Genomic DNA, 72,089 nt, shown 5'->3' with positions numbered 1-72,089 from the left:
ATTGTAAAATTGTGAAGCACATGTTGGCTACATGAAATTATTATTATTATTTGCCAACAATATTCTGAGAGATGTAGCTTGAAATTCTTCATTCAATTTGCAAAAGCTTTACTATGGGTCCCCTCAATTAGCAGTGGGTTTCACTACATTTCTTTTGTTCTTTATGTAGTTTATTGTAGTCATCCGTTGATAAGGTTTTCAGGGTCCAATTGATGCTGCTACCTCTGTACTTCCATTAGATATGACACTGTATTCTATCACTGCAGTAAGAGGTGAGAAGGGCAATATGTCTAGAAAATGTTTTTAGGTTGACAGATTTTGTTCAATTGTACACCATTTAAAACAGTTATCTACCATTATAGTATTTCCTTAGGATCAATATGAGATCAGTGGGACAGATTACTGTCTAACAGCTGTACAGTTGAAAAATGTTTGGGAAAAGGTGAACTCCACTGCCAAACTCAAAATTGTGAGACACATAGGAAACCTTATGATGTGATTTTTTACTTCTGGCTGCATTGTCATTAATTGTACCATATTTTTTAAAGTGCTGCATGATGTTTAATAAATTTACCACATCTATACAGATAACACTTTTGTCTAAAGATGTATTTTTCACTTTTACTCCTTTACCAGAGTGAGCTTGTAATGTTTTGTGCACCTCATCAATTTGGCTAAAAGGTTCTCTAAGAATGTGATATAATGACCACTGTCTCATATCTTAAAAGGCAGCTCGACCTAGTCATATATTAAGATTGGTTGTAGTAGTCTGAAGGAACACAGCTCCCGAGACCTGTGTCTCAACAGAAAGAAGAGGTGTATTGTACACCATAGCTGCTGGATAAGGACTGTATCATGAGAAGAAATAAATCTTCTCCTCAGCTGACTAAGCACAAGCAATTTTTTTTCAGCTGCCTCATTCCTCTGTGCTCAGTCAGCTGAGGAGAAGATATATTCCTTCTCACTTTGCAGCCCTCTCCTCAACTCTCAAAGGTACATGAGTTTAGAATGCAGCTCCTCTGTCATTGAGACACAAATATCAGGAGCTGTGCTTTTTAAGACTGCAACACTTTGAATTATATGATGGCGGTCATTTTATCACATTCTTAGAGAACCCCTATACTGCTAATTTGCATAACTAACCATGCCCACTTTTTAGAACTAGCAAAAAGTTGAAATATTGATTTCTGTGCAGAAGCATTTATACATATCTCCCTTTGTCTGTACAGCATGTCACAGCCTTATACTTAAGCCACAATAAGCTTGTAATAAAGAACAGTGTTTATATGGGGTTCTAAGGGCATATTGGCATCTATTTTAGTTATATGTTGTAAGAATGTGGAAATATAATTTCTAAGCAGGTACCAAGCAATACAAAAGGATTGCTCAATACATTGTAAAAAGGCATGTTTAAAAGACAAAGCAGAAATAGGATACTATTAAAAAACGACACATCCCAATAAAATATAACCACTTTTATTTAATATTCACATAAAAAATATATATGCATGCACAGAAAAACACATAGAACAAACACGGTTAAAAACTATTAAAAAAGTACACATAAGGAATGTCATAATGCCCATTGGTGTCCAGAAAAGGTACTGAACACCCCCAACAGGAAAATAAAAGATAAATATAGTATATAGTCCAATTATAAGATAATTTATTACGTGGAATTCTTTTTCTCTTTGGATTTCTAATGATGTAAGAATGTGATGTTATTTTGGATTAAATATATATTTTTACATGCGTTGAATATTTAATAAAAAAATTGCTCACACTAAGCTGTAAAGCTGTACATCACTAAATGAGGTAAAATGGTATCTCTTCAAAAATTATATTTTTTCTAGAAAGGGCACTGATCCAATTCATTGTCAGATATTGTAGTTCCAACCCATATCTTTTAAATGGGTCCAAAAAGTAATGACAGAGACTGCCCAAGAAGAAGAATGAACATGGATGGATCAGGTCAACAGTGACTGATGGTGTCTGTTCATTAGTTTTCACAGTTTAGGCATTTCACAGAATTATAACAGATGCCAAAATGCACATGGAAAACCAGTTTAGTTTTGCTGTATATTCTTCAAGATAAAAAATTGCAAAGCAATATACTACAAACAGGTGTCCAGTGTGAGTTTTCTACCTTCTACAGCTTTAACAGCAAGCTAAGGAAATTAACAAAGGATGGGAAGAATTATTCACAGTTCTGCGTGTGAAACATTCCAGATGCTAAAGATATAATTCTAATAGTAACACTATATTTGGCAAATTCATATATAAAGGGAACTTGTCAGGTTGGATAATTCTATTAACATGCAGATATAGAGTTAATCTGCAGGTTAATAGCATTATGGAGGTGCCCGCTCGCTGTACTGAAATTGCAGCACACAGGAGAAAACTTTATTCCTCCTGGGAGCTACCAGCTTTCAGTCATTCAGGTGTTCGGGTGCAGCTTCAGCCACCACTCAAGACACAATGAGCAGCAGCTGTAAGCACGCCCCTGCACTTTGACCGACAGTGGACTCAGCATTGCATCAGTGCAGAATGAGCTGTCAGTCAATGTGCAGGGGCTCACAGTGACTGACGTTGCTACTACAGAAGACCCTGTTCTTGAAATGTATTGTTTAGTGTGGACCCCTTTCTGAAGAAGAGAGGCCAGATTATTTGCAGATATATAGTCCGACTCTCCAAACGTCATCAGGACTTGAGTGCTCAAGTGCCACCTCAAGGAATGATGGTACCTGTGTGAGATCTAATCCACAAGACTGCATTACACATGCATCCTGAGATGTCAAAGGTGTGTCCACATGCCAATCTCCCTGATCAATGTCTCCATAATGTTTTACCTGTGCTTGCAATGTTACTGTTTAATTCCATGGATTCATAATTAGAGATGAGCGTTGTTCTACTCGAACTGTTCGCCAATCTCAAATTCGAGCTGTTTTGGGCGGTGTTCGAGCCGTTCGGCGAACACGAACAATTTGAGAAAAATTCGGCTGTTCGAGGTTATGTTCGATAACTGTTCGTGCACCAAAATCATAACTGGATTTTTTCTCAGTAATGATGAAAATTAATGTTAATACGCAGTTTGAGTGTACAGCGGGGTGGGGGGAGGGGCAGGGGATGGATCTCTGCAGGAACAATGAAGATCTCCATTTTTTTTTCTCTTTCCCGCATTTACAGTGGGGAGGTGCAATCTGTCAGCCTATCAGCAGCGCACACACGGAGCGAAGTGCTTTTTTTCACACAAGCAAGGGCATGTGTCATTGGCAGTGTATGTCACATGTCCTTGCCCTATAAGACCAAGCCATTTTCCCCGTCGCCACCATTTTCTCACTGCTGCAGCTGCGTGTTAGACGGCACCGCTGTTGCTGTGTGCGCTATACCTTGTTAATTTCAAGCCAATTTTCGCACAAATATACAGATAGCTTGGGAGTAGGGAATAGTTGTGATTGCAGTCCTTTTAAGGACTAGGTTACAGCATTTCCTACGACTTTTATCAGGCAGGTCTGTGCTCTTAAATAGATAGGTTGTGGGAGTAAAGACTAATTGTAATTGGAGTCCTTTTCAGGACTAGGTTACATGAGTTCCTATCAGTTTTTGCCAGGCAGGTCTGTGCCAGTGCTGTGAAAGTTTTTTTCACAGCATTTGGCTGAATCTAGCAAAGCTAATCCTTTTTGGCCTATTGCAGAGTGTGTTAGTCAGTGGAGTAGCCTATCTGTGTTGCAAGATATACCACCTGTGTATAGAATACCAATTTTTTTACTGCACCTAGTGAAGTAAAATCTTTTGGGCATAGCATCATTCTATTAGTCCAGCTATACTGACCTCCATCAGGTTGCAAACTGAATCTAATTTTTTTCTGCATCTAGCTCTGAAAAAATATTTGGCCTTCTAGCAGTGTGTGGGACTTGTTCTATTAGTCCACCTATACTGACCTCCATCAGGTTGCAAACTGAATATATTTTTTTCTGCATCTACCTCTGAAAAAATATTGGGCTTCTAGCTGTGTGTGGGACTTGTTGTATTAGTCCATCTATACTGACCTCCATCAGGTTGCAAACTGAATATATTTTTTCCTGCATCTACCTCTGAAAAAATATTGGGCTTCTAGCTGTGTGTGGGTCTTGTTCTATTAATCCATCTATACAGACCTCCATCAGGTTGCAAACTGAATATAATTTTTTTCTGCATCTAGCTCTGAAAAAATATTTGGCCTTCTAGTAGTGTGTGGGACTTTCTCTGTTAGTCCATCTCTACTGACCTCCATCAGGTTGCAAACTGAATATATTTTTTTCTGCATCTACCTCTGAAAAAATATTGGGCTTCTAGCTGTGTGTGGGTCTTGTTCTATTAATCCATCTATACTGACCTCCATCAGGTTGCAAACTGAATATAATTTTTTTCTGCATCTAGCTCTGAAAAAATATTTGGCCTTCTAGTAGTGTGTCGGACTTTCTCTTTTAGTCCATCTATACTGACCTCCATCAGGTTGCAAATTAAAAATAATTTTTATCTGCATCTACAATACCTCTGAAAAAATATTTGGGCTTCTAGCTGTGTGTGGGACTTGTTGTATTAGTCCATCTATACTGACCTCCATCAGGTTGCAAACTGAATATATTTTTTTCTGCATCTACCTCTGAAAAAATATTGGGCTTCTAGCTGTGTGTGGGACTTGTTGTATTAGTCCACCTATACTGACCTCCATCAGGTTGCAAACTGAATATATTTTTTTCTGCATCTACCTCTGAAAAAATATTGGGCTTCTAGCTGTGTGTGGGTCTTGTTCTATTAATCCATCTATACAGACCTCCATCAGGTTGCAAACTGAATATAATTTTTTCTGCATCTAGCTCTGAAAAAATATTTGGCCTTCTAGCAGTGTGTGGGACTTGTTCTATTAGTCCACATATACTGACCTCCATCAGGTTGCAAATTCAAAATATTTTTTTGTATGCATCTAGCTCTGAAAAAATATTTGGCCTTCTAGCAGTGTGTGGGACTTTCTCTGTTAGTCCATCTATACTGACCTCCATCAGGTTGCAAACTGAATCTAATTTTTTTCTGCATCTAGCTCTGAAAAAATATTTGGCCTTCTAGCAGTGTGTCGGACTTTCTCTATTAGTCCATCTACAGTCATGGCCAAAAGTATTGAGAATGAGACAAATAGTAATTTTTCCAAAGTTTACTGCTTCATTTTTTGTAATGGCAATTTGCATATACTCCTGAATGTCAAAGAGTGATCAGCTTAACAGCAATTACTGTACTTCCAAAGTCAATATTTGCCCAGAAAATGAACTTTAACCCCCAAAACACATTTCAACATCATTGCAGTCCTGCCTTAAAAGGAGCAGCTAACATCGTTTTAGTGATTGATGCATTAACACAGGTGTGGGTGTTGATGAGGACAGGGCTGGCGATCAATCAGTCATGATTAAGTAAGAATGACATCACTGGACACTTTAAAAGGAGGCTGGTTCTTGGTATCATTGTTTCTCTTCAGTTAACCATGGTTATCTCTAAAGAAACACGTGCAGCCATCATTGCACTGCACAAAAATGGCCTAACAAGGAAGAGTATTTCAGCTACAAAGATTGCACCTCAGTCAACAATCTATCGCATCATCAAGAACTTCAAGGAGAGAGCTTCCATTGTTGTCAAAAAGACTCCAGGGCGCCCAAGAAAGACCAGCAAGCGCCAGGACCGTATCTTAAAACTGTTTCAGCTGCGGGATCGGACTACCAGCATTGCCGAGCTTGCTCAGGAATGGCAGCAGGCTGGGGTGAGTGCTTCTGCACGCACTGTGAGGCGGAGACTCTTTGAGCAAGGGCTGGTTTCAAGGAGGGCAGCAAAGAAGCCACTTCTCTCCAGAAAAAACATCAGGGACTGACTGATATTCTGCAAAAGGTACAGGGAGTGGACTGCTGAGGACTGGGGCAAAGTCATTTTCTCTGATGAATCCCCTTTTCGATTGTTTGGGACATCTGGAAAACAGCTTATTCGGAGAAGAAGAGGTGAGCGCTACCACCAGTCTTGTCTCATGCCCACTGTAAAGCATCCTGAAACCATTCATGTGTGGGGTTGCTTCTCAGCCAAGGGAATCGGCTCACTCACAGTCTTGCCTAAAAACACAGCCATGAATAAAGAATGGTACCAGAATGTCCTCCAAGAGCAACTTCTCCCAACCGTCCAAGAGCAGTTTGGCGCCCAACAATGCCTTTTCCAGCATGATGGAGCACCTTGCCATAAAGCAAAGGTGATAACTAAATGGCTCATGGAACAAAACATAGAGATTTTGGGTCCATGGCCTGGAAACTCCCCAGATCTTAATCCCATTGAGAACTTGTGGTCAATCATCAAGAGACGGGTGGACAAACAAAAACCAACAAATTCTGGCAAAATGCAAGCATTGATTATGCAAGAATGGACTGCTATCAGTCAGGATTTGGTCCAAAAGTTGATTGAGAGCATGCCAGGGAGAATTACAGAGGTCTTGAAGAAGAAGGGGCAACACTGCAAATATTGACTTGCTGCATTAACTCATTCTAACTGTCAATATAACCTATTGGTACTCATAATATGATTGCAATTCTATTTCTGTATGTGATATAAACATCAGACAAACACTAATAAAAACCAGAGGCCAGCAGATCATGTGAAAATATAATTTTGGTGTCATTCTCAAAACTTTTGGCCATGACTGTATACTGACCTCCATCAGGTTGCAAATTAAAAATAATTTTATCTGCATCTACAGTACCTCTGAAAAAATATTTGGGTTTCTAGCTGTGTGTGGGACTTGTTGTATTAGTCCATCTATACTGACCTCCATCAGGTTGCAAACTGAATATATTTTTTTCTGCATCTACCTCTGAAAAAATATTGGGCTTCTAGCTGTGTGTGGGTCTTGTTCTATTAATCCATCTATACAGACCTCCATCAGGTTGCAAACTGAATATAATTTTTTTCTGCATCTAGCTCTGAAAAAATATTTGGCCTTCTAGCAGTGTGTGGGACTTGTTCTATTAGTCCACCTATACTGACCTCCATCAGGTTGCAAATTCAAAATAATTTTTTGTATGCATCTAGCTCTGAAAAAATATTTGGCCTTCTAGCAGTGTGTGGGACTTTCTCTGTTAGTCCATCTATACTGACCTCCATCAGGTTGCAAACTGAATCTAATTTTTTTCTGCATCTAGCTCTGAAAAAATATTTGGCCTTCTAGCAGTGTGTCGGACTTTCTCTATTAGTCCATCTATACTGACCTCCATCAGGTTGCAAATTAAAAATAATTTTTATCTGCATCTACAGTACCTCTGAAAAAATATTTGGGCTTCTAGCTGTGTGTGGGACTTGTTGTATTAGTCCATCTATACTGACCTCCATCAGGTTGCAAACTGAATATATTTTTTTCTGCATCTACCTCTGAAAAAATATTGGGCTTCTAGCTGTGTGTGGGTCTTGTTCTATTAATCCATCTATACAGACCTCCATCAGGTTGCAAACTGAATATAATTTTTTTCTGCATCTACCTCTGAAAAAATATTGGGCTTCTAGCTGTGTGTGGAACTTGTTGTATTAGTCCATCTATACTGACCTCCATCAGGTTGCAAACTGAATGTATTTTTTTCTGCATCTACCTCTGAAAAAATATTGGGCTTCTAGCTGTGTGTGGGACTTGTTCTATTAATCCATCTATACAGACCTCCATCAGGTTGCAAACTGAATATATTTTTTTCTGCATCTACCTCTGAAAAAATATTGGGCTTCTAGCTGTGTGTGGGACTTGTTGTATTAGTCCATCTATACTGACCTCCATCAGGTTGCAAACTGAATATATTTTTTTCTGCATCTACCTCTGAAAAAATATTGGGCTTCTAGCTGTGTGTGGGACTTGTTGTATTAGTCTATCTATACTGACCTCCATCAGGTTGCAAATTGAATATAATTTTTTTCTGCATCTAACCCAGCCAATAGTTTTGGCCTAATACCACAGTTTGGCCACTCAGCTCTGCTCGGTTACCATCCATTGTTTTTTTGTGCAAACAACTCCAGAGTTGTGAATTAGTTAACCACCAAAATGAGTGGAAAAAGGCCTGCTGCTGGTGGAAAGGGGAATAGGCGTGTTGGGAAGGGGAAAAAAGGTTGTGTCCGTGGGGTAGGTGTTAAAGCAACAGTAACATCTGCAGAAGAAAGACCATCTTCCAGCCAACTAAAATGTCTACTTCTTTTAGCGGACAATGTGATAAGATCCCTTTCTTACGGCCACGCCAATCGCTACAAATTCCAGATGAGGCACAAAAACAGCAGGTGCTTCAACGGATATCAAGTGCTCCTTTAAGTGGGCTCTCCTCCACATCAACTTCAACATCACAAATACTCCAGTCCTCAAAGGTGTCACCCAAATCGCACTTGCTTCCTCACAGCTCCCAAATCTCCAGCTGCCCGTCTGAGTATGAGGTAGAACAGATGGTTGAGTCTGCAGAGCTGTTTACTCATACTATAGCCTGGGAATCAGAGGTCGACTCCAGCGCTTCTGTGAATCCAGACGAGGAAATGATCTGCACTGATGCCCAGAATCTTTATGAGTCGGATCCAGGACCAGACGCAGAAGGTTCTGACCATAATGTAGACCCTCATTCCCAAACTGTAACTCCTGTTGGTGGAGACAATGAGGAAGACGATGATAAGACTCAAATACCTGATTGGAGCGACAACTTTAGTTTTTTGTCAGGGCAGGAACAGGTTGGCTCTGAGGACGACGGGTGTGATAACACACAGGGTGATGATGATGAGGTTGGAGATCCCACTTACTGTCAACCCACAGTCAGCCAAGAGATGAGGTCAGCAGAGGAGGTGGAGGAAGATGCTAGTGACGACGAGGTCATGTTGCGCCTTCCTGGACAGAGACGTAGTACTGGAAGCACGTCAACAACTGCATCCTCAAACACAACTCTGCCTCTCACCACAAGTCGTGGTGGCTCTTCAGGTCGCATGGGTGCTAAGCCTTGCATAGCCTGGGCATTTTTTCAGATCGATAAAGATGACCCAACTCGTGTTATCTGTAACATTTGTCAGCAAAAGCTAAGTAGAGGCCAAAAAATACATAGTTTGAGTACTTCATGCATGAACCGGCACATGGACATGAAGCATAAGTTGCAGTGGGAAGCTCAGTGTGCTACAATGCGGCCTAGCCGGCCGGGCCAACCACCGTCTGCATATCTTGTGCATCTGCGGCCTCTTCATCCTCTGTGACTGGGGGGACAGCAGTCACACCTGTTTTGGGGCGCAGACCTGCCACCTCTTTACCCGCAACAGCCAGCGTGATTGGCAGGTCATCATTTTCTTTGGAGGTGGTAACACCAGCTGGTGTTGAGCGCTGTCCGACATCGATAGCACCACCTTTGGATCAAGGCAACCTAACATGTCCGCCTGCATCTTCCTCACAGACCGGCAGTTTGCCGGGGACACCCTTATCAACCCCGTCTAAGCACAATAGCCAGCCCTCGGTCCCTCAGATGTGGACAAGTAAAAGACCATTTCCTCCTAGCCAAGAGAAAGCTAAGAGGTTGAATTTCACCATCTGCAAGCTCTTGGCTACAGAAATGCTGCCTTTCCGCCTGGTGGACACAGAGGTTTTTCGAGACCTTATGTCCGTCGCAGTGCCCCAGTACCAGATGCCCAGTCGGCACTACTTCTCAAAGAAAGGTGTGCCTGCGCTCCACCAGCATGTCGCACACAACATCACCGCTTCTTTGAGAAACTCTGTGTGTGACAGGGTGCATTTCACCACAGACACTTGGACGAGTAGGCATGGACAGGGGCGTTACATGTCGCTGACTGGGCACTGGGTAACTATGGTGACAGCAGGACAAGGGGCTGCTGTCCAAGTCTTGCCGTCCCCACGAGTTGTGCGTCAATCCTCTTTATGACAAAGTTCCTCCACTGCTTCTGCCTCCTCAACCTCCTCTCGGTCTTCCATCTGCACCCAAAGCCTGTCTGGTCATGCCACAAGCTTTCTAACTGCGCAGAAGGGATCCTGCACACCTCCTTACTATGCTGGCAGTAGGGCTCAACGTCATCAGGCGGTTTTTACTTTGAAATGTCTGGGAAATGTGAGTCACACAGCTGAGGAGTTGTGGTCAGCTCTGGAGAACCAATTTCATGAATGGCTGTCTCCACTGGACCTGAAACCAGGGAAGGCCGTGTGCGACAATGCTGCAAACCTGGGTGCGGCCCTTCGCCGGGGCAATGTCACACACGTGCCTTGTATGGCTCACGTGTTGAACCTGGTTGTCCAGCAATTTTTAGCCCACTATCCCAGACTAGATGGCCTTCTGCAGAGGGCACGGTCGCTGTGTGCTCACTTCCGCCATTCGCATCCCGCAGCTCAGCGACTTACATCTCTACAGAAGTCGTTGGGCCTGTCACTTCACCGGCTAAAATGCGATGTGCCTACCCGGTGGAATTCAACTCTGCACATGTTGCAGCGACTGTGGCAGCACCGACAAGCCCTGGTGCAATACGTTCTGACGTATAGCCTGGGCCAACGAGATCCAGAGGTGGGGCAAATCACGCTGGAGGAGTGGTCTCAGATCAGGGACCTATGCACCCTTCTGCACAGTTTTGAAATGGCGACGAAGATGTTTAGTGCTGATGATGCCATTATCAGCATGACTATTCCGGTGATTTACATGCTGGAGCACATGTTAAACAGAATTCGGAGTCAGGTGGTGGCACAAGAGGAGGTGGAGGAAGTAGAGGAGGAGGAGTTGTATGCGGAAGGGCTAACTACTGCAAGGTCCAGACGGTCGGCAGCACCAAGGTGGCAGGCATGTGAGGGTGGGGGAGATGGTTTTACCAGGGCGCATGGTAGCAGCCAAACTAGTGAGGAAGGTGCAGGAGCCCAGGAAGAAGTGGAGGATGAACTGATGGAAGACTCATCAGATGAGGGAGACCTTGATCACATTTCTGTTGTGCGAGGTTGGGGGGAGAGGACAGAGGAAGGAAGCATGATTGTTACCTCGCCACCAACACAACAGGGACTTGGTGCTCCTGGATACGCAACACACATGAGTGCCTTCTTGCTGCACTACCTGCAACATGACCCTCGAATTGTGAGAATTAGAAATAATCCTGACTACTGGGTTGCCACACTGTTAGATCCCCGGTACAAAAGTAAATTTGCCGAAATTATTCCTGCCATAGAAAGGGATGCACGCATGCAGGAGTATCAGCAGAGACTGTTGCAGAATCTTACATGTGCTTTTCCACAAAACACCAGTGGTGCACGTAGTGAATCTCACAGTTCCAACTTGCCAAACGTGGGACCGTCAAGTGTTCAGCACTCAAACCGTAACAGAACCACAGTATCTGCTGGTAACATCAATTTTGCGGAATCATTTCACCACTTTTTTAGCCCATCCTTTGCAAGGCCACAGGAGACAAGAAGTCTGACACATAGTCAACGCCTAGAGACGATGGTACAGGAGTATCTCCAAGTAAACATTGAAGCCACGACTGTGTCACTGGACCCTTGCTCTTTTTGGGCTTCCAATCTGGATAAATGGCCGGAGCTAGCCACTTACGCCTTGGAGATCTTGTCATGCCCCGCAGCCAGCGTTCTGTCTGAACGTGTGTTCAGCGCTGCTGGTGGTGTGCTGACAGATAAGCGCACGCGGCTCTCCACTGATAATGTAGACAGACTCACGTTCATAAAGATGAACAAATCATGGATCCGAAACGACTTTTCTACCCCTGTGTCATCCTGGGGAGAGTAAAAGCTTGATGATTGGTTAAAATCACCCTACCAACCGTTTTAAGCTTTCAAATTACTAATCATGTTTATCTGTATCTTGACTGGAAAATAATTTGGGCTTTGTAGCAGTGTGCAGCACTGATCCTATTAGGCCATCTATAATAAGCTCCACCAGATTTAAAATTAAAAATAATTTTTAGCTGCATCTAGCCGGGAAAATAATTTTGGGGCTCCGAGATGCGCAAGTCACATAAGTGCCTTCTTGCTGCACTACCTGCAGCATGACCCTCATATTGTCAGAATTAGAAGTAATCATGACTACTGGGTTGCCACACTCTTAGATCCCCCAAACTTTTCGATCAACCTTTTCATTTTAATAAAGACCAAAAAAATGGTCATTTTTGAAATTATAAGCATTAGCAGGTTGTTAGAAACTAAAATCAAACAGTTTTCAACTCAAAACTTTATTCTAGGTGATGTTACATTTTCACATAGGACCCCTTGTTCGAAAGGAGCTTCTGAACTCTCTCGTCCATTGAATTTGTCAGGTTTTGGATGGTTTCTGCTTCAATTGTTTTGCATGAGGACAGAATACCCTCCCAGAGCTGTTGCTTAGATGTGAACTGCCTCCCGCCATCATAGACACTCCTTTTAATGATGCTCCAAAGGTTCTGAATGGGGTAGAGGTCAGGGGAGCATGGGGGTCACACCATAAGTTTGTCCCCTTTTATGCCCATATCAGCCAGAGATGCAGATGTTTTATGTGCAGCATGAGATGGTGCATTATCATGCAGAAAAATGATCTTGCTGTGAAATACACGGTTCTTTTTCTTGAACCATGGCAGGAAGTGCTGTTTGAGAAAATCCACATACATTATGGAGTTCATCTTTAGCGCCTTCAGGGATCCTAAAGGGGCCGACAATCTCTCTCCCCATGATTCCAGCCCAAAACATTACTCCACCTCCTCCTTGTTGGCGCTGTAGCCGTGTTTGCGTGGGGTGTCCATCAACCAGCCATCCTCCACTCCATCAATCTGGACCATCGAGCACTGCACGGCACTCATCCGTGAACAAAACAGTTTTGAAATCAGTCTTCATGTAATGTTTGGCCCACTGGAGCCGTTTCTGCTTGTGTGAAGTGGATAGAGGAGGTCGACAGGATGGCGTATGCACAGCTGCAAACCTCTGAAGGACCCTGCATCTTGTTGTTCGGGGGACGTTGGAGGCACAAACAGCTTCAAAAACTTGTCTGCTGCTATGACAAGGCTTTTTTGCCGCTGCTCTTTCAACCTGACGTAATTGCCTGTAGGAAAGAGTCCTCAATTTGCCCTTATCAGCACGCACACGTGTGTACTGTGAATCAGCTACATACTTCTTGATTGCCAAGACACTTCATCCTGATCATCGCACAATGTTGATTGTAGTCATGCCTTGACCTAAACACTCCACAATTTGTTGCTTCTCAGCAGCCGATACATCCTTTTTCTTTCCCATTTTGGCAGAAAATGTAGGCTGCTTAATAATGTGAGAGAGCCTTCTTAAGTAGTCTTGCCTTTCATTGGACACACCTGCCAAACTAATTAGCACAGGTGTCTGCAATTGCTTACAGTGATATAAAGAGCCCTGACACACATCACCATCAATGAGTTTAACTGACAAACAAACAAATTCTTCCCTTATCACTCCAAAACACTTTTTGCATAATAATTTGGAACGCAGTGTACATGTGCTTTTCCACAAAACACCAGTGGTTCACGTAGTGAATCTTACAGTTCTAACTTGCCAACCGTGGTCTGTATGGAATTGTTCAATAAAGGGCCCAAAATTAAGATAACATAGATGGGAGAGGTCTCTATGAATAGGAATTCCTAAGTATTTGATACCCTGTGAGGGCCAGGCAAAGGGAAAGTTGGACTGGATGGAATCCTATATGGATTTGGGGAGGGAGACATCGAGGGCCTCAGACTTCGCTGCATTGATTTTAAAATTTTACCATGTAACAAAGTGATCTATTTCAGCCATAACAGCAGGGATGGATATATGTGATTGAGTGATATATACTAGGACATCATCAGTAAATAGAGAGCACTTGTACTCGGTGCCTCCCACCTCAATCCACCTAATATTGGGGTTATGGCGAATTGATGAGAGCAGGTGCTCCGTCACTAGGATGTATAAGAGAGGGGACAGAGGACATCCCTGCCTTGTCCCATTGGTGATTGTGAAAGGTGATGAAAATGTTCTGACGCACCCCTGGGCCTTGGGACACCCGGAGCCGGACCCTTTTTGGTGGATGCTGGTGGTTGTAGTCTTCGTGGCGGCGACCCGGTTCCGTGGCTCAGGGCGGTCAAACCAGTGGCGGAACTATTTATGTGGTTTTGATGTTTAAATGTCCGACTACACCACCCGTGGATTGCGGTCAGAGTGAACCGCCGCTACAGGGCAGACCGCTGAGGCTGGTGTTGTGGGTGCAGCAGAGCGTAGCATAACTCCCCACGGGAGGAGTATAGCCTCAGGGCAGTGTATGCGGAGGATGGGGGTGATGGTGCAGGGCAGCAGCAGTAACGACACGGAGTCAGTGATGCAGTCCAGGGCCTTTACTCACAGTTCTTATTATCCAGACCACGTCTGCAGGTAACGGCTGCCCACGTCGTACTGTGCTCACCAGGTGAGGGGCTCAGACAACTCCCAGATAACTTTGGAGCACTTCACAGGACCCCCTTTGTGTGTCCTTTGTCTGGCCTTTCTTACCAACACTTCTGTCCGGCTGCCTCGGGCCTCCTCTTGGTAAACTTGGCGCCAGTTTCCCTGACCCTATGTGGTGCCTTCCTAGCGGGTGTAGCGAGGGGCTGCGCCACATAAAATGTCAGAGCCTCCGGTTTCTAGCTGAGGGTCGTTTCCTGCCTCCACTAGTTCGGGGACCGGTCTCCCCCTTTGGCCTGACCCCTCCACGCAGGTGGATTCGGGCGTGCGGTGGCGACTCGCCCATCCGCACCCCTGGGATCCCTTCATTCCTCGTTCCTGGAGCCTTCTCCGCTCCTCTTCCTTCCTTCTCCCTCTTGCAGGCCTGGGCCTCTGTTACTAGGCCCGCCTCCGGAGCAGAGCTCATGCAGAGCCCCTGCTCCCTGCCACTTCTGCTCAGACTTCTCTGCACTGAACTAAGATGGTGCCCACCTTTTATACTCCCTTCTCAATGCACCCAGGAACTGCTTCCTCCCTGCTCCTGCACTACAGGGTTCCCCTTCCTCAGTGTTCTCTCCCCCCACTCCAGCCAGGGACAGGGACTGTCGTGCCCATCTCAGGGGCATATTGGTCGCCCTGCCCCACGGCAATGTGGTGTAATGCATGCAGGTGTCGGGTCCTGATCCACACTCCATCCTTACCTGAGAGTGAGATATCACACCTCTGGGTGAGGTGCAATACGTCTGTAGCAACCGAGCCCTCAGGGTGCTACAGTTCCATTTATCTTCAGCCTAGGTGACGTATTGCGATACAGGGCCGTGATTTTGGCTATAAAAGGGTCCCCTAGACCCCTACCCCAAGCTTTTTAAGAGAATCATATATGGCGTGCCAGGAGACTCTATGGAATGCTTTCTCAGCATCCAACGAGAGTATCTAATTACAAATTTTTAACTGCATCTAGCCCAGGAAATACTTTGTGCCTAGTAGCAGTGTCTGCTAGTCAGCGGATTATCCCGGCTGTTAAGCAAGCTACACCACCTGTAGTTTAGACACTTAATTTTTTCAAAGAAAATGCTTCGGGACCATGGGATACTTAGTGAAGAGCATCAGGAGGCACCCCAAGGCATAGGGGCTGGGACTGGCAGTAGGATGCCTTGCGGTGGACAGCCGAGCTCGATCCTTATAAAAGCTTTTTAACTGCAGCAGCTTTAGTGGACGCTACTGGAGCTGGAATTACCGCGGCTGCTGGCATGAGACTTGCCCTCCAATAGATCCTTGTAAATGGATTTAAAGTGTATCCATTCAAATTAGAGAGACAATTTAAATTAAAAAGCTTAGAGCTGCCTCCACCACAGGGGGGCTCGCTCGACCCACCAGCGGACAGGCACCAGTATTGGGAGAGGGGGGCTGGCCGTCATGGTTCACCGCGGCTCTGGCACAAACCCGGCGACACGGAGGTGGCACGGGCAGGAGCGGACTGGCCGTGTCGGCTTCTCACTTTTTGGATTTTAGAAGGGCATGACATGCCTATATCTGTGTCTCCCCCTCCTTTTACTCCTCCACCTCTTTTATTTTCGCATGACTATATGTACTTGTCACTTTTCCATGTGTTAGTTATGTCTTCTGAGCAGTTTGTCAGCTTTTGGACACCTTTGAAGGTGTTTTCTATGTGTTTCTATGTGTTTTTGTTTGCCTGCCATTGGTTTTAACGGTGTTCGAAGGTGTTCGACGAACAGTTCGACGAACAGTTCGGCGAACACACGGGTGTTCGACGAACCGAACCGAACTCGAACACTACGGGGGTGGCTCAACACTATTCATAATCGTTGGACTGTTTTGAGGATCCATGTTACATCTAGCAAATATCAAAGAACTGTGATATCCCTGGATTGTTACATTTATGTACAGTAATTAGACAAATTACCTTTACCATACATAAAATGTTTATTTTTAATAGAGAATCATTTGCCAGCAATGACTGCCTGAAGTCTGGAAGCCATGGACGTCACCAAACGCTGGGTTTCCTCCTTTGTGATGCCTTGCCAGGCCTTTACTGCAGCTGACTTTAGTTTTTGCTTATTTGTGGGTTTGTCTGACATATGTTTTGTCTTAAGCATGTGAAATGCTGCTCAATGGGGTTGAGATCTGGTGATTGACTCGGCCATTGCAGAATATTCACTTCTTTGCCTTGAAAAACTCCTGGGTAGCTTTCATAGTATGTTTTGGGTCATTGTCCATCTGTACTGTGAAGCACCGTCCAATCCTCCTTGCTGCATTTGGTTGAATCTGAGCAGACAGTAAAGCCCTGTATACTTCAGAATTCATCCTGCTGCTTCTGTCTTCAGTCACATCATCAATAAACACTAGTGACCCAGAGCCACTGGAAGCCATACATGCCCATGCCATCATACACCTAGTTGTATTTTATAGGCTTGAGAAATGCCAGATATGGCCAAAATGTTGTCTTGTCTTTCTATTGTTGTTTATTCTTTTTAAATAGCATAGAATAAAGATCATGTTTTATAAGGACTACCCTTTGGTGCCTCGGATCTCTTGAATTTCTATTGTCTTGGACCTAGTAGAAGGCCCTACCGAGTAAGCACAAAAATGTATCAATTGTGCAAAGGATTTATTCACCGGACTGAGCAATGTGGGTACTACCACTTTATGTCACTAGGCACCTTGCATAAATTGACAATTTTGGCCATGTTACTATTGTGATGTCCAGTGTTATAAGGAAGCTGGCCAACACTATAAGCCTTTGTGGCCTTATACTGCAGGGAAGATGGTGGTCCACACTGGGAGGTTTATTGGAAGTATGACACCAAATCCCTGTGTGACCTCTACTCTGAAGTGTAACCACAAAGTTTACAGACTTCTGTTACACCATAACTGCAAAGCTCAGTGCCTCAGTTGTAATGTAATTAAGGAATAAGTCACATAACGCTCACCTGTCTAATGCAGGTGTAAAGAAGTGTCAATAGTTTAAGTCAAATACTGTAGATGCCTAGCATGGCCTGTGTTCATGTAAAGAAAAAATCTGCACTGCATATACTTTCAGCACGGCGCATATGCCACAAGTAAGGAATTGTACAGAAGCACTTCTTACATAAGATAGCAGGGTGCTCAGCAATTCTCCTATATTTGAGAAATATTTTTCATTTGCACCTTATTCGTCTTTTAATTTGTGCCTTTCTTAAAGTCTACTTCATGTGTTTGCCTGTATTTTTCATGCTCCTCATTGTGGACAGGTTTTGGGGTCTCCAGATAATTTCGGTTGTTTCATCACTTGCAGCTTTTTAAAAAGTCACAAAATTTGGGGGCAAATGTACTCCAATTCTTCCTGTTATTTATATCAGAATTATTTTTTTGTAATTTTTGCAAAATTTGAGAGGAATATCCCACTTTTTGAGTAAAAAAGTCACAAACAAAGGCTAAAAACAAAATAAAGAGAAGTTTTGCTTTTGTGCAAAATTCATAGACTACATGCACAATTTTGAAGAATTGTCAACAAATAGCATAAGACATAAAAGTGACTTAAAAAAACCTTCAAGTGATAAATTGTGCTCTTTGTTATTACTTGTGGAGAACTTGTACATTAAAGAAGCACTCTCAAAATAATTTTTATTCTCTAAACCTGTCTAAAGAGTAACATAATGTCAGGGCAGAGACCCTGATTCCAGCGATCATTTATTTTAGTGGGTGCTGAAGTTTTAATTAAAAAAAATCATTAATCTGTTGCAGATCTACCAATTCTCTGAATGCTGAGCTTTGTATAACCCCGCCCACACCACTGATTGGCTGATGACAGTGTACACTGTGCATAAGCAGAAAGCTACCAATCAGTGATGGAGGTGTGGTTGGATTATCTGGCAGCAGCACAAGTAGTCCTCAAGTGACAAACCTCTAACTCTTTTCTAGCCCTACCCCTTTCCTTCCTTGACTCAGTATATACAATATAATCATCGTGCATGGATAGGCTGTTTTCGCTTCCCGCCTCATTTTGGTAAAAGTTGTTCAAGGTAACCCTGCCATATTTGTGTCTGGCACTGTGCCTTCCTCAAACTATGAGCCACATGCATGGTTACCTTCTTCCCATCCCATAGCAAGAGAATTGTAAAAAAGCTAGCTCAATACAGCAATAGTTTGTATGTAGTCAGTATAATATTATCCTAGAACTTTATACCAAGTTTAGCTGAGAAGAGATTTTATTATCTGAGTGGAATAATAGCTAATCTGTAACACAATAGAGCAGTAACATGCCATGTCAGACATACAGTTGTTCACAGCTTTTCATATATTAGCATATCTAAATACCAAAAGTAATATAATGTGTGACAAAGACATAATAATTAAAGGTGAGTTGATATTTTAAAATTTAAATTTGCAGAATTTTCCCAAAATATTTGATTTGCAGCGAGTACATTTGTGCCAATGTCAATATACAAAAGCTTGAATTGCACATAAAATACATGTGGAGGAGAGAAGATAAAACATCACTGACCATAAGAGCTTACAGTTTACAGAAGAGAGAGACTTACTCTAGAGATTTAAAATGTCTCTGCTGTTCAAACTGTGCTCGGCTGGGAACCACTGATCTGTGATGGCCCAGGTACTGACCACCACTGTACAAGGTATGATACATACCATACATTGTACAAGATGTCATAGCTACAGAGCATTATGGGAAGGCCTGCAAAACCATACAACAGCCCAGTCTTTAATGCTTCAGCAGTTTGGGAAATGATGCGGAGCAAGTTTTTCATTTTTTTTTTGACAAACAGCTTGAAATTGCGAATTTTAGGAACTTAGTTTTGAACTCGATGCTCTGCTCATCTCAAATAATAATACTTTATTATTCACTTGCTCGAAGGAAATTAGCTAAATACCTTGTAAAAATCCCTACGTTCCCCTAATTCTGCCACTCTTTTCCTTTTGCACTGTGCCAGTCCATTGCAGAGATATTCACATTTGTTGCTTTTGGAGCGCAATATGTGAAATTTCAGCTTGCAGTTCAAGTGGGCGTTTTTTCAGAGTCTTATCGGGGGCATGTTCTTTTACCTCTCCTTCTCAGATGATGCCAATCACAGCTCTGTAGCGGATCTAGCAGTCTCAGATGCTGCTAAGAAGTGATTGACAGCATTTAGGAGGGAGGGGTGAAAGCGCATTCCCCCCCGGAGAAAACTCTGAAGAAACATCCAGCTGGACTTCAAGCAGAAATTTCACATATTGTACTTCAAAAGCAACAAAATGTGAATATCTCTGCAATGCAGTGACACAGAACTAAAAGGAAAAGAGCGGCAGAATCGGGGAGCCCAGAAAATATTACAAGTCATTTAATTCTTTTTTTGGGCAAGTGACCAGTCCTCTTACAAAGATTATTATTTTTCAATGAGGAATCCAGGAACCTCTGGAGTAAATGCAATCTCAAGTTTTATATCCACAATTACTAATGAATGTCATGGAAGATATCATACCTGTAGCCCTTCTGTATTAGGTGCTTTCACATTGTGTTCTGTGTCCCTGTCGGGGCATACATCCAAAATCCCCCGCAAAACGGAGTTAGGGTGGGGCCATAGACTGTAATGATGCAGACACAGTGAAAGTGTGCTCTGACGACGTGAAACATTTTTGGGAGTGTCTACCTACTGGAGGCGGACACCCAGACGCAGTCTGCTATGTCTGAGTGTCTGCCTCCAGTAGGCATACTCTCCCGAAAATGATGCACGGCACAGCACACGTTCGCTCTGTCTGCATCATTACAGTCTATGGACCCTTCTTCGCATATGCCTGGACCCCGTTTTATAGGGGATTTTGAACATATGCCCCGATGGGGACATAAAACGCAATATGAAAGTGCCCTAAAGTTAGGTGACAAAAAATTAGACTAGATGGGCCAAATATTTCAAGGTGCTTAATGTACTTTGCACAAAGTTGGTGCATCTTTAGATTTTATAGATAACTTTACACCACCTAAAGGCGCTTACTTTAGACCGTGTTTTTGCACCTAAAGTTTATATCAATTTGGTACTTTCTATCCAGATAAAGCAGAAAAGGCGGAGCATGGTATGTGCACCAGCAATTATGGTTCTAGTTGAGCCTGAATTATAGCACATTTATAATGGTAAATCTACCATATTGTTCAGCAAGGAAACCTAAACTTGAAAAGTAAGTTGTATCATGTCTTCAAAATATATTAATCAACAGCACAGATATTTGTACAAGGGTCTTGTACATTAACCTGATGTGACTTCCATTGGTTTGTATGTTCCAGAATAACAATATGTGCACAGTATCTAATTGAACGTCATTTCTAGTAGTCCGTGTGTTATTACTAGGTAAAACATTCATTAAAAGCACCTGATGATTAAACAGGCTCGAGGAGATGATGGATTAATCTATCCTAATGGAATATATTCTCACAGATGGTTTACTGTATGACACAAACTATTAGGCCCATCATTTCGAAAAACCTGACCCAAGAACGCATTGTAAGTTCTACTAATTGAGGAGTTATTGGCTTTTTGACTCAAGCCCATTTCACAGTAAATGGTAATGTTTCAAGCATCATAACCACATATACCACATCATTTGGAAATGATTAATTTCCCTATTTAATTAAATTTTCTGATGCTAGTGTGCCAGAGATGATTAACAGTGGGTGACGTTAATGTATTTTTAACTATTTGAATGAAGCACAAAGATAAAACAGAAAGTATAAGTAATTACATTTTCATTATAGGACATACTGTACAGAAATACTCTTCACATGTATTTACACGATAAAAATAGGGAAACATGTTTCAATTGGCCTAGATGTCCAAACTGTGAATGGTATGTCATAAAATGGTGCAGCTTTTTAAATACATAAAAAAAAACTTTTTTAATCTAGTACAAGAGACAGGGGTGGACATACTGCCAATACAGCCGGTTCAGCTGCACAGAGGCCCAGACAGAAGGCGAGTGGGGTCCATTGCCGGAAAGTTCATTGTTATGTCTTCTGTGTTTAAGAGATATAATTACTTTGGCCAGCAGGATGCACCATTACAGAACCATAGCACAACATTCTGCTATGTACCAGGGCCTCTCCATATCATTAGAGGCTAGAACAAAAGCAGAGATGGAGAGAGAGGGATGACTGTCTGCTGAAGCCAGACACGACAAGAGAGAGCTCCCTTTATAATCTTTTTTTATATAGATATAAATACAGAATGCTACCATTGATGTAAACAGTTGAAATAAGATTTTTTGTAAGTACCTTGCCTGCGAGTGGTGCTATCGCTGACCGCTCACTAGTCACTATGCATCGCATGACCTGCCTGAAGCCTCGGCTCATATGATGTCACGTCAAGTTCCGGCTGGAGCCAGACGTGACCTAGTGATGCGCACCCCCCTGATAGATGGGTGGGGTTTCACCACACATCACAGCCCAGCATCCAACACGCGCTTTCCCTCTGCATTCATTGGGCTGGAAGCTGGGCTGTGACGTGCTGTGAAACCCCGCCCACGGCCCATTAATCAGTGGGTACGCATCACTGGGTCACGTCTGGCTCCAGCCAGAACTTGATGTGACATCAGCGAATGTCAGCTGAGGGTCACGTGATGCCTAGTGAGCTATCAGTGATAGTGCCACTCACAGACAAGAATGACAGTGCAAGGTACTTACAAAAAATTATTTCCACTGTTTTCATCGATGGTGGCATTATGTATAATAGTGGACAACCTCTTTAACCATAATATGATGACAGATGTCACTCAAAGTGAACCTGTCAATATGAAATGCAGTCCTATCTGCGGGCATTATGTTATAGAGCAGGGGGAGCTGAGTAGATTGATGTATAGTTTTATAGGAAAAGATTCAATATAACCTGTGTTTTAATCATTTAATTCTCTTCTCTTTCTGGGAATTTTGGGTCCAGTGGGTGGTCCTTTCAGTGACTGACAGCCACCACTGTAAGCAAATGTATACAAAGAAAGCTGTCAGTCACCTGAAAGGACTGAAAATTCCAGAAAGAGCAAAGGTTTAAATGATTAAATCACAAGTTATACTGATTTTTTCCCACAAGATTATATATTTATCTGCTGAGCTCCCCCTGCTCTATAATATATTGCCTGGATGGCATTTTCCTGGTGACAAAACATATGTATCTGTAAGCTCCAGTGATGTCAGTGACCATCTTTGGAAAATCACATCAGTGAAGATCCCTGTGGTACCTGAGAGAATACCAATACTTTTTTCTTTTTTCAATAGTAAACATTGTGTATAGTCAAATTATTTATTTTTTTATCTTAATTTGACTGTTTAACAGAACCTGGCATAAATCAGAGACTGCAGTTGCAGTGATTGCAGTTCGAGTATATTTTTTTTCTAAAACACTGCAGAGTTCCAGAGAGAATATAGCTTAAAGGAAGGGTTCCCCCCACACTGCTCTAGTTAATTGACAAGTCTCTTTTATGTGTGTGTACTAGGAGATACCTGTCAATCAACTGGATTGGTGCAGTGAGAAGCCAACAAGGTGTGGAGGTGGATTAGTCTAATCTATTCTATGGTCCCCGGTCAGTTCTTTAAACTATGTTTTCTCTGAAATGCTGCAGCATTGCAGGGAAAAATATACCTCACTATAATTGTGCAGTTAGAGTCTGATCCATGCAGCTTGTGGTTTGGGAGGAATGAATCAAGTGAAAGTCTCCATTTAAACCACTTACAGTTGGTGCAATCAGGTCTTGATACAGAAGGGGTACGAAGGATAAATTCCTTTATTCATGGAGAGGTGAGGAGAGGACAATTATTTTATGATTAAATTATTATGTAACAGAAAGAATGAGAGCAGTTGGGGGACTGATTACATTTTAGGATTGAATACCTGATAGAAAGTAAATGAAAGCAGGGAGACCAGACTAGATGTTATTTTTGTGGGGCACATAGAGTGGCAGTGAGGAGTGCACTCCACTGTTGCACTATTTTAATTTGCTTCCTAACACCCTGAGATGAAATGAGAAGATGCAACTGCCACTAAATAGCAGCTCACCATAGACTTCATGAGCTTTGTATAGACTGGTCCTTACAAATGCTCTCGAGCTCATCAACTCTCTTCCCTCTGCAGCATCTGCTCCTGCAAATGAAGGTAAGGCACTGCTATAGGGCATTTAAATGGTGAATTAATCAATATAATTTAAAGGGGTTGTCTGGTTCTTTTGTATTGATGGCCTATCCTTAAGATAGGTAATCAATACCAAATCAGTGAGGATGCGACATCGTTCACCACCTGTTGATCAGCATTTTCTCATGGCCAGTGGCTGCCAGTTGTGTTCAGTTGCAGAGCAGAACAGTACAGTTCCATCAACTTAATAATGATTGCAGTGGGATACTGTAGATCCAAACCTTTCAATTAGAATAGAGGATGAGCAGTAGATGGCCATAACCACTATACAGTTGATGGAGCTGTACTGTTCCGCTACACAACTTAGCACATCCAACCACAACTATGCACATCCAAACACAACTGAGCACATCCAACCACAGTCGGCCCCGTAAACAGTTGATTGGTGATTGCTGACGTTGTGGTCACAAAATGGCAGATTAGAACTGGAGCAGCACTGGGAACAGCTGAAGACGGCGGTTGATAAAAATAATAATAGGGTCAGTGAACTTAGGTTAGTGGCACCACACCAGCGCTGAAATGAAAATAAAAAAAGTCAAAGTGGTGCTTTAATTTCATTTTGGTCCTACTTAAACAACCAGTGAAAACAGGCTCATGAACGATAATATTCCTTTAACATTATCCAGATTACCAAAATGTGGGCAAGAGATATTTGTTGAGGTTTGCTCATGTCTAGCTACATTAGCCTTGTTGTAGCATATACAATGGGTACGGAAAATATTCAGACCCCTTTACATTTTTCACTCCTTGTTTCATTGCAGCCATTTGGTAAATTCTAAAAAGTTAATTTTTTTCTTATTAATGTACACTCTGCACTCCATCTTGACTGAAAAAAAGAGAAATGTAGAAATTGTTGCAAATTTATTAAAAAAGAAAAACTTAAATATCATATGGTCATAAGTATTCAGACCCTTTGCTCAGACACTCATATTTAAGTAACATGCTGTCCATTTCCTTGTGATCCTCCTTGAGATGGTTCTACTCCTTCATTGGAGTCCAGCTGTGTTTAATTAAACTAATAGGACTTGATTTGGAAAGGCACACACCTGTCTATATAAGACATCACAGCTCACAGTGCATGTCAGACCAAATGAGAATCATGAGCTCAAAGGAACTGCCCAAGGAGCTCAGAGACAGAATTGTGGCAAGGCACAGATCTGGCCAATGTTACAAAAGAATTTCTGCAGTGCTCAAGGTTCCTAAGAGCACAGTGGCCTCCATAATCCTTAAATGGAAGAAGTTTGGGACCACCAGAAGTCTTTCTGGACCTGGCCATCTAGCCAAACTGAGCAATCGTGGGAGAAGAGGCTTGGTGAGAGAGGTGAAGAAGAACCCAAAGATCACTGTGGCTGTGCTCCAGAGATGCAGTAGAGAGATGGGAGAAAGTTCCACAAAGTCAACTATCACTGCAGCCCTCCACCAGTCGGGCATTTATGGCAGAGTGGCCCAACGGAAGCCTCTCCTCAGTTCAAGACATATGAAAGCCTGCATAGAATTTGCTCAAAAACACATGAAGGACTCCCAGACTATGAGAAATAAGATTCTCTGGTCTGGTGATAATTCTAAATGGTATGTGTGGAGAAAACTAGGCACTTCTCATCACCTGCCTAATACAATCCCAACAGTGAAACATGATGGTGTCAGCATCATGCTATGAGGATGTTTTTCAGCTGTAGCGACAGGACGACTGGTTGCAATTGAAGGAAACATGAATACGGCCAAGTACAGAGATATCCTGGATGAAAACCTCTTCCAGGGTGCTCTGGACCTCAGACTTGGCCGAAAGTTCACCTTCCAACAAGACAATGACCCTAAGCACACAGCTAAAATAACAAAGAAGTGGCTTCAGAACAACTCTATGACCATTCTTGACTGGCCAAGCCAGAACCCTGACCTAAACCGAATTTAGCATCTCTGGAGAGACCTGAAAATGTCTGTCCACCAATGCTCACCATCCAACCTGAAGGAACTGGAGAGGATCTGCAAGGAAGAATCGGAGAGGATCCCCAAATCCAGGTGTGAAAAACTTGTTGCATCATTCCCAAGAAGACTCATGGCTGTACTAGCTCAAAAGGGTGCTTCTACTCAATACTGAGCAAAGGGTCTGAATACTTATGACCATGTGATATTTCAGCTTTTCTTTTTTAATAAATTTGCAAAAAATTCTATATTTCTGTTTTTTTCAGTCAAGATGGGGTGCAGAGTGTAAAATAATGAGAAAAAAATGAACTTTTTAAGAATTTACCAAATCACTGCAATGAAACAAAGAGGGAAAATTTAAAGGGGTCTGAATACTTTCCATACCCACTGTATTTTAACTGAAGTACAGGTGTAAAATAATAACTTTTTTAGCGCAAATGTTAGAACGTTGAGTCGCCTTTTCCAGTGGCCAGTACATATGTTTTCCTAGTTAAATAAATGTATTGTGCTATTTTTCATAAAACATTTGTGAATATGAATGGAGAGATAAGGGCATTTGATGTTTGTGATTATGAGTGAAGAAGATGCATTAATTCATCAATGGTGGATTAGTGTATAAATACAGAAAATGTAGAGCAAGACAACACAAGACCATTTCCACTTGAGTGTAAGACTCTCTCGGTCATGATTGATCTGATGGGCGCATCACTTAAAGGTAATTTTTTTTGTTTTTTTTCTATTTATATTTTCTATACTTTTTTTTTATAGTAGCTGTCTAAGAAAACAGCTTGCACTATTATACATAACTCCATACTTGACAGTTTTCATTTACTTTGAAAATTCTTAAAATAGGCTATACTGATCATAGGCTAAAATTCTATTTGATCTATATTCAACATATAAGCTTTTCAAACCCAAGCCTTAACATGTTTTTTCATTTCGTTTAAAGGCGTATTTATAAAATACATTTTATCAATAATGGCAGCTGTCACTGAGCTTTGTACATAAAACATATGTATGCAAATTTCTGGGACATTATTTAATAAATATATATTTTGAGATGAATTCATGGAAATGATTCATGATAGAAAAAAAGAGCAGCATGTCAAGTTCACTGTAAGGAAAATTCATTTTCTTTGTAACTTCAAAGTTTTTCCATTTCTTTTAGTCTCATCTTTTGTTCATTTATTTATGTAATTACATTCTGTTTTTGTTTTTAAGGTGTAGTGCTAATTATATTAGCAGGGTCCAGTGCAATACTAGAAAGAAATGGGGTTATCTCACAACCAATATGTCCAAATGGCGGACCCAACTGTCAGATCTCCACTGGAGCGCTCTTTGATCGTGCGGTGAAACTTTCACATTATATTCATTCGCTTTCATCAGATATGTTCAATGAATTTGTAAGTATAGTAATTAAACAGATATTTAGGGTATATGCACATGACATATTTTTCAGGCAGATTCTACTCAGAATCCACCTGAAAAAGAGCAGCAAACACGCCACATAAAATGAACCTAATGCACAGCAATGTCAAATTGACATTGCTGTGCACATGCTCCGTCTTATGTCAGAAACCTTGAAGTGGTTAAAAGATATGACATGCTCATTCTTTGGGCAGCTTCTGCTGGGAAACTGTTCACTCTCATTACTTAACAGTATAAAGTGAAAGCTCTCGCAAGAACGAGGGGAAATCTGCCATAGAGGCCACCCAAGGAAGATGCCCAATGTGTTCTCCAGTACTTAACGGTGATGTCCAGAGCTTAAACATTGGTGGCCTACCCTCAAGATAGGTCATCAATGTCTGATCAGTAGGGGTGTGACAACGGATATCCCTGCTGATCAGCTGTTCCTGGTGTCGTTTAAAGTGCTGTACAGCACAGTTACATCAACGGAATAGTGTTCGCTGCCGGGTATTGCATATTCAACTCCAATTGATTTGAATAGGTGCTGAATGTGCAGTACCCAGCAGCGGCCAGTATACAGTCGACAGAGCTGTGCTGTGCAGCTCCGTAACTGAGCAGTTCAGGCCGCCGCCAACACCAGAAACAGCTGATTGACACATTGATAGTTCATGCAGTATGAGTTGGTAGAGTCCTATCCACTTAATTCTTTCATGCTAGTAATTCAATTCACTTTTGCGTATAAGAATATTTGGGTAATATATTTGGCCATTGAAATCTTCGTATTAGCTCGTCATACTAAAATATGAGTACAGGCTGCTGATATCTAAACCTGGTCCTTTGCTCTGGCAAATGCAAGGCCTGAATGAAGTGGTACGTACCTTCCTGAATATTAAACGTAACACCCTGCACCAGGTATTATACAATCTTTTAGCATTGCCCACTTTTGCTTATCACACCATATTTGTGATGTACATGTACATACATAACTAGAAGGGGTTAAAAGGATCTTTAGTTTTAACATGTAATAGTCATTGTACTGACTGTTGGACTCTGTTTATACAACCATATTTTTAGTCTGAATGCTGTCCAAGGAAAAAACTGACAGCTCTTGGACCATTGTTATTCAATAAGGGCTAGTCAGATGACCCCTTTTTTAACACGGTCCGAACGTCTGCCTGAAAAAAATTGCAGCAAGCACTATTCTCTCATGTTTCTCAGACTAAATTCACCAATTCAAGTCTAGGGGTGTGCAAAATAAATCATATTCAATACAGGCCAACAGTATAGCATCAATTTTTTCTGGATACATTGCAACTGCTTAATATAGAAAACTGTGCTTGGTCTTATAAATTTTAATAACTGCTCATGTATAAAAATTGCAGATTGCATAATTATAAAAATGCAGAAGAAAAAAATGTCTATTATTTCTGGTTAAAAATCAGATGAATTTTTTTATATGCTCACGTCAACTTAGCCTATTAACAATTTGGTACCCAAGTAGAGATTTCAAGTTTCATTCCCTTGTAGAATCTTATTGTTTGCATTATACCTTCATCTGCCTCTATAAACAAGCTGCAGAAATTGACTTCTATTTTACTTATTAATGAAGCTTGTAGTTTGAAATACACAGTGTCCAATGGTTGCATCTTGTCCATAGAAGTAGCTAAGTCAGTATTCATGTATAAATCCAAACACACACAATCCATACAGGGTGCCATCTGGCAAGACATTGGAAAGCCCAACAAGTAAATTAAACTGCATTGCTAATTTGATACCATTTCCTACTGTTCATTATTATCATAGAACCTGTCAAAGTTATGAAATCCTAGCTTTTAATTATTTAGGTTTTACAATTTTAGTTTAATTTTTTTACAGGATGAAAGGTTCACCCCAGGTCGCAGGTTTCTAGCAAAATCTAGAATGAGTTGTCATACTTCTTCACTAAATACCCCAGAAGACAAAGAGCAAGCACAGCAAATACAAGTAAGACTCTTATAGGATCTATAATTAAAGGAATTAATAAATACTCATTGTCTTACTGTTAAATTGAAGCTCAACCTTTGGAACCACCTTAATGAGTTAATTGAACAACTGCATACATACGAATTATGCAATATAATATTTTCACCAGATATAGTAATTTTAGCTTTGGAAGAATGCTTTGTAACAAAGTATCCTACTAAATATGTATATTTATTTTGTATTTCTGCAATAAAGCATGAAGACCTCTTGAACTTAGTGCTGAAAGTTCTGAGATCCTGGAATGACCCCTTGCTTCACATGGTTTCTGAAGTTCAGGATATACGAGAAGCACCAGACACCATTCTCTGGAAAGCTGTAGAAGTAGAAGAACAAACCAAACGTCTCCTTGAAGGAATGGAAAGGATAGTTGGAAGGGTAAACCTAATAGACTATGATCATAAGAATGATAGCTCATGTCAATTAAATTGAAATACTAGACACAAGTAATACAGTGGCTCATCAATCAATCTTCTGTTTCTAGATTCATCCAGGTGATTTAGAAAATGAAGTCTACTCTCCGTGGCCAGGTCCACCAGCCTCTCTACCAGGAGATGAAAATTCACGGCTTTTTGCATTTTATAACCTTCTTCATTGCCTGCGAAGAGATTCACATAAAATTGATAATTATTTGAAACTTTTAAAATGTCGTCTTATACATGAAGGCAACTGTTAAGTTGTGACACATCTATAATTTACTAGAAAATGAAAGAAAATGTGATACTATCTAAACAGCAACTTTAAAGCTGAATCTTTCAGATGTTTCTTTTGTTGCTTTGTTTCAATTAGATTAATACAGTATAAACTTCTAGATTCCTGTTTATTCATTGCATGGCTCATAATAAAACAAATGCAAACCCAAGTTTTCATTCTCTTTTTTATTCTATTTTGTATAGTATTTTTTAACCCTTTGTTTTAATGTCAGTGGTTTTGTTTTACACTGCATCTCATTTAGCATGTTTATTGCTTTCTCTGAGTTATAAGCTGCTAATAATATGTCAGCTTTAAATAGTAAAAAAAATGGTAGTTGTGCCATCAGGGTTATCAGTGTGTCATTAGTGTGTGATCCGTGAGTCAATTTTTACCATCAGTGTGTTATCAGTGTTTTTTAAGGATGGATAAAGAAATTAATAAATGACAAAGCTTCTCCTATACTTTGCAATGTTAAACACGGACAGCACATGGATGACACATGGATGGCATGCTGTGCTTGTTTTTCACAGACCCATAGACTTGTATTGGCACTTTTCATCCTTGATACCAGAAAAAAAAATGGACATGTCCCGGTGTATTTTGCACATGGTCAGTGAAAAATATGGACATGTGAACAGGACCATAGATTATAATGAAAATGTATTCCCATGGGCAGAATACTACTCAGACAACACAGGGCGAGGGTAAAACAGCGTGGCAATGCTTTATTGAACCAGCAAAAGACAATAACATATAGAACAGTCCCAGCAAATACACAAAATGGTGCAAATTACAGTCTCACCCTTCCGCTGACTCATCAGGATTAGAGCCTCTACGATTTCGGGGCTTCCAAGTCCTCCTACCCCCACCAGTAACACCCTTCTTTGTTGGGCACCCACCAAGAGTAGGTAGCGGCAAACTTAGTAAGTAGACAGTCCATGGAGGTATGTGGCCAGGTGACCACATTGTAAAGTCACATGGAACAGAGGCAGATTCTCCTTATATAGTCCACAACTATCCTTCAAGTCATCATCCGCAAGTCAAGAGAAAGGGGTGGTGATATTAACTCGCATTGCATGAGCATCCACAGTTAATTTCCCAATGTTGACTTGCAAACATTGACGGACAAACTATAAATACCCAAATAATGTAAGTCAACAAACTGCATGGCCTGGTATAATGCATAATCAACATATTAGCCTACATCATTGTTCAGTGACCCTGAGTCTCTGTCTTGCAAAGATAACAGTTCAATAAATTGTAGGAGTCTATATAAGATGTAAATAACAGTCATTCATCAATTAAGAAATATCAACTCAACCTATTTAGAAAGCAGTGGCATTGTGCCTTATAAAAAAGATGGGAGTGCACATAGGAAACTATGGCTGACACAATCATTTCCCACTAGGCAAAACATATATTTACAGATATGACAAATAAAAGGAAAATGTTACAATATCCAAATATTGTTAAGCTTAGTTTTTCGTATTTAACTCATGGTAATATCAATACATGAAAATTATATTGTGAGCTGATCGATTTGCAGAGGATTGAGTTCAAGTTGAATATCCTGACATTCATGGTCTCAAGTGAATTCAAGCATTTCGAGATTTGATTTACGGTTTGCAAAAAAAAAAGCTTGTCCTGCACCATTTCCCACATTGCTGAAGCATCAGAGAGCAAGCTTATGCAATTTTGCGTTCTCACACAGAATTCCCCTTACTGCTTTGCAGCAATGATATCTTATGGATTATCATACTTTGTACAGTGGTGGTCAGTACCTGGGCCATCACAGATCAGTGGTTTCCAGTGAAGCACAGTATGTATGGAGAGTCGTTTTCCATCTGAAGTGTCACTGGGTAAGTCTCTTTTTCCTATAAAGTGTAAGCTCTTATGGTAAGCGTGGTCATCATTTTCTCTTTGCCATGGAGTAAAATTCTCATTGTCAGCAGGGTCCTCTCTTTCTCTTTCCTCTAAAGTGTGTTAGATTTTGTGGTCAGTGGGGTTCTCTTTCTCCTGTAGAGTGTAAGCTCTTATGGTCAGCAGGGTCCTCTCTTTCTTTCTCTTCGGTAAAGTATAAGCTTTCGTGGTCAGCAGGATCCTCTCTCTTTCCTGTAGCATGTAAGTTCTTATGGTCAACAAGGTTCTCCCTCTCTCTCCTCGATAGAGTGTAAGTTCTTATGGTCAGTGGGGTCCTCACTTCCTTTATCGCTTGCAAAGTACAAGCTTTTCAGTATTGAGATTCATAAATTTTTATGTGTTGCAAATCAAATATTTTGGGAAAATTCGGCAAATTTGAATTTCAAAAGATCTGCTCATCTCTAATTATTATGCCTTTGTCACACAATGTATTAGTTTGGGTATTTGATATGATAATAAATGAAAAGCTGTGAGCAACTGTACTTCTCTCATCACATTACTACCCCATTGTGTTACAAATAAGCTATTATTCTACTCAGATAATAAAAACTATTTTAAGCTAAAGTTGGCATAAAGTTCTAGAGTAATATTATACTGCATATTATGCTCTATTGAGCAAGCTTTTTTAAAAGTGATTACTATGGGAGGGGAAGAAGGTAACCATTCTCTTTCTCTCTCTCCTGTAGAGTGTAACCTTTTATGGTAAGTAGGGTCCTCTCTCTCTTACCTGTAAATCATAAGCTCTTATGGTCAGCTGAGTTTTCTCTCTCTCCTCTCCCACATATGTATTTTCCAAGCAATTACAACTGTACAGTATTGAGATTCACATGGATTTATTTGCTGTAAATCCAATTTTCTGCAAAAATTCGGTGATGTCTACAAATTTGAATGACAAAATATCCAATCATCTCTACTAGTGATGAGTAGTGATGGGCGAGCACTAAAATGCTCAGGTGCTCGATGCTCGGGTCAAGCAAATTGGAATGCTCGGGCGCTCGACCTGAGCAACGAGCCCAATGTAAGTCTATGGGAAACTCGAGCATTATTCAGGCGGCTCCCCCTGGCGGTCTGCAGAGGGCCTAAAATTTTCCCAAATCGATGGAAATAGTGCTCAAATGACTTGGGAACAACATTGGGAAGACCCCTGGAAGCATTTCTGATACCCAGGTCACTTCTGTCAACAACGTTGACAGAGCTATTATGCCACTTTTACAGACTCACAATAAAACATACAAAAATAAATCCAAAATGGATTTTCCTGGGAAACATGTTAAGGAACATCCTTTCCAGGGTAATGACTTGTATATAAGGCATTTCTGACTCCTAGGTCACTGCTGTCAACAACGTTGTCAGAGGTATTCCGCCACTTTTACGAACTCACAATAAAACATACAAAAACAAATACAAAATGGATTTTCCCGGGAAATATGTTAAGGACCATCCTTTCCAGGGTAATGACTTGTATATAAGGCAAAATAAATAACCAAAACCAAAAATACTCCTCCACACCTTGGGCTATGTTCACACGAAGCGTTTTTGATGCATTTTTGCACTTTTGCATTGCTTTCAACCAAGACAAGGCATTCACTGGGAAATGTCATTTTAATATTTTACAACTTTATCTGGCCATGTGGTGTGTGACACATCATCAGATACATGCATGCAGTGCTGAAAGACATGGGAACAGCATGGGGAAGACCCCTGGAAGCATCTCTGACTCCTAGGTCACTAACTAAAAGTGTGCCCATCATAAGTGATCCTTGGCGCATGCAAAGATGCTTACCACCATGCACCAGTTATTGCAGACTTGCAACAATCACTGTCCTTGTCCTTGTCCCAGTGCAGTGTTCAGTTGTACCTACCCCATTCCTTGGAATGCAAGCACAAGTATGCAGCCAGCCACCCACCCAAAACTATACTGCCAAATTTTTGACAGCTACTTGCACTTGAAATGTGGCCTTTTAGGCTTATGTAGGCGGAATCTGTCCACCATCTTATGGTATCCATACTCGGTCCCCAGACGCCACAATTTGTCCCGGTGTCGTCTCCGCCTTCCACAAGCACGGGTCCTACAACATTACCCGTGCCCTCCCCAGTGAACTTACTGCGAAGGACCGCCTACCCACAAACACATGGTCAAGTGAATGTGGCCAGGGACAGGACGGAGCCAGTCCACAGCTTTTTTGCTGAGAGTTGTATTTCACCACAGCCATATTCTTTAGCTTGGTGAAAGGACTTGGGAAACCATATCTACTACAGCTGTCATTTCTCCCAGGAAGTCCTCTAAAGCTGCTTTCACTTGAAATGTGGCCTTTTAGGCTCATGGAGGCGGAGGCTTTTCACAACTTCATTCCGGCGGCGTCTGGGTGTCCATACTCAGTCCCAAGCCGCCACTATTTCTACCAGTATCATCTCCGCCTTCCACAAGCACGGGTCCCATAACATTACCCGTGCCCTCCCCAGTGCACTTACTGGGAAGGACCGCCTAACCACAAACACGTGGACAGGTGAATGTGACCAAGGACGGTACACTTCCAGTCCACAGCTTTTTTTTGCTGAAAGTTGTATTTCATCACAGACATATTCTTGAGCTCGATGAAAGTACTGGCATAGAGGGAAACCGTATCTACTCTGGGTGTCTTTTCTCCCAGGAAGTCCTCTAATACAGCTCATTGCAGAAGCAATGGCAGCCCGTCCAACATCAGCTCGCACTTGTCGGTGGTGCTTTGACACACAAACATCTTTCTTTGCGCCTTTAATTTCATGACTAGAAAGTTGGGCAATGGCCTGATCTGCAATGTGGTTTGAGAAATAACATGCATAAGCACGTCCAATCCACATTAAAAAAAGCAGCCATATAGTGTCCGGGAACCTTCCCCCACACTTTTCTTAGCCAGGGCTGCTTCTCGGCAGGGTTGGACAGGCACACCAGAGAACTGGAGACTTCTCCGGTGGGCCATGGCTTCTCCTTCAGGAGAGTTCATAGTGCCGAGGTGAGGCCATAATGATGATAGAGGCCACCATCTGCTTAGTTTTCTGTTACTTGGACTGCAAGAGCAAGTATGCAGCCAGCCACCCACTCCCCCTCAGGCCACAATACTAAATTGCCAGATTTCTGGGCAGCTGCTTGTACTGGAAATGTGGCCTTTTAGGCTCATGGAGGTGGAAGCTTTACACAACCTTATGCTGGCGGCGGCTGGGTGTCCATACTCTGTCCCCAGCCTCCACTATTTCTCCAGGTATCGTCTCCGCCTTCCACAAGCAAGGGTCCCATAACATTACCCGTGACCTCCCCAGTGAACTTACTGGGAAGGACCGCCTAACCACAAACACGTGGTCAAGTGAATGTGGCCAGGGACGGTACGTAGCCAGTCCACAGCTTTTTTTGCTGAGTTGTATTTCACCACAGCCATATTCTTTAGCTCGGTGAAAGGACTTGGGAAACCATATCTACTCCAGCTGTCATTTCTCCCAGGACGTCCTTTAAAGCTGCTTGCATTTGAAATGTGGACTTTTAGGCTCGTGGAGGCAGCAGATTTTCACAACCACCTGCAGGCGGCGGCCGGGTGTTCATACTCGGTCCCCAGCCGCCACTATTTCTCCCGGTATCGTCTCCGCCTTCTACAAGAGCAGGTCCCTGAACTTTACTGCTGGTACTTTTCTGTGGGAATCTGCTTGCCTCCTACCAGCCTGGAATATTTCCAGTAAACTATGGTACAACGCCATGGTATTAGCACTGCCCCTAGAACCAGTAGCGAAGCCATCCCCAATTTCCTTCTCACTAATTTTATTTGGTAGAATGAGTGGCTGCCCAAATACATTAGTTTCTCACCAAGGAGCTGAAGATAGAGTGGCAGTAGGTGCAAGTTTCTCCAGCATGTTAGATATCAGAGGGTGAACGGCAGCACATTGGATAAGTGGTTAGCACTGAAGCCTTTGCAGCGCTGGGATCCTGAGTTCAAATCCCAGCAAGGACAACATCTGCAAGGATTTTGTATGTTCTCCCCGTGTTTGCATGGATTTCCACCTCAGTAAAAAAACAGCCATAGAGTGTCCAGGAACCTTCCCACACATTTTTCTTAGCCCGGACTGCTTCTCGGCAGGGTTGGACGGTCGCACCAGAGAATCCTCTGGTGTGCCCAGGCTTCTACCTCAGGAGAGTTCATGATAGCGCTAACTTTGCAGCTGCTATGGGGCTCTTGAGCGAGGGAGAGAGGTGGGCCCTCAGAATCAAATCCTCTTGTGGGCACAATGTTTTTCAATGTGAAACAGCTTCTCAGTGGGAGTTGTATTTCACCACAGCCATATTCTTCAGCTCGGTGAAGGGACTGGCATAGAGGGAAACCGTATCTACTCCGGCTGTCATTTCTCTGTCACCAGGTTCCGCTCATTGTCACACACGACCATGCCTGGCTGTATGTTCAATGGTGAGAGCCACAGATCAGGCTGCTGTGTTACAGCTTTCAGCAACTCTGCAGCACTGGGCGGTTTGTCACCTAAGCATTAAGCATGTTATCTTCAGCACAGCCTGTTGCCCCTTGGCCAAGGCAGTGCTGCAGTGTTTTCAGCTTGTGACTGATGTGGTCAGTTCGGAGAAGAAGAAAGAGGTGCAGGAGCTGAACAATGTAATTACATGGAGGTTACATTGGCGACTCTGTTTTTTATACTAAAGAAGATCCTCCTTTTTTTTAACTTTATTTTTTAAGACAAATGCATTCACCGGGAAATGTCATTTTATCATTTTACAACCTTATCTGGCAATGTGGTGTGTGACACATCATCAGACACATTCTGTTTCATTTAGGATGGAGGGATTTTGAAAGTCACAAAGCCTATTTTTATAGGGTCATCAGGTGTTCCTTGCTATTCTTAAAAGGCCAGCATTTGGCCCTCGCTATTGTTAGAGAGCCATCAGCCGGCTATGCTTTGTTCATCCTATTATTAACGAGTTGGTCTCCTATACTGTTCTTTTGTAAACAGTGACTGCAAGGGCTGCCAAAAATTCGAAAGCAACCCAACACCCCTTTGAAGACAAATGCAGGGGGGTCTCAGTAAAAAAAATTTTACCATTAAAAGGAGCGGGTCTCCTATAGTGGTAATGCCCATGCTATGAGTGCAAGGGTTGCCAAAAGTTGGGAAAAACCCCACTAACAATTTAAAGACACATAGAGCAGGGCCACAGTAACGAGTACGACAAATTACCATTAGAAAGGGGAGGGTCTGCTTTACAGTTATGGGGTATGCAGTGAGTCCAACAGCTGACCAAATTTAGGAAAAACTCCATTAAGAATTTAACCCCACAGTAACGACAAATTCACATTAGAAAGGAAAGGGTCTCCCATAGTATTGGCTGCCAAAAAGAGGGAGGCACTCCAATGCCCCTTGGAAGAGACGTAGAGGGCCTCATGAAAAAATGTTCCCATTATTAGGAAATGGGTCTCCCATAGTGTTGGCCTATGCAGTGAATGCAAGGGCTGAAATAAAAATTAGGAGGCACTCCAATACCCTTTGGAAGAGACTTAGAGGGCCTCATAAAAAATTGTTCCCATTCGAAAGGAGCCTGTCTTCAATACTTGTAATGCCCATGCGTTGTGTATGGGCTGACAAACATTTACCCCTAGGGGATATACATGAACATACTGTGTAAAAAAATTTTTTTTACGGGCATCATAAACACCCTTTAAAAAAATTATGTGGGTGTTGCATCACTGACCACGGTCACCCTGTTGATATGGTGGTGGAGAATGAGGATGAGGAGAATTAGGAGGATAAGAGCAAATAGCCAAAATCAGGAAGTGTATACTAGAGATGAGCGTTGTTCGACTCGAACTGTTCGCCAATCTCAAATTCGAGCTGTTTTGGGCGGTGTTCGAGCCGTTCGGCGAACACGAACGATTTGAGAAAAATTCGGCTGTTCGAGGTTATGTTCGATAACTGTTCGTGCACCAAAATCATAACTGGATTTTTTCTCAGTAATGATGAAAATTAATGTTAATACGCAGTTTGAGTGTACAGCGGGGCGGGGGGAGGGGCAGGGGATGGATCTCTGCAGGAATAATGAAGATCTCCATTTTTTTTTCTCTTTCCCGCATTTACAGTGGGGAGGTGCAATCTGTCAGCCTATCAGCAGCGCACACACGGAGCGAAGTGCTTTTTTTCACACAAGCAAGGGCATGTGTCATTGGCAGTGTATGTCACATGTCCTTGCCAAATAAGACCAAGCCATTTTCCCCGTCGCCACCATTTTCTCACTGCTGCAGCTGCGTGTTAGACGGCACCGCTGTTGCTGTGTGCGCTATACCTTGTTAATTTCAAACCAAGTTTCGCACAAATCTACAGATAGCTTGGGAGTAGGGAATAGTTGTGATTGCAGTCCTTTTAAGGACTAGGTTACAGCATTTTCTACGACTTTTATCAGGCAGGTCTGTGCTCCTAAATAGATAGGTTGTGGGAGTAAAGACTAATTGTAATTGCAGTCCTTTTCAGGACTAGGTTACATCAGTTCCTATCAGTTTTTGCCAGGCAGGTCTGTGCCAGTGCTGTGCAAGTTTTTTTCACAGCATTTGGCTGAATCTAGCAAAGCTAATCCTTTTTGGCCTATTGCAGAGTGTGTTAGTCAGTGGAGTAGCCTATCTGTGTTGCAAGATATACCACCTGTGTATAGAATACCAATTTTTTTACTGCACCTAGTGAAGTAAAATCTTTTGGGCATAGCATCATTCTATTAGTCCATCTATACTGACCTCCATCAGGTTGCACATTGAATATCATTTTTTTCTGCATCTAGCTCTGAAAAAATATTTGGGCTTCTAGCAGTGTGTGGGACGTGTTCTATTAGTCCATCTATACTGACCTCCATCAGGTTGCAAACTGAATATAATTTTTTTCTGCATCTAGCTCTGAAAAAATATTTGGCCTTCTAGCAGTGTGTGGGACTTGTTCTATTAGTCCATCTATACTGACCTCCATCACGTTGCAAATTCAAAATATTTTTTTGTCTGCATCTAGCTCTGAAAAAATATTTGGCCTTCTAGCAGTGTGTGGGACTTTCTCTATTAGTCCATCTATACTGACCTCCATCAGGTTGCAAATTAAAAATAATTTTTTGTCTGCATCTAGCTCTGAAAAAATATTTGGCCTTCTAGCAGTGTGTGGGACTTTCTCTATTAGTCCATCTATACTGACCTCCATCAGGTTGCAAACTGAATATATATTTTTTCTGCATCTACCTCTGAAAAAATATTTGGGCTTCTAGCTGTGTGTGGGACTTGTTATATTAGTCCATCTATACTGACCTCCATCAGGTTGCAAACTGAATATAATTTTTTTCTGCATCTAGTTCTGAAAAAATATTTGGCCTTCTAGCAGTGTGTGGGACTTGTTCTATTAGTCCATCTGTACTGACCTCCATCACGTTGCAAATTCAAAATAATTTTTTGTCTGCATCTAGCTCTGAAAAAATATTTGGCCTTCTAGCAGTGTGTGGGACTTTCTCTATTAGTCCATCTATACTGACCTCCATCAGGTTGCAAATTAAAAATAATGTTTATCTGCAACTACCTCTGAAAAATATTTGGGCTTCTAGCTGTGTGTGGGACTTGTTCTATTAGTCCATCTATACTGACCTCCATCAGGTTGCAAACTGAATATAATTTTTTTCTGCATCTAGCACTGAAAAAATATTTGGCCTTCTAGCAGTGTGTGGGACTTGTTCTATTAGTCCATCTATACTGACCTCCATCACGTTGCAAATTCAAAATAATTTTTTGTCTGCATCTAGCTCTGAAAAAATATTTGGCCTTCTAGCAGTGTGTGGGACTTTCTCTATTAGTCCATCTATACTGACCTCCATCAGGTTGCAAATTAAAAATAATGTTTATCTGCAACTACCTCTGAAAAATATTTGGGCTTCTAGCTGTGTGTGGGACTTGTTCTATTAGTCCATCTATACTGACCTCCATCAGGTTGCAAACTGAATATAATTTTTTTCTGCATCTAGCACTGAAAAAATATTTGGCCTTCTAGCAGTGTGTGGGACTTGTTCTATTAGTCCATCTATACTGACCTCCATCACGTTGCAAATTCAAAATAATTTTTTGTCTGCATCTAGCTCTGAAAAAATATTTGGCCTTCTAGCAGTGTGTGGGACTTTCTCTATTAGTCCATCTATACTGACCTCCATCAGGTTGCAAATTAAAAATTATTTTTATCTGCATCTACCTCTGAAAAAATATTTGGGCTTCTAGCTGTGTGTGGGACTTGTTCTATTAGTCCATCTATACTGACCTCCATCAGGTTGCAAACTGAATATAATTTTTTGTCTGCATCTAGCGCTGAAAAAATATTTGGGCTTCTAACAGTGTGTGGGACTTTCTCTATTAGTCCATCTATACTGACCTCCATCAGGTTGCAAATTGAATATAATTTTTTTCTGCATCTAGCTCTGAAAAAATATTTGGGCTTCTAGCAGTGTGTGGGACTTGTTCTATTAGTCCATCTATACTGACCTCCATCACGTTGCAAATTCAAAATAATTTTTTGTCTGCTTCTAGCTCTGAAAAAATATTTGGTCTTCTAGCAGTGTGTGGTACTTTCTCTATTAGTCCATCTATACTGACCTCCATCAGGTTGCAAATTAAAAATAATTTGTATCTGCATCTACCTCTGAAAAAATATTTGGGCTTCTAGCTGTGTGTGGGACTTGTTCTATTAGTCCATCTATACTGACCTCCATCAGGTTGCAAACTGAATATATTTTTTTTCTGCATCTAGCTCTGAAAAAATATTTGGCCTTCTAGCAGTGTGTGGGACTTTCTCTATTAGTCCATCTATACTGACCTCCATCAGGTTGCAAATTGAATATAATTTTTTTCTGCATCTAGCTCTGAAAAAATATTTGGGCTTCAAGCAGTGTGTGGGACTTTTTCTATTAGTCCATCTATACTGACCTCCATCAGGTTGCAAACTGAATATAATTTTTTTGTGCATCTAGCACTGAAAAAATATTTGGCCTTCTAGCAGTGTGTGGGACTTGTTCTGTTAGTCCATCTATACTGACCTCCATCACGTTGCAAATTCAAAATAATTTTTTGTCTGCATCTAGCTCTGAAAAAATATTTGGCCTTCTAGCAGTGTGTGGGACTTTCTCTATTAGTCCATCTATACTGACCTCCATCAGGTTGCAAATTAAAAATTATTTTTATCTGCATCTACATCTGAAAAAATATTTGGGCTTCTAGCTGTGTGTGGGACTTGTTCTATTAGTCCATCTATACTGACCTCCATCAGATTGCAAACTGAATATAATTTTTTGTCTGCATCTAGCGCTGAAAAAATATTTGACCTTCTAGCAGTGTGTGGGACTTTCTCTATTAGTCCATCTATACTGACCTCCATCAGGTTGCAAATTAAAAATAATTTTTATTTGCATCTACCTCTGAAAAAATATTTGGCCTTCTAGCAGTGTGTGGGACTTGTTCTATTAGTCCATCTATACTGACCTCTATCACGTTGCAAATTCAAAATAATTTTTTGTTTGCTTCTAGCTCTGAAAAAATATTTGGTCTTCTAGCAGTGTGTGGGACTTTCTCTATTAGTCCATCTATACTGACCTCCATCAGGTTGCAAATTAAAAATAATTTTTATTTGCATCTACCTCTGAAAAAATATTTGGGCTTCTAGCTGTGTGTGGGACTTGATCTATTAGTCCATCTATACTGACCTCCATCAGGTTGCAAACTGAATATAATTTTTTTCTGCATCCAGCTCTGAAAAAATATTTGGCCTTCTAGCAGTGTGTGGGACTTTCTCTATTAGTCCATCTATACTGACCTCCATCAGGTTGCAAATTGAATATAATTTTTTTCTGCATCTAGCTCTGAAAAAATATTTGGGCTTCTAGCAGTGTGTGGGACTTGTTCTATTAGTCCATCTATACTGACCTCCATCAGGTTGCAAACTGAATATAATTTTTTTCTGCATCTAGCACTGAAAAAATATTTGGCCTTCTAGCAGTGTGTGGGACTTGTTCTATTAGTCCATCTATACTGACCTCCATCACGTTGCAAATTCAAAATAATTTTTTGTCTGCATCTAGCTCTGAAAAAATATTTGGCCTTCTAGCAGTGTGTGGGACTTTCTCTATTAGTCCATCTATACTGACCTCCATCAGGTTGCAAATTAAAAATTATTTTTATCTGCATCTAGCTCTGAAAAAATATTTGGCCTTCTAGCAGTGTGTGGGACTTGTTCTATTAGTCCACCTATACTGACATCCATCACGTTGCAAATTCAAAATAATTTTTTGTCTGCTTCTAGCTCTGAAAAAATATTTGGACTTCTAGCAGTGTGTGGGACTTTCTCTAGTAGTCCATCTATACTGACCTCCACCAGGTTGCAAATTAAAAATAATTTTCATCTGCATCTAACTCTGATAAAATATTTGGGCTTCTAGCTGTGTGTGGGACTTGTTCTATTAGTCCATCTATACTGACCTCCATCAGGTTGCAAACTGAATATAATTTTTTTTTCTGCATCTAGCTCTGAAAAAATATTTGGCCTTCTAGCAGTGTGTGGGACTTTCTCTATTAGTCCATCTATACTGACCTCCATCAGGTTGCAAATTAAAAATAATTTTTTTCTGCATCTAGCTCTGAAAAAATATTTGGCCTTCTAGCAGTGTGTGGGACTTTCTCTATTAGTCCATCTATACTGACCTCCATCAGGTTGCAAACTGAATACAATTTTTTTCTGCATCTACCTCTGAAAAAATATTTGGCCTTCTAGCAGTGTGTGGGACTTGATCTATTAGTCCATCTATACTGACCTCCATCAGGTTGCAAATTGAATATAATTTTTTTCTGCATCTAACCCAGCCAATAGTTTTGGCCTAATACCACAGTTTGGCCACTCAGCTCTGCTCGGTTCCCATCCATTGTTTTTTTGTGCAAACAACTCCAGAGTTGTGAATTAGTTAACCATCAAAATGAGTGGAAAAAGGCCTGCTGCTGGTGGAAAGGGGAATAGGCATGTTGGGAAGGGGAAAAAAGGTTGTGTCCGTGGGGTAGGTGTTAAAGCAACAGTAACATCTGCAGAAGAAAGACCATCTTCCAGCCAAACTAAAATGTCTACTTCTTTTAGGGGACAATGTGATAAGATCCCTTTCTTACGGCCACGCCAATCGCTACAAATTCCAGATGAGGCACAAAAACAGCAGGTGTTTCAACGGATATCAAGTGTTCCTTTAAGTGGGCTCTCCTCCACATCAACTTCAACATCACAAATACTCCAGTCCTCAAAGGTGTCACCCCAATCGCACTTGCTTCCTCACAGCTCCCAAATCTCCAGCTGCCCGTCTGAGTATGAGGTAGAACAGATGGTTGAGTCTGCAGAGCTGTTTACTCTATAGTCTGGGAATCAGATGTCGACTCCAGCGCTTCTGTGAATCCAGACGAGGAAATGATCTGCACTGATGCCCAGAATCTTTAAGAGTTGGGTCCAGGACCAGACGCAGAAAGTTCTGACCATAATGTAGACCCTCATTCCCAAACTGTAACTCCTGTTGGTGGAGACAATGAGGAAGACGATGATGAGACTCAAATACCTGATTAGAGCAACAACTCTAGTTTTTTGTCAGGGCAGGAACAGGTTGGCTCTGAGGACGACGGGTGTGATAATGCACAGGATGATGATGATGAGGTTGGAGATCCCACTTACTGTCAACCCACAGTCAACCAAGAGATGAGGTCAGCAGAGGAGGTGGAGGAGGATGCTAGTGACGACGAGGTCAGGTTGCGCCTTCCTGGACAGAGACGTAGTACTGGAAGCAGGTCAACAACTGCATCATCAAACACAACTCTGCCTCTCACCACAAGTCGTGGTGGCTCTTCAGGTCGCATGGGTGCAAAGCCTTGCATAGCCTGGGCATTTTTTCAGATCGATAAAGATGACCCAACTCGTGTTATCTGTAACATTTGTCAGCAAAAGCTAGGTAGAGGCCAAAAAATACATAGTTTGAGTACTTCATGCATAAACCGGCACATGGACATGAAGCATAAGTTGCAGTGGGAAGCTCACTGTGCTACAATGCGGCCTAGCCGGCCGGGCCAACCACCGTCTGCCATATCTTGTGCATCTGCGGCCTCTTCATCCTCTGTGACCGGGGGGACCGCAGTCACACCTGTTTTGGTCATTATTTTCTTTGGAGGTGGTAATACCAGCTGGTGTTGAGCGCTGTCCGACATCGATAGCACCACCTTTGGATCAAGGCAACCTAACATGTCCGCCTGCATCTTCCTCACAGACCAGCAATTTGCCGGGGACACCCTTATCAACCCCGTCTAAGAACAATAGCCAGCCCTCGGTCCCTCAGATGTGGACAAGTAAAAGACCATTTCCTCCTAGCCATGACAAAGCTAAGAGGTTGAATTTCACCATCTGCAAGCTCTTTGCTACAGAAATGCTGCCTTTCCGCCTGGTGGACACAGAGGATTTTCGAGACCTTATGTCCGTCGCAGTGCCCCAGTACCAGATGCCCAGTCGGCACTACTTCTCAAAGAAAGGTGTGCCTGCGCTCCACCAGCATGTCGCACACAACATCACCGCTTCTTTGAGAAACTCTGTGTGTGACAGGGTGCATTTCACCACAGACACTTGGACGAGTAGGCATGGACAGGGGCGTTACATGTCGCTGACTGGGCACTGGGTAACTATGGTGACAGCAGGACAAGGGGCTGCTGTCCAAGTCTTGCCGTCCCCACGAGTTGTGCGTCAATCCTCTTTATCTCAAAGTTCCTCCACTGCTTCTGCCTCCTCAACCTCCTCTCGGTCCTCCACCTGCACCCAAAGCCTGTCTGGTCATGCCACAAGCTTTCTAACTGCGCAGAAGAGATCCTGCACACCTCCTTACTATGCTGGCAGTAGGGCTCAACGTCATCAGGCGGTTTTTACTTTGAAATGTCTGGGAAATGTGAGTCACACAGCTGAGGAGTTGTGGTCAGCTCTGGAGAACCAATTTCATGAATGGTTGTCTCCACTGGACCTGAAACCAGGGAAGGCCGTGTGCGACAATGCTGCAAACCTGGGTGCGGCCCTTCGCCGGGGCAATGTCTCACACGTGCCTTGTATGGCTCACGTGTTGAACCTGGCTGTCCAGCAATTTTTAGCCCACTATCCCGGACTAGATGGCCTTCTGCAGAGGGCACGGTCGCTGTGTGCTCACTTCCGCCGTTCGCATCCCGCAGCTCAGCGACTTACATCTCTACAGAAGTCGTTGGGCCTGCCACTTCACCGGCTAAAATGCGATGTGCCTACCCGGTGGAATTCAACTCTGCACATGTTGCAGCGACTGTGGCAGCACCGACAAGCCCTGGTGCAATACGTTCTGACGTATAGCCTGGGCCAACGAGATCCAGAGGTGGGGAAAATCACGCTGGAGGAGTGGTCTCAGATCAGGGACCTATGCACCGTTCTGCACAGTTTTGAAATGGCGACGAAGATGTTTAGTGCTGACGATGCCATTATCAGCATGACTATTCCGGTGATTTACATGCTGGAGCACATGTTAAACAGAATTCGGAGTCAGGTGGTGGCACAAGAGGAGGTGGAGGAAGTAGAGGAGGAGGAGTTGTATGCGGAAGGGCTAACATCTGCAAGGTCCAGACGGTCGGCAGCATCAAGGCGGCAGGCATGTGAGGGTGGGGGAGATGGTTTTACCAGGGCGCATGGTAGCAGCCAAACTAGTGAGGAAGGTGCAGGAGCCCAGGAAGAAGTGGAGGACTAACTGATGGAAGACTCATCAGATGAGGGAGACCTTGATCACATTTCTGTTGTGCGAGGTTGGGGGGAGAGGACAGAGGAAGGAAGCATGATTGTTACCTCGCCACCAACACAACAGGGACTTGGTGCTCCTGGAAGTGCAACACACATGAGTGCCTTCTTGCTGCACTACCTGCAACATGACCCTCGAATTATGAGAATTAGAAATAATCCTGACTACTGGGTTGCCACACTGTTAGATCCCCGGTACAAAAGTAAATTTGCAGAAATTATTCCTGCCATAGAAAGGGATGCACGCATGCAGGAGTATCAGCAGAGACTGTTGCAGAATCTTACATGTGCTTTTCCACAAAACACCAGTGGTGCACGTAGTGAATCTCACAGTTCCAACTTGCCAACCGTGGGACCCTCGAGTGTTCAGCACTCAAACCGTAACAGAACCACAGTATCTGCTGGTAACATCAATTTTGCGGAATAATTTCACCACTTTTTTAGCCCATCCTTTGCAAGGCCACAGGAGACAATAATAATAATAATAATCTTTATTTATATAGCGCCAACATATTCCGCAGCGCTTAACAATTCACAGGTTCATGTACAACAGTCATAAGTAACATAGCTAAAGATAATACAATAATTACAGCAAAAATAATGATGACCCTGCTCCTAAGAGCTTACAATCTACAATGAGGTGGGGGTGACAAAGTACAATGGCTTATTTACAAGGATGGTCCAGCCATCTTGAGGGGATGAGGGATAGATAGAGGCTGCATGAGCTTATCACCAGCCAGTATCTAGTGCTTTTTGGTTGGGTGGAGACTTATGTTTGGAGAAATAAGGAATGGGCTATGAGAATATAAAAGGACTTTGATTAGGGAACGTGATAGGCCACCCTAAACAGATGTGTTTTTAGGGAGTGCCTAAAACTGTGTAAATTGTGGTTCATCCTAATTTCTTGGGGTAGAGCATTCCAAAGAATAGGTGCAGCTCGGGAGAAGTCTTGAAGCCGGGAGTGGGAGGTACGGATTAGTGCGGATGTTAGTCGAAAGTCGCTTGCAGAGCGTAGAAAACTGGTAGGCCGATAGACAGAGATGAGGGAAGAGATGTAGGGGGGTGCCACACTGTGGAGAGCTTTGTGGGTGAGAACAAACAATTTAAATCGGATCCTATAATTCATGGGCAGCCAGTGCAATGACTGGCACAGAGCGGAAGCGTCTGAGTAACGATTAGCCAGATAGATGACCCTGGCTGCAGCATTAAGGATGGACTGGAGGGGGGAAAGTCGAGTGAGGGGGAGGCCAATTAAGAGAGAGTTACAGTAGTCAAGGCGGGAGTGGATCAGGGCAGCAGTGAGGGTTTTTGTTGTTTCCAAGGTGAGAAAGGGGCGGATTCTAGAGATGTTCTTCAGGTGCAAGCGACAAGAGCTGGCAAGAGATTGTATGTGGAGGGTGAAGGAGAGATTGGTGTCAAACACAACGCCCAAGCAACGCGCCTGCTTGCTCGGCCTTATTGTGGTGCCACACACTGAGAGAGAGATGTCAGATTTAGAGAGGTGAGTGGACGGCGGGAACAGAAGAAGTTCAGTTTTTGAGAGGTTGAGTTTCAGATAGAGAGCGGACATGATTTTAGAAACTGCGGCCAGACAGTCACTGGTGTTCTGTAGTACAGCGGGGGTAAGGTCAGGGGATGAGGTGTATAGTTGTGTGTCATCAGCATAAAGATGATACTGCAATCCAAATTTGCTGATTGTCTGTCCAATTGGGGCTGTGTAGAGAGAGAAGAGAAGAGGGCCAAGGACTGAACCCTGAGGAACCCCAATAGTGAGAGGAAGAGGGGAAGAAGTGGAGCCAGCGAACGATACACTGAAAGAGCGGTCAGATAGGTAGGAGGAGAACCAGGAGAGAGCAGTGTTCTTTATGCCGATTGAGTGAAGCATAGAGAGTAGGAGGTGGTGGTCAACGGTGTCAAAGGCTGCAGAGAGGTCAAGAAGAATGAGCAAAGAGTGGTCACCATTGTGTTTTGCTGTCAGAAGGTCATTGGTTACAAGAAGTCTGACACATAGTCAATGCCTAGAGACGATGGTACAGGAGTATCTCCAAGTAAACATTGAAGCCATGACTGTGTCACTGGACCCTTGCTCTTTTTGGGCTTCCAATCTGGATAAATGGCCGGAGCTAGCCACTTACGCCTTGGAGATCTTGTCATTCCCCGCAGCCAGCGTTCTGTCTGAACGTGTGTTCAGCGCTGCTGGTGGTGTGCTGACAGATAAGCGCACGAGGCTCCCCACTGATAATGTAGACAGACTCACGTTCATAAAGATGAACAAATCATGGATCCGAAACGACTTTTCTACCCCTGTGTCATCCTGGGGAAAGTAAAAGCTTGATGATTGGTTAAAATCACCTCACCAACGGTTTTAAGCTTTCAAATTACTAATCATGTTTATCTGTATCTTGGCTGGAAAATAATTTGGGATTTGTAGCAGTGTGCAGCACTGATTCTATTAGGCCATCTATAATAAGCTCCACCAGATTTAAAATTACTAATCATGTTTATCTGTATCTTGGCTGGAAAATAATTTGGGCTTTGTAGCAGTGTGCAGTACTGATTCTATTAGGCCATCTATACTAAGCTCCACCAGATTTAAAATTACTAATCATGTTTATCTGTACCTTGGCTGGAAAATAATTTGGGCTTTGTAGCAGTGTGCAGCATTGATTCTACTAGGCCATCTATACTAAGCTCCACCAGATTTAAAATTAATAATAATTTTTAGCTGCATCTAGCCCGGAAAATAATTTTGGGGCTCTGAGATGCGCAAGACACATAAGTGTCTTCTTGCTGCACTACCTGCAACATGACCCTCATATTGTCAGAATTCGAAGTAATCCTGACTACTGGGTTGCCACACTCTTAGATCCCCCAAACTTTTCGATCAACCTTTTCATTTTAATAAAGACCAAAAAAATGGTCATTTTTGAAATTATAAGCATTAGCAGGTTATTAGAAACTGAAATCAAACAGTTTTCAACTCAAAACTTTATTCTAGGTGATGTTACATTTTCACATAGGACCCCTTGTTCGAAAGGAGCTTCTGAATTCTCTCGTCCATTGAATTTGTCAGGTTTTGGATGGTTTCTGCTTCAATTGTTTTGCATGAGGACAGAATACCCTCCCAGAGCTGTTGCTTAGATGTGAACTGCCTCCCTGCATCATAGACACTCCTTTTGATGATGCTCAAGAGGTTCTGAATGGGGTAGAGGTCAGGGGAGCATGGGGGTCACACCATAAGTTTGTCCCCTTTTATGCCCATATCAGCCAGAGATGCAGATGTTTTATGTGCAGCATGAGATGTTGCATTATCATGCATAAAAATGATCTTGCTGTGGAATACACGGTTCTTCTTCTTGAACCATGGCAGGAAGTGCTGTTTGAGAAACTCCACATACATTATGGAGTTCATCTTTACCCCTTCAGGGATCCTAAAGGGGCCGACAATCTCTCTCCCCATGATTCCAGCCCAAAACATTACTCCACCTCCTCCTTGTTGGCGCTGTAGCCGTGTTTGCGTGGGGTGTCCATCAACCAGCCATCCTCCACTCCATTCATCTGGACCATCGAGCGTTGCACGGCACTCATCCGTGAACAAAACAGTTTGGAAATCAGTCTTCATGTAATGTTTGGCCCACTGGAGCCATTTCTGCTTGTGTGAAGTGGATAGAGGAGGTCGACAGGATGGCGTATGCACAGCTGCAAACCTCTGAAGGACCCTGCATCTTGTTGTTCGGGGGACGTTAGAGGCACCAGCAGCTTCAAAAACTTGTCTGCTGCTATGACAAGGCTTTTTTGCCGCTGCTCTTTTAACCTGACGTAATTGCCTGTAGGAAAGAGTCCTCAATTTGCCCTTATCAGCACGCACACGTGTGTACTGTGAATCAGCTACATACTTCTTGATTGCCAAGACACTTCATCCTGATCATCGCACAATGTTGATTGTAGTCATGCCTTGACCTAAACACTCCACAATTTGTTGCTTCTCAGCAGCCGACACATCCTTTTTCTTTCCCATTTTGGCAGAAAATGTAGGCTGCTTAATAATGTGGGACAGCCTTCTTAAGTAGTCTTGCCTTTCATTGGACACACCTGCCAAACTAATTAGCACAGGTGTCTGCAATTGCTTACAGTGATATAAAGAGCCCTGACACACATCACCATCAATGAGTTTAACTGACAAACAAACAAATTCTTCCCTTATCACTCCTAAACACTTTTTGCATAATAATTTGGAACACAGTGTACATGTGCTTTTCCACAAAACACCAGTGGTTCACGTAGTGAATCTTACAGATCTAACTTGCCAACCGTGGTCTGTATGGAGTTGTTCAATAAAGGGCCCAAAATTAAGATAATATAGATGGGAGAGGTCTCTATGAATAGGAATTCCTAAGTATTTGATACCCTGTGAGGGCCAGGCAAAGGGAAAGTTGGACTGGATGGAATCCTGTATGGATTTGGGGAGGGAGACATCGAGGGCCTCAGACTTCGCTGCATTGATTTTAAAATTTGACCATGTAACAAAGTGATCTATTTCAACCATAACAGCATGGATGGATATATGTGATTGAGTGATATATACTAGGACATCATCAGCAAATAGAGAGCACTTGTACTCGGTGCCTCCCACCTCAATCCACCTAATATTGGGGTTATGGCGAATTGATGAGAGCAGGTGCTCCGTCACTAGGATGTATAAGAGAGGGGACAGAGGACATCCCTGCCTTGTCCCATTGGTGATTGTGAAAGGTGATGAAAATGTTCTGATGCACTCCCTGGGCCTTGGGACACCCGGAGCCGGACCCTTTTTGGTGGATGCTGGTGGTTGTAGTCTCCGTGGCGGCGACCCGGTTCCGTGGCTCAGGGCGGTCAAACCAGTGGCGGAACTATGTATGTGGTTTTGATGTTTAAATGTCCGACTACGCCACCCGTGGATTGCGGTCAGAGGGAACTGCCGCTGCAGGGCAGACCGCTGAGGCTGGTGTTGTGGGTGCAGCAGAGTGTAGCATAACTCCCCACTGGAGGAGTATAGCCTCAGGGCAGTGTATGCGGAGGATGGGGGTGATGGTGCAGGGCAGCAGCAGTAACGATACGGAGTCAGTGATGCAGTCCAGGGCCTTTACTCACAGTTCTTATTATCCAGACCACGTCTGCAGGTAACGGCTGCCCACGTCGTACTGTGCTCACCAGGTGAGGGGCTCAGACAACTCCCAGATAACTTTGGAGCCCTTCACAGGACCCCCTTTGTGTGTCCTTTGTCTGGCCTTTCTTACCAACCCTTCTGTCCGGCTGCCTCGGGCCTCCTCTTGGTAAACTTGGCGCCAGTTTCCCTGACCCTATGTGGTGCCTTCCTAGCGGGTGTAGTGAGGGGCTGCGCCACATAAAATGTCACAGCCTCCGGTTTCTAGCTGAGGGTCGTTTCCTGCCTCCACTAGTTTCGGGGACCGGTCTCCCCCTTTGGCCTGACCCCTCCACGCAGGTGGATTCGGGCGTGCGGTGGTGACTCGCCCGTCCGCACCCCTGGGATCCCTTTGTTCCTCGTTCCTGGAGCCTTCTCCGCTCCTCTTCCTTCCTTCTCCCTCATCCAGGCCTGGCCCTCTGTTACTAGGCCCGCCTCCGGAGCAGAGCTCATGCAGAGCCCCTGCTCCCTGTCACTTCTGCTGAGACTTCTCTGCACTGAACTAAGATGGTGCCCACCTTTTATACTCCCTTCTCAATGCCCCCAGGAACTGCTTCCTCCCTGCTCCTGCACTACAGGGTTCCCCTTCCTCAGTGTTCCCTCCCCCCACTCCAGCCAGGGACAGGGACTGTCGTGCCCATCTCAGGGGCATATTGGTCGCCCTGCCCCACGGCAATGTGGTGTAATGCATGCAGGTGTCGGGTCCTGATCCACACTCCATCCTTACCTGAGAGTGAGATATCACACCTCTGGGTGAGGTGCAATACCTCTGTAGCAACCGAGCCCTCAGGGTGCTACAGTTCCATTTATCTTCAGCCTAGGTGACGTATTGCGATACAGGGCCGTGATTTTGGCTATAAAAGGGTCCCCTAGACCCCTACCCCAAGCTTTTTAAGAGAATCATATATGGCGTGCCAGGAGACTCTATGGAATGCTTTCTCAGCATCCAACGAGAGTATCTAATTACAAATTTTTAACTGCATCTAGCCCAGGAAATACTTTGTGCCTAGTAGCAGTGTCTGCTAGTCAGCGGATTATACCGGCTGTTAAGCAAGCTACACCACCTGTAGTTTGGACACTTAATTTTTTCAAAGGAAATGCTTCGGGACCACGGGATACTCAGTGAAGAGCATCAGGAGGCACACCAAGGCATAGGGGCTGCGACTGGCAGTAGGATGCCTTGCAGTGGACAGCCGAGCTCGATCCTTATAAAAGCTTTTTAATTGCAGCAGCTTTAGTGGACGCTACGGGAGCTGGAATTACGTGGCTGCTGGCATGAGACTTGCCCTCCAATAGATCCTTGTAAATGGATTTAAAGTGTATTCATTCAAATTAGAGAGACAATTTAAATTAAAAAGCTTAGAGCTGCCTCCACCACAGGGGGGCTCGCTCGACCCACCAGCGGACAGGCACCAGTTTTGGGAGAGGGGGGCTGGCCGTCAGGGTTCACCGCGGCTCTGGCACAAACCCGGCGACACGGAGGTGGCACGGGCAGGAGCGGACTGGCCGTGTCGGCTTCTCACTTTTTGGATTTTAGAAGGGCATGACATGCCTATATCTGTGTCTCCCCCTCCTTTTACTCCTCCACCTCTTTTCTTTTCGCATGACTATATGTACTTGTCACTTTTCCATGTGTTAGTTGTGTCTTCTGAGCAGTTTGTCAGCTTTTGGACACCTTTGAAGGTGTTTTCTATGTGTTTCTATGTGGTTTTGTTTGCCTGCCATTGGTTTTAACAGTGTTCGAAGGTGTTCGACGAACAGTTAGATGAACAGTTCGGCGAACACACGGGTGTTCGACGAACCGAACCGAACTCGAACACTACGGGGGTGGCTCAACACTAGTGTATACCCATGTGTGGGTGTGAAGAGGTGCATGGGAATTCACCTCCCAAGAAAAGACACTGGATTTGAGTTTATGTTATACTGCTATCATTCAGTGGTGTTGAGAAGTCTGGCCCAATCCAATCCTTGTTCATTTTTATAAGAGTCAGCCTGTCAGCATTTTCAGTTGACAGGCGGATACGCTTATCAATTATAATTCCAACAGCGGCACTAAAAACATGCTCTGATAAAACGCTAATGGCAGGGCAGGCCAGCACCTCCAAGCATAGAGAGCCAGTTCATTCCACATATCTACCTTGGATACCCAATAATTATAAGGTACAGAAGAATCATGGAGGATGTTGGTACGGTCGGCAAGGTACTCCCTCAGCATCTTCCCAAACTTTGCACTCCTTTTGAGAGTACCCCGCGCCTCAGGGCTTGTGCGATGAGAGGGGCTGAGAAAATTCTCCCAGAACTTTAACAGTATTCCCCTGCCTCTGCTGGATTGGAGTTGTGTCTCTCTTGCCTGTAGTCCTATGGTTGTCCAACGAAGTGTGCCCTCTGCCTCCAGCGTTTTCAGATGGGAATTTTTTAATAGTTCCGCAACAAGGGCCTTCTGGTACTGCCCCATTTTTGTAGACCTGTCCGCCTCAGGAATAAGAGATATAAAGTTCTTCTTGTAGCGTGGGTCTAGAAGTGTCACCAACCAGTAATGACTGTCACCCAAAATTTTTAGAACGCGAGGGTCATGAGAAAGGCAGCATAGCATAAACTCAGCCATGCGTGCCAGACTGCTATCAGGCAAGACTTCCGTGTCCTCACCAAGAGGACGAGTGACCATGCTCTCCTCCTCCTCTCATTCCTCAGGCCATCCACGCTGAACAGATGGTATGACAGCTGTGCAGGTAGTACTGTCTATAGCGCATGAAACTAGCTCCTGTTCTTCCTCCTCTTCCTCATTGTCACCCAATCCACGTTAGGATGAGATGAGGAAGGGCTGTGTGTAATCACCCTGTATGGTTCCTTGCTCCATCTCATTGTACTCTGCCTGCAATGCATCCTCTTTGACTGTGAGCAGAGAGCATTTCAGAAGACAGAGAAGTGGGATGGTGACGCTAATTATGGCGTCATCGCCGCTCACCATCTTGGTGGAGTCCTCAAAGTTTTGGAGGATGGTACATATGTCTGACATCCATGTCCACTCCTGAGGTCTTATTTGTGGAGTCTGAACTGAATACCGATGGCCTTGTTGATGCTGGTACTCAACATGTTAGGCGTTGGTCTGGTAACATAGTAACATAGTAACATAGTAGCATAGTTTGTAAAGTCGAAAAAAGACTTGTGTCCATCAAGTTCGACCTGTTAGTTCTGTAATTGCTAAAGTTGATCCAGAGGAGGGCAAAAACCCCAAATGATTTGACCAATCTTCACCTGAGGAAAAATTCCCTCCCGACTCTGAAACCAGCAGTCAGAATAAATCCCTGTATCAACCTACTATTTTGCTTTATTTTTAAGTATACGCTGAAATCTGCCTGGTATCTAGAAATGCATCCAGTCCCCGCTTGAACTGGTGTAGTGAATCCGACATTACCGTCTCCTCACTCAGTGAATTCCATATTCTCACTGCTCTTACCGTAAAGAACCCCTTCCTATGCTGGTGCTGAAACCTTTTCTCTTCCAGTCTTAGTGAATGCCCTCTTGTTACCGTAATATTCCTCCTTTTGAACAAATCCCTGGCAAGGTCTCTATACTGTCCCCTAACATATTTGTACACATTTATTATGTTCCCCCTCAACCTTCTCTTTTCCAGGCTGAATAGTCCTAGTTTTGCCAACCTCTCTGGGTATTGCAGTCCCTCCATTCCCTTTATTAATTTTGTTGCCCTCCTTTTTACCTTTTCAAGCTCATTTATATGCTTTCTATATATTGGGGCCCATAACTGAGCACAGTATTCCAAGTGTGGTCTGACCAGTGCTTTGTACAGTGGAAGAACAATGTTCTCATCCTTTGCAGCTATACCTCTTCTGATACATCCCATTACCCTGTTTGCCCTTACAGCAGCGGCCTGACTTTGGGCACTCCAATTTAGTTTGCTATCAATCAAGATGCCCAAGTCCTTCTCCATCTCTGAATTCCCCAATGATTTCCCATTCAATGAGTACTGGTGACTTCCATTTTTCCTTCCCATATGTATGACCTTACATTTCTCCTCGTTAAACCTCATTTGCCATTTAATGCTCCACATACCCAGCTTATCCAAATCCCTCTGTAGGTCTGCACTGTCCTCTTTTGTATTAATTGTTTTACATAACTTTGTGTCATCTGCAAATATTGATATTTTACTATTTATCCCGTTGACTATGTCGTTAATAAAGATATTAAATAACATTGGGCCTAGTACAGACCCCTGTGGTACCCCACTAGTGACTCTTGCCCAATCTGAGTATATTCCATTTATAACCACACTCTGCCTTCTATCCCTTAGCCAGTTAGCTACCCACTTGCAGACATTTTCCCCCAGCCCCATCATTCTCATTTTGTATACCAACCTATTATGTGGCACGCTATCGAACGCTTTTGAGAAGTTGAGATACACGACATCCACTGGTTCCCCCTGATCTAATCGAGAGCTAACCTCCTCGTAGAAGTCAATCAGGTTTGTTTGGCAGGAGCGATTCCTCATGAATCCTTGTTGGTTCGGGATTAAAAGATTATTAGCATCAAGATGCTCCGTAATTGCCTTTTTAATGAAGCTTTCAAAAATTTTGCCCACAACGGACGTCAGACTCACCGGCCGATAGTTTCCGGCGTCACTTTTCGCTCCCTTTTTGAATATTGGCACTACATTCGCCTGTCGCCAATCAAGTGGCACAGACCCAGTCTCAACAGAGTCCTTAAATATAAAATATAACGGTCTGTCTATCACATTACTTAGTTCCCTTAGTACCCGTGGGTGTATGCCATCAGGTCCTGGTGATTTGTTTATTTTAATGTTACTGAGGCGTTTCTGTACCCCAGCTTGGGTTAGATTTGTCATACTTAGTGGAGGATTAAGCTTGTCACTTCTCATTTCTCCTGTTAGTTCGATTTCCTTTGTGAAAGTTGTCGAAAAAAAAATATTTAATAGATTAGCTTTATCCTCATCTTTCTCTATGATTTTGCCTTCCTCACTTTTTATCGGTCCAATATTATCCGATTTAATCCTTTTACTATTTATATACGTAAAGAACAGTTTGGGATTTGATCTACTTTCCCTAGCAATACGTCTCTCTGTTTCCTCCTTCGCTATTTTTATTTGTTTTTTACAGGTTCTCATTTTTTCCTTGTAACACATTAGTGCCTCCTTACTGTTTTCCTGTTTTAATCTCTTGAATGCCTCTTTTTTGCTATTTAACGCCCCTTTTACGTTCTTGTTCAACCATATTGGTTTCCTCTTATTTCTGGCCCTTTTATTCCCATACGGTATATACCTCTCGCACTGAGTATTCAGAATTCTTTTGAAGGTTTCCCATTTACTATTCGTATTCCTTTGACTAAGAACTTTGTCCCAGTCAATAAGTTGAAGGCTTTCTTTCAGCTGATCAAACTTCGCCCTCCTAAAGTTTAATGTTTTTGTTGTTCCCTTATTGATAACCCTACTGAAGGGCATTTTGAAGTCGATAATATTATGGTCGCTATTACCTAGGTGCCCCCCTATCTGTACCTCAGTTATTCTATCAGGCCTATTAGTCAATATTAAGTCCAAAACGGCCTTCCCTCTCGTTGGTTCCTGCACTAGTTGGGAGAGATAATTATCCTTAATATTTGTCAAGAACCTTTTTCCTTTCTGAGATCTACAGGTTTCTGTTTCCCAGTCAATATCCGGGTAGTTGAAATCCCCCATTACAATCACTTCATTATGTTTTGCTACTTTGTCTATTTGTCCTAATAGCAGATTCTCATTCTCCTCTGTTATATTGGGTGGCTTATAGCAGACCCCCAGTAATATTTTATTATTATTTTTTGCCCCCTCTATCTCTACCCACATGGACTCGACCCCCTCTTCTCCCTCTCCTATATCTTCCCTTAGTCTGGGTTTTAGACATGACTTTACATATAAGCAGACTCCTCCGCCTTTCCCCTGTTTCCGGTCCCTTCTAAATAAACTATAGTCTAATAAATTTACCGCCCAGCCGTAGCTATCGTCTAGCCAAGTCTCTGTTATACCTACGATGTCATACCTCTCCTCCGATATAAGCGCCCGCAGCTCATCCGCCTTATTGGTCAGGCTTCTTGCGTTGGTCAGCATGCAAGATAAAACTTTGGGGTTATTTAGCATCCTATTCTTCTCTAACGATCTAACTGTACTATCCCCACCCCCCTCTCCACCCTCATTATATTCACTTCTCCCTTTCCCCCTTGCTTGCCTCACATCCCACCTATTTCCTTGGTCCCCCCCCCCTGTCTCTAGTTTAAAAACTCCTCCAACCTATTAGCCATCTTCTTCCCCAGCACCGCTGCACCCTCCCCATTGAGGTGCAGCCCGTCCCTACGGTAGAGCCTGTAGCCGACCGCGAAGTCGGCCCAGTTCTCCATGAACCCAAACCCTTCTGCCTTGCACCAACTCTTTAGCCACTTATTCACCTCCCTAACCTCCTGTTGGCGCTCCTGTGTGGCTCGCGGGATTGGTAGTATTTCTGAGAAAACTACCTTGGAGGTCCTTGCCCTAAGCTTCCTACCTAGGTCCCTGAAATCATTTTTAAGGACCCTCCATCTACCAGTCACTTTGTCATTGGTGCCGATGTGGACCATGACCGCTGGGTCTTCGCCAGCCTCACCCAGTAACCTGTCAACCCGATCCACGATGTGCCGGACTCGAGCCCCAGGGAGGCAGCACACCGTTCGGCGATCCTGGTCTTTGTGACAGATTGCCCTGTCTGTCCCCCTAATAATAGAGTCACCCACTACCAGAACCTGTCTTGCCTGCCCTACACTTCCCCCCTCCCCCTCATTACTGGAGCATACACTCCCCCGGCGGTCAGAGGATCTGTCGTGCTCCAATAATGCCGGTTCTGAACCAGCCTTCCTATACTTCTTCCCTCTATCCCTCCTAACTGTTATCCAGCTCCCTGCCTGTTCAGCCTGCACTTCCCCTCTATGCTCCACCCCCAGTATTGATCCATTGAGTGTCTGCTCGGTGAGCAGCAAACTCCGTTCCATGTTGTTGATGCTCCTCAGTACCGCTATCTGAGCACTTAGATCCAGAATTTGGGCTTCCAAGTGCACGATATGCTCACATCTCTCGCAGCAGCATGGATCCTCGAGCGGGTGCTCACGGAATGCATACATTGCGCAAGATGTACACTGCACGGCTCCGGCCAACATGGACATCATTCTAAATATGGGGATACAGTCAGTATATATATACAAGTACAAAGCACAATTATTTATATATAGGTGTATGGACGGGGATCAATTAGGGATGTGCAAGTGTATCAATTAGATATCAGCGGGGGATCAGTTAAGTATGGACGGGGGATCAATTAAGTATCAAGTATGGACGGGGGAATCAGCTAAGTAGGTCAGGTGGATTAATTAAGTAAAAATTAAAGTAAAGAAAGATTGAAATACAGTCAGCAATTCAGTCCTAAGTCCTCCCTTCCAAACTCCCTGAATCCAAAGTCACTGAAAAACAAGTCACACACTTACTTTCGTTCGCACTTATGCTCCGGACACACGCAGCTCGTTCACACTCGCAAACTAAGAGATTTAAAGAGTTTTTTTTTTTTTTTCCTTTTCCAGCAATGTACCCTTCACCTCAATGCACTTCCAAAGGACTTGATGCCCAACCAGCTGCCCCTTATAAACCCTTAATTAAGACCCTTTCCCCTTAATTAACCCCTTGTGAGTAAATCTACACCTCAGGATTTTAGTGCAATGTAGTTAACCCTTAAATACACAGGTAGTAAACTAAGAAACTAAAACTGTAGTGAGAAAATAGATTTTAAAAAGCCCAATAAATCTAAACAGGTAGAAAAGCACTCAGCAGATCACAATGCAGCACTCACCGCAATTCACACAGGTATTTTCTGCAGGATTCCCAATACCTCTTCACTGAAAAACAAGTCACACACTTACTTTCGTTCGCACTTACGCTCTGGACACACGCAGCTCGTTCACACTCGCAAACTAAGAGATTTAAAGAGTTTTGTTTTTTTTTTTTTTGTTTTTTTCCTTTTCCAGCAATGTACCCTTCACCTCAATGCACTTCCAAAGGTGCTGGATTCGAAATGGGTTCAGGACCTTCTGTGGTCTCCCATTTGAGTCCAGCCGGGGCTGATGGCCTAGCTGGTCCGCGAGCACTGTTTGTCTCCCAGGTAGTTGTGCCTAGCAATGTTAAGCCTGGGTTGCAGAGGGAGACAGGGCTTGTGGAATCTAAGTCCAGGATTTGCCGCACTGAGCATGTCCGTGACCTGGCGGATCATGATTGGTGGGTTGGCACCCACCTGACCCGGTGACCTGGCACCGCCTGATTGGTCACGGGTGTCGTCACCAATGGTGCGACAGTGGGGCAGGGCTTAATCTTTAAAAGGTCCGCCCACAAACATGGTGGCGCGCTCAGATCGTTTGAGCTAGCTGTTTGTGGTGTGCACGCCCACTCTGGGCTCCTCGAAGAGCCATAGCTTTAGCTAGGCAGGTAGAAAAAGTAGGCAGGTAGCTTAGCCTCGCTGACTGGCTCTAACCAGGGGGTTCGCCTTACACCCCGAGCCGCCTGTGAGCTAAATAGAGCGGGTTTGCTCAGTCCAGTAGCACTCCGGCTGAGTGCTCGAATACCCGGCGGGAATCACACCCGCACGCTAGCGCCGTCTCCTATAGCGTAGCGCCTGTACCGAAGACAGGGCTACTGCTCATAGTCCGGTCACACGTCTCCCTGCGGTTCTTGGAGATTGTGTGAACCGCTTTAGCGCCAATCCCCATAGCGTAGCGCCTGTATCAAAGACAGGGCTACTGCTGTTCCCACAGTCGCACGTCTCCCTGCGGTTCTTGGAGATTGTGCGAACCGTCTTACCCTTCCGTGTGCGTTAACACGAAGGGCTAAGATAATTGTTAGGTACGTCGCCGGTCGCTCTCTCCTCCGTGCAGTAAACGGAGATAGAGCGTATCGCTATACCCTGTCCGGTGTGAAGTTAACTCGGAGGGGTTTATCATTTAGATGTCGTTTGCCTTTCCACCCGGAGAGTGTTCGGCAGCAGTCCTCTAGGCTGCATCGCGGACCCCGGGGTCGGTTGCATTCCATTAAATAAAGTTGTCTGCAACCGCTCCCCTTAATAGTTTCTGAGCGCCAGGGTCTTGCCGAACATGGCCGACAACCAGCAGCTGCAGCGTTATATACAGCAACTCGAGACCAGACTCAGGTCTCTGGAACAGGCGGTCCCGGTTGCTGATACCACTGCAGTAGCTACCCAGGCGGCTTCTCTAGCAGCCAACATGATAAACTCGGCTGCCACCACTGCAAGTGCCCCATTACCCCAGTTTGCTCTCCCGGAAAAATTTTCTGGGGATAGTAAACTCTGTAGGGATTTTATAAATGTATGCTCCATTCACTTGGAGATGATGGAGGCACGGTTCCCCTCCGAAAGAGCCGAAGTGGGATATATCATCTCATTGCTGTCTCACAGGGCTCTGGAGTGGGCTACTCCTCTATTGGAGCGGAACGACCCGGTGGTAGTAAATTCGGGTCTCTTCCTTAAGACTCTAAAAAGTGTTTTCCTGGGCCCTCAGGTCACGCATGATATGGCTCTTAAGCTCCTTGCGTTGGTCCAGGGTTCGGCCACCGCCAGTCACTATGCCATCCAGTTCAGAACCTTGGCGGCTGAACTGGATTGGTCTGAGCGGTCGCTTATCCCGGTGTTCTGGAAGGGTCTGGCTGGGTATATTAAAGATGCTTTATCTACCAGAGAGATTCCAACCTCCCTGGAGGAGTTAATATCTCTCGCTGACCATATAGACTTACGTCATGCAGAACACAGGTTAGAGCAAGAGGTTGGCAGTCCCCAGTACCTGTTGGCACCAGGCGTCTTTAGACCCAAATCCAAGACCTCCGACCCGGAGCCTGAGGCTATGGATGTATCCCGGACTGAGTCTAGTCTCTCTCGTTCCCGTCCTGCACATCCCTTGGAGCACCCCGTAAATAAGGGTTCCAAGCAGCTGGTAAAACGAGTAGGTCTTACCACCGTAGGTGGGGGTACATTAAATTCTGGGTCCTCTTCCTCCAACCTATCATATAAGGTGATCTTGTCCTTCGGTGAATTTGCAGTTACTGCCAAGGCGTGGGTGGACTCTGGTGCTGAGGGCAATTTTTTATCATCTACATTTGCCCAGAGACATGCCATCTCTACTGAGCCACTCTCTATTCCAATAAACATTAGTGTTGCCAATGGTTCACTCCTGGATGTGCAAATCACCCACCGGTCGATCCCTCTCACCATGTCATTTCTTCAAGGCCACCGGGAGATTATCTCTTTTCTTATTATTCCCGGTGGGTTAGACGAGGTGTTGTTGGGTCTCCCCTGGTTACTTTGTCATTCTCCACACATTGACTGGAAGTCGGGGAGAATTTCTTCCTGGAGTGGGAATTGTGCATCTCAGTGTTTGGGCAAAGTCACCCGGAGGGTAGTCTCTGATCCTTCTATCATTGCGACATCCGGTACAGAGTCCTTGTCTGATTATGTCGCAAAGAACTCTCAGAAAGGGAGGGTGGCTGCAGTGTCCTCCAACCCGGTTCCGTCGGGGAGGACGTTTGTTTCCCCTAATCTACGGAGCATGGTGCTCTCCTGGGCTCATGCCCCTAAGACCGGAGCTCACCTGGGGGTCAAACGTACCACTAAGTCCTTCCTACGGTCCTATTGGTGGCCCCGGTGGAGCCAGGACGTCAAGGACTTTGTTCTCTCGTGTCCCGTCTGTGCGAGAGATAAATCTTTTCGCCAGAGACCGGAGGGTCCTTCCTCCCTGTCAACCGTGAAGGATCCTACGCATAGAGAACCAGTTGTCACTGCTTCCCGTCCCAAAAGAGGGCATCCTGTACACCGGAGGGGTCACTGTCTCGTGAATCCTCTCTGTGACCCGTTGGACCACATCCTTGCCCCCCGGCTCATGAAGGAAAATGAGCGTCAAGTGGAGGGGGATGTTAAAGGGGGGGTAATGTTAGGCGTCGGTCTGGTGCTGGATTCAAAATGGGTCCAGGACCTTCTGTGGTCTCTCATTTCAGTCCAGCCAGGGCTGATGCTGCTCAGCATCACCATCAGCCCCAACGCCTAGCTAGTCCGCGAGCACTGTTTGTCTCCCAGGTAGTTGTGCCTAGCAATGTTAAGCCTGGGTTGCAGAGGGAGACAGGACTTGTGGAATCTAAGTCCAGGATTTGCCGCACTGAGCATGTCCGTGACCTGGCGGATCATGATTGGTGGGTTGGCACCCACCTGACCCGGTGACCTGGCACCGCCTGATTGGTCACGGGTATCGTCACCAATGGTGCGACAGTGGGGCAGGGCTTAATCTTTAAAAGGCCCGCCCACAAACATTGCGGCGCGCTCAGATCATTTGAGCTAGCTGTTTGTGGTGTGCACGCTTACTCTGGGCTCCTCGAAGAGCCATAGCTTTAGCTAGGCAGGTAGAAAAAGTAGGCAGGTAGCTTTGCCTCGCTGACTGGCTCTAACCAGGGGGTTCGCCTTACACCCCGAGCCGCCTGTGAGCTAAATAGAGCGGGTTTGCTCAGTCCGGTAGCACGCCGGCTGAGTGCTCGAATACCCGGCGGGAATCACACCCGCAAGCTAGCACCGTCTCCTATAGCGTAGCACCTGTACCGAAGACAGGGCTACTGCTCATAGTCCGGTCACACGTCTTCCTGCGGTTCTTGGAGATTGTGTGAACCGCTTTAGCGCCAATTCCCATAGCGTAGCGCCTGTATCAAAGACAGGGATACTGCTGTTCCCACGGTCGCACGTCTCCCTGCGGTTCTTGGAGATTGTGTGAACCGTCTTACCCTTCCGTGTGCGTTAACACGAAGGGCTAAGATAATTGTTAGGTACGTCGCCGGTCGCTCTCTCCTCCGTGCAGTAAACGGAGATAGAGCGTATCGCTATACCCTGTCCGGTGTGAAGTTAACTCGGAGTGGTTTATCATTTAGTTGTCGTTTGCCTTTCCACCCGGAGAGTGTTCGGCAGCAGTCCTCTAGGCTGCATCGTGGACCCCGGGGTCGGTTGCGTTCCATTAAATAAAGTTGTCTGCAACCGCTCCCCTTAACACAACAACTGCCCTCTTCTGCTCAAAAATCCTTCTCAACATCTGCAGTGTAGAGTTCAAACGCATGGGGACATCACACGCCAGTCTGTGAGCTGGACGCTGCAAACGCTGCTTAAACACGGCAAGGGCGGCAGAAGCTGTAGATGACTTTCTAAAATGGGCACACAGGCGGCGTACTTTGACAAGCAGATCTGGAAGCTCTGGGTAGGATTTGAGAAATCACTGAACCACGATTTTAAGCACATGGGCCAAGCATGGTACCTGTGTGAGCTCGCCTCGCCTCAGAGCCGCCACCAGGTTACGGTCATTGTCACACACGACGATGCCTGGCTGTAGGTTCAGCGGTGTGAGCCACAGATCTGCCTGCTGTTTCAGACCTGTCCACAACTCTTCAGCATTGTGTGGTTTGTCACCTAAGCATATTAGCTTCAGCACAGCCTGTTGCTGTTTGGCCGAGGCAGTGCTGCAATGCTTCCAGCTTGCGATTGATGTGGTCATTTCGGAGATGGATGTTGAAGAGGAGGAGGAGGTGCAGGAGCTGGAGAATGTGGGGGCAACCCTGATTGAAACAGGGCCCGCAATCCTCAACGTCGAGATGACGTCTTCCGTCCAAAGTTCCGTCTGGGTCCCGGCTTCCACTATGTTGACCCAGTGTTCCTTCAGCGAGATGTACCGTCGCTGCCCACAAGCACTTGTCCACGTGTCCGTGGTTAGGTAGACTTTCCCAATAACTGCATTGCTGAGAGCATGGCTAATGTTGTGGGACATGTGCTTGTGTAATGCGGGGATGGCACACCGGGACAAATAGTAGCGGCTGTGGACCGAGTACCGAGGGGCGGACGCCGCCATCAGGTTGCAGAAAGCTTCCATCTACATGAGCCTAAAAGGCAACATTTCAAGCACAAGCATTTATAAATGTGTGAATTTAGTAGTGTGGCCTGTGGGGTGTTAGCTGCGCATTTGCGCTTGCGTTCCAAGGACTGGGGTATGGACAACTGAACGCTGCCCTGGGAGAAGGACATGGAATTACATGCTGATGGTGCTAGTTGAGAGTGCTCAACGACATGTGCAGGGCAGGAGGCATCTTGGCATTCCCCATGGACAGGAAATTGGCGTGCACGCACAGCAGTGGAACAAGCAGTGGTGTCACCTGCAGACACTGTTGCGGGACCCTGGGATTTGGCCCTCTTACTGGGGTGCTTTGCTGCCATATGCCTGATCATGCTGGTGGTGGTCAGGCTGGTAATTTTGCTACCCCTGCTGATGCTGGCCTGGCAGGTGGTGCAAATGGCTTTTTTGGTTATTGGCAGAGTCTATAAAAAGCAACCAGACTCGGAAAGACCTAACAGTTGTACTGGCAACTTCCATTGTGTTGATGTTACGGGGAACGGTTGCCTTCTGTCTGCGGCCACCACACTGCTTGTTCTTGCCTGTTGTGGTGCTACGCCTCCCTCCCCTGTTTGCTGCGGTCCTCGCTCTGCATGTCACCTTGCCAAGTTGGGTCAGTTATTTCATCGTCCATCACCTCATCTTCCACTTCTGCACCCTGGTCCTCTTCCTGACTTTCAGGCAATTGTGTCTCATCATCATCCACCTCTTGTGACAGTTTCCCACCGTCGCCTTCGTGTGACCATGGCTGCTCCAATATTTGGGCATTGCTGCATGCAATCTCTTCTTGCCCCGCTTCAAGTGGACCGGGTGAGAGGCCCGAATCTATAAATGGAAAAGTGATCAGCTCTTCGGAGTGTCCAAGTGTGGGATCAGTTGTCTCCGGGCACTCGGCATGGTGGGAGAAAGAAGGATCAGGGTGAGGAATATGCAGTCCAGACTCACGGCTACTGAGACTTGACCATGTGGAAGACAGGGTGGTGGTGGTGGTGGCTAAGTGACTGGAAGCATTATCTGCTACCCAACCAATAACCTTTTCACACTGCTCTGTGTTCAATAGTGGTGTTCTGCGGTCCTAGATTAATTGGTACAGGTAGGTCGAACGAGAAGATGTGGGTCTTTGTTGTGGCACAATTTCAGCTTGCCCATGGCCTCGGCCATGTCCTCTACATGCACCATCACCGTCATGTCCACTTCCCCGTCCCTTGCCACACGCCTTGCCCATTTTAAATGAGGACAATATTTTCCACGTTCACTACAAATGGCTGGATTTGAACCGCTGTGATATGTGGTAAGTGTGATGGAAAACCACAGTTTTAAATATCTGGCCTGTAGGTTACTATTTTTTACAGCTACCTGGTGTCAATAACTTCATTGACACACTGCATCAAAATTTAAATGGAGGCCAGAAATGGCTGAATTTGGAGCGAACTTATATGTAATACGTGTGAGGGAAAACCATAGTTTTAAATAGCTAGCCTGTAGGTTACTATTTTTCACACCGACCTGGTGTCAATAACTTCACTAACACACTGCAACAAAATTTAAATGGAGGCCAATATTTTCCACGTTTACTACAAATTTCTGGATTTGTATTGCTGTAATATGGAAAGAATCTGGCTGTATTCTGCCGTGGCAACAAGCAAATGGAGCAGAAAACGATGTTCTCTGGATTGCTTTTTAACCAAATAATCAGGATTAAGATCAAAAAAATAATTATCCTTGGCCCCTAATATCTGGGGCTATTTGTAGAAATATCTGTAACAGCAGCAGCAGACAGAACTGGAATGGAGCCTCTTGTGCTGTATTATACACTGCACTCTGGCACATACACTGCCTGCCTAGCTCTGATTGTATGCAGCTGGATTAGTCCTCAGAAGGAATGTTAGTTCAGATGGATATTATAGATATATGTTGTGGAATACCTATACTAACTCTAAACAAGCAAATCTCTCCCTGACGCAGCAGCACCTCTCCCTACTCTGCTTGATTCCGGGGTAAACTGTAACGTGCATGGAGGCACCCGGTCTTATAGACACCTGATGATGCTGTGTGGCCAGACAATCACTGTAATGCCACAACCAACATGGCTACGGCATTACAGTGCGTGGCAGGAAATCCCTGCATGTTCATTGGCTCTCTGAAGAGTGTCAAACATGCAGGGAGGGGACCCAAGCTCCCGCCCGAGCAACCAGGAAATACTCGCAGAGCGCCGAGCATTTCAAGCAGTGAGATGCTCAAGCGAGTACCGAGCAGTGGCGAGCATGTTCGCTCATCACTAATAATAACACAGGTAATTGACTGAAAGTAAGTGCAGGTCTGCAGGTCTGGGACCACTACTGCTTCAGGCAACACATATGAAGGAGATCCAACTTGGAGTCCAAACATTTATAAAAAATTACCACCAAAGTAATATCAATTTCCCAAGAGTATAAATAGTATAATGGGTCTTTGGCACCCTTTTCACTACAGGCAACCCACCAGATGGAGACCCAACTTAAAGTCTTCACATTTCAAAAATGTGTTAGTAACATCAGCAGCAGTACCAACAACAGGCATTGAAGCAACAACAAAGGTGTCACAGACTGCAATAACGTGAGATCAATGCAGCACACTAAAACTACACCATCGCCTAGTCCACCCAGTCTGCGAATGGGATGCAAGTCATTGGAGATGAGCCGGTGTTTGTTCAGTAGAGCTATCAGTAACATTACCACTTACCCCATGTACACCTTGAACACCAAGCCTATTCCCTCTTCCACCACAACCTCGCCTTTTCCCACTAATGTTGGATGTACCCTTCCCCTCTTTTAACTAGCTGTTTAACAACTTTAGGCCCAGACCTGTCAATCACCTGTCACTTAATTAACAATCAGTATTTATTTGCTGAGATAGCGTGACTGGACCACAGAATAAGCACAAAAGATTTGGAAGCTGAAATGTGGACCGGTGTCTGGACAACACAATTAGTAGAAATGATTTAGATGCTGAAATGTGGACTGCTGGCAGGACCACACAATTATCACAAAGAATTTAAATGCTGAAATGTGGACTGCTGGCTGGATCACACAATTAGCACAAAGGATAGAGATGCTGAAATATGGACTGCCAGCTGGACCACACGATTAGCACAAAGGGTTTAGATGCTAAAATGTTGACTGCTGACTGAACCACACAATTGACATAAATGATTTAGATACTGAAATGTGGACTGGTGTCTGGACCACACAATTAGCAGAAAGGATTTAGATGCTGAAATGTGGACTGCTGGCTGGACTACACAATTATCACAAAGGATTTAGATGCTGAAATATGGATTGCTGGCTGGACCACACAATTCGCACAAAGGATTTAGATGCTGAAATGTGTCTGGACCACACAATTAGCACAAAGGATTTTGATGCTGAAATGTGGACTTGTGGCGGGACCACACAATTAGCACAAAGGATTGATATGCTGGAAAGCTGATTTGACACAGGATCCTATTTATCTGAACTAGCTGACAATAAACCGCCTCGCTAACTATCTGACTACTTAGAGCAGCATCAGCCTCACTACGCTGTTACACTGATAAAATGATGCAGAAGCCACTTGTCCACTTTTTATATGGAGAGGGACATGTGACTTTGGCAGCCAATGACACAAGCCCTTGTGTCTGGACGTTGTGGATGGTTTCTGCGGCCTGATTGGCTGCCGGAATTTCCACATATTAAGTTAAATAAAAAAAAAGAATAACAGTTCACCGCTCCTCTAAACTCTAACCACCCCCTTCCCCTCATCAAACACGTGCCCCCCACTCATCGTACAGCACCACTATCCTAGCCAGAGTCCTAACAAAAGCATTAGTGGAAACTCGATGATTCACCGAACTTTGGCTGAATTTTGCCGATTTTGAGGAAAATGCTCGGGAATCTGAACACGAATCTGAGTGTGCAATGTTCGTGCTGACTTTGAGATTGGCTAATGTTTTCCGAACAAGTTCGCTCATCTCTAGTCCTAACAAGACACATCTACTATAGCTTGGAGAATATTTATACAGTCTTGAGAAAAACTATTCTATTGTTTAATATTTCTGGATATAATAAAAAAACATAATTTCTTTAGGAGTTCTTATGCAAATTGCCTCTTCAGAGAAAAAGAAGACCTGAACTTTATAGCGCCACCTATTGGAAGCAGCAATCCTACAAGTCACAATCAACCCTTTAACGAGTCGTGCAATATGACTTAAAATAAAAGCCAAATCAGAATCTCAATTTGCCAACACGGTGTTTTGGGCTGTTGGCGCTCATCAGTGGAAAGTATGAGAAGTGATTTGGCTAGATGAGAGGCTCTGGACTGAGATCTAAGGGGTAACATTTCTCCTTGTGGAGAGTGACATACCGTCTCTGGCATGTCAAGGTAAGGAGGCTTATTCACCGTGCAATGCTCCTCTGGGAAATTTATTATGCAAATTACCTCTTCAGAGAAAAAGAGGACTTGAACTTTATAGCGCCACCTATTGGAAGCAGCAATCCTACAAGTTACAATCAATCCTTTGGAGTTCCTAAAACTATGCAATAGAACCGCAGATGATCAAAAACACATAAAAAATTATACCATGTTGTTATTTATTAAACAAAAATTCAGCCAACATGCAGAAACAGTGTGAAAATAATTAAGAACACCCCATAAATCAATAGCTTGTAGAACCACCTTTAGTAGCAATAACTTGAAGAAATCCTTATTTTATAACTTTATCATCTTGTTGTCATCTTTCTGGGGAAATTTTGGCAAACTCTTTTTTAAGAATGCTAATTAAGTTCATTGAGGTTTGCTGGCTTTGGTTTATGCACAGCTGTCTTAAGAACCCACCACTGCATTTCACTTGGGTTAATTTCTGGACTTTGACTGGGTCATTGCAACATCTTGGTTCTTTTTTTTTAGCCATTCTTCGGTAGAGTTGCTGATGTGCTTGGGATCATTACCCAGCTTAAACCAAGCTTTAACTTTTGGATAGATGGTCTCATATTTGATACTATAATACTTTTGCATACAGAGTTCTTGATTGAATCAATGACTGCAAGATGACAAGTTCCTATTGTTGCAAAGTAAGCTCAAATTATCACCCTCCACCATCGTGTTTTACAGTTGCTAGAAGGTGTTTTTGCTGATTTAATGTATTTGAATTTCACTAAATGTAGCGCACAGCATTAAGGCTAAATATCTCCATTTTGGTTTTGTTTGCAACTCTGCAAATTTTGGCTATGCTGCAATGTTCTTTTTTTCTCTTAGCAACCCTTCGAAACAACCCATACTTGTTCAGTATTTTTCTTATTCTACACTCGACACTGCTCGGTACTCGCCCGAGCATCTCACTACTCGCGATGTTCGGCGAGCACTTAGCATTTTTGGGTTACTCGGGCGGGAGCTCGGGTCTCCACCCTGCATGTTTGCGCTCCTTACAGAGCCAATGAACATGCAGCGATTGCCAGCCAGTCACTGTAATGCCGCAGCCATGTTGGTTGTGGGCATTACAGTGATTGGCTGGCCACACAGCGTCACCTCGAGTATTTAAAACCGGGCGCCGCCATCTTGGACACAGTCGCTCCGGATCAGACAGTATAGGGAGAGTGCTGCTGAGCTAGAGAGAGATTTATACTGCGAAATAGGTAGTGTAGGGTCTCTAAAACCTGCAAAATCAAACAAACAGTCCTTCTGAGGACTAATTTCCATCCCAGATATCAGGCAGGCAGGCTGTATAGGAGATGCAGTGGTTATACCAACAAACACTGCATTACAGTCCTGCGTGCTGCTTCTCAAATTGCTAGACTTAGCCCCAGGTCTCAGGGGCCAGGAAAAATTCTTTTTTTTTCATCTAAATCCCCCTTTTTTTTTTTCCTCAGTCAGACTGTACAAATACGCGTCTTATTAACCTTTTGGTATTTCCCCCCCCCCAAAAAAAAATTGAGTGTGTCTGTGAGTGTTCAGACACAAATATATCTGTTTAAAAGAGTCTGGTTTCGGCCAGATAACTAGAACTGTGGTTTTGCAGTTCCACAGTTCAAGTCTCTGCATTATCCACTATTTTGCCTTTTATCCATAAAAAAAAAAACATTTTGAGTGTCTCGCTGACTGTTCAGACACAAATATATCTGTTTAAAAGATTCTGGTGTAGGCCAGAGAAATAGAACTGTGGTTTTCCTCTTCCACGGTTCAAATCTGGGTGTAATCCACCTTTTTGCATAAAAAAAAAACAGTTTGAGTGTCTCGCTGACTCTTCAGACACAAATATATCTGTTTAAAAGATTCTGGTGTAGGCCAGAGAACTAGAACGGTGGTTTTCCTCTTCCACAGTTCAAATATGGGTGTAATCCACCTTTTTGCATAAAAAAAACAGTTTGAGTGTCTCGCTGACTGTTCAGACACAAATATATCTTTTTAAAAGATTCGGGTGTAGGCCAGAGAACTAGAACTGTGGATTTCCTCTTCCACGGTTCAAATCTGGGTGTAATCCACCTTTTTGCTTTAAAAAAAACAATTTCAGTGTCTTGCTGACTCTTCAGACACAAATATATCTGTTTAAAAGATTCTGGTGTAGGCCAGAGAGCTAGAACTCTAGTTTTCTTCTTCCACATTTCAAATCTGGGTGTAATCCACCTTTTTGCCTTTTTTTACATAAAAAAAAGCAATTTGAGTGTCTCGCTGACTGTTCAGACACAAATATATCTGTTTGAAAGATTCTGGTGTAGGCCAGAGTAATAAAACTGTGATTTTCCTCTTCCATGGTTTAAATCATGGTGTAATCCACCTTTTTGCATAAAAAAAACAGCTTCAGTGTCTCGCTGACTGTTCAGACACACATATATCTGTTTAAAAGATTCTGCTTTAGGCTAGAGAACTAGAACTGTAGTGTTCCTCTTCCACGGTTCAAATCTGGGTGTAATCCACCTTTTTAAAAAAAAAAAAAGTTTGAGTGTCTTGCTGACTGTTCAGACACAAATATATCTGTTTAAAAGATTCTGGTGAAGGCCAGAGAACTAGAACTGTGGTTTTCCTCTTCCACGGGGTAAATCTGGGTGTAATCCACCTTTTTGCATAAAAAAAACAGTTTGAGTGTCTTGCTGACTGTTCAGACACAAATATATCTGTTTGAAAGATTCTGGTGTAGGCCAGAGAACTAGAACTGTGGTTTTCCTCTTCCACGGTTGAAATCTTGGTGTAATCCACCTTTTTGCCATTTTTACTAGTGATGAGCGAGCATGCTCGCCACTGCTCGGTACTCGTCCGAGCATCTCAGTACTGGAGATGCTCGGAGCTCACCGAGTACTTTCAAGATGCTCGGCGGGAGCTCGGGTCCCCGTCCTGCATGTTTGGCGCTATTTAGTGCAGCAATCATGCAGGGATTGTCTGCCACTCACTGTAATGTCACATCCATGGTGGTTGTGGCATTAAAGTGATTGCCGAAATTGATGGGAACAGTGCTCACAGTGAAACATGAAAAGCCGGCAATTCATCAGCGGCATACACCGGTATCCTACAATTTAGAACAGAAAGAATAGAGCATCACACATAGATTAGATTGAAAGAAACAAGTTCCTTGGTCCTAATTTTTGGCAACTTTTGCTTGGAAGGCATAGGCAAAAACTATGGGAGACCCACTCCCCAATAATGGGAATAATGCTTTTAATATGCTCTACTGCATGGCTCTTGTAAGGGGCATTGCAAGTTCCTACGTCCTAATTTTTGGCAGCTTTTGCTTGGAAGGCATAGGCTAAGACTATGGGAGACCCACTCCCCAATAATGGGAATAATGTTTTTATTATGCTGTACTGCATGGCTCTTGTAAGGGGCATTGCAAGTTCCTCCGTCCTAATTTTTGGCAGCTTTTGCTTAGAAGGCATAAGCAAAGACTATGGGAGACCCACTCCCCAATAATGGGAATAATGTTTTCAATATGCTGTACTGCATGGCTCTTGTAAGGGGCATTGCAAGTTCCTCTGTCCTAATTTTTGGCAGCTTTTGCTTGGAAGGCATAGGCAAAGACTTTAGGAGACCCATTCCCCAATAAAGGGAATAACGTTTTTAATATGCTGTATTGCATAGCTCTTGTAAGGGTCATTAAAATCGTCTTGTTAAGCTACTGTGACCTCCACGACTCTTCCAAGGGTCATTGATATCGTCTTTTTATTCCACTGGGACCTCCACATCTCTTCCAAGGGGCATTGATATTGTCTTTTTATTCCACTGTGACCTCCAAGTCTCTTCCAAGGGGCATTAAAACCGCCTTGTTAAGCTACTGTGACCTCCACATCTCTTCCAAGGGGCATTAAAACCGTCTTGTTAAACCACTCTGAACTTCACGTCTCTTCCAAGGGGCATTAAAATCGTCTTGTTAAGCTACTGTGACCTCCACGTCTCTTCCAAGGGTCATTGATATTGTCTTTTTATTCCACTGGGACTTCCACCACTCTTCCAAGGGGCATTGATATTGTCTTTTTATTCCACTGCGACCTCCACTACTCTTCCAAGGGGCATTGATATTGTA

At 43.8% G+C, this 72,089-nt stretch overlaps 1 protein-coding gene across 1 annotated transcript; it reads left to right on the top strand.

The window, feature by feature from the left end:
• Positions 1 to 26,151: 26,151 nt before the first annotated feature.
• PRL (prolactin) lies at positions 26,152 to 29,815 on the top strand. Its single transcript, XM_073676693.1, has 5 exons — positions 26,152 to 26,242; positions 26,749 to 26,930; positions 28,810 to 28,917; positions 29,152 to 29,331; positions 29,438 to 29,815. Exons 1-5 carry the CDS (start codon positions 26,212 to 26,214, stop codon positions 29,627 to 29,629), a joined length of 693 nt encoding a protein of 230 aa, XP_073532794.1. The 5' UTR covers positions 26,152 to 26,211; the 3' UTR covers positions 29,630 to 29,815.
• Positions 29,816 to 72,089: the final 42,274 nt, after the last annotated feature.

The sequence above is a fragment of the Phyllobates terribilis genome, unplaced genomic scaffold (genome assembly GCF_046119375.1).
Source record: "Phyllobates terribilis strain yellow unplaced genomic scaffold, ASM4611937v1 Scaffold_4__5_contigs__length_816908805, whole genome shotgun sequence".
Lineage (NCBI taxonomy): Eukaryota > Metazoa > Chordata > Amphibia > Anura > Dendrobatidae > Phyllobates > Phyllobates terribilis.
The sequence above is the reverse complement of the archived record's forward strand: the minus strand, read 5'-3'. Positions and strand labels throughout refer to the sequence as shown.

Bases quoted from the DNA above. Each gene is read 5' to 3' on its own strand.
- PRL (XM_073676693.1), top strand. From the start codon at position 26,212: ATGATTGATCTGATGGGCGCATCACTTAAAG. The intron at 26,243-26,748 runs GTAATTTTTTTT...TTTGTTTTTAAG, and splicing joins GATGGGCGCATCACTTAAAG to GTGTAGTGCTAATTATATTA. The intron at 29,332-29,437 runs GTAAACCTAATA...TTCTGTTTCTAG, and splicing joins TGGAAAGGATAGTTGGAAGG to ATTCATCCAGGTGATTTAGA.